Source organism: Phyllobates terribilis, unplaced genomic scaffold (assembly GCF_046119375.1).
Source record: "Phyllobates terribilis strain yellow unplaced genomic scaffold, ASM4611937v1 Scaffold_3__8_contigs__length_932513732, whole genome shotgun sequence".
Taxonomy (NCBI): Eukaryota; Metazoa; Chordata; class Amphibia; order Anura; family Dendrobatidae; genus Phyllobates; species Phyllobates terribilis.
In genome coordinates, this window is record NW_027362763.1 from 918,185,367 (window position 1) to 918,257,455 (window position 72,089).

The 72,089-nt window shown below is 46.5% G+C and overlaps 1 protein-coding gene across 1 annotated transcript; it reads left to right on the forward strand.

Annotated features, from left to right (window-relative positions):
* Positions 1-10,461: 10,461 nt before the first annotated feature.
* On the forward strand, positions 10,462-46,844 carry PSMB1 (proteasome 20S subunit beta 1). The gene is made up of 6 exons (XM_073672807.1): positions 10,462-10,763; positions 31,977-32,084; positions 35,493-35,574; positions 42,274-42,403; positions 45,335-45,441; positions 46,578-46,844. Exons 1-6 carry the CDS (start codon positions 10,477-10,479, stop codon positions 46,761-46,763), a joined length of 900 nt encoding a protein of 299 aa, XP_073528908.1. The 5' UTR covers positions 10,462-10,476; the 3' UTR covers positions 46,764-46,844.
* Positions 46,845-72,089: the final 25,245 nt, after the last annotated feature.

A 72,089-nucleotide genomic window follows, 5' to 3' on the forward strand; every position in this document is an offset into this window, starting at 1 on the left:
AGCCGAGGACTTTAGCGGGTCTGATCGCAGGATCAGGTTCCCCGTTACATCGTAGGGATCCAGTTTAGTTCTATTGTAGGGACAGATCTCCTGTCTTTCCTTAGTGCTTGTAGCAGATCATAACAGTAAGTCCAGCCCAAAAAAATTCTCTAAGGAAAGACCTCCAGTTTCCATCATGGTCTCGGTTCAAGATTTGGCTCAACGCTTGCAGGGACTCTCTCTGAAGGTGGCCGAGCTCCAACAACACGTGAGTAGCTGTTCTGGAGCACATTTTGTGGAGCCAAAGTTACGTCTGCCTGATCTATTTTTTGGTGAACAACAAGATTTTTTTTCTTTAAAAAATACTTGTTTATTGTATTTTCGTTTAAGACCCGGATCCTCTGGTGATGAATCATAGCGCATAGGGTTCATAATGTCACTTTTGCACAAGGATCCTCAGGGATGGGCTTTTTCTCTCCAACCTAGTGATCCGTGCTTTAGATCAGTGGATAGTTTTTTTTCTGCTTTGGGTTTGTTGTACGATGATCCTGATCCTGTCTCATCTGCTGAGTCTGAATTGAGACGTTTGAGGCAGGGATCAGGTAATGTGGAAAAATATTGTTCTCACTTCCGTCGGTGGTCTGCCCAGGTGGGGTGGAACGATTCAGCTTTGAAAAGTTTGTTTCTTGCGGGGCTAGGTGAAAGGGTTAAAGATTTGCTGATTGCTTATCCCACACCTGGAAACTTGCAGGAGGCTATGCAATTAGCTATACGGGTGGACAGGAGACTGCGTGCAAGGGTTAATGAGAGCAAATCCTCTGCTATGTCAGCTCCGAGTCTTGAGAGGGTCTGTGCTGACAAAGGAGAGCCGATGGAGATTGGGGCGATGACACCGCGCTCTCAGGAAAAAGACCGCAGGCTTTCTGAAGGTTTGTGCTTCTATTGCGGAAATTCTGGTCATTTTATTAAGAACTGTGTGCTTCGTATGAACAAAGAAAAAAAAATGGTCAGTTATGCACGTATAGCCTGTTTAAATACTAAGGGAGTATTCCTATCTGCTACAACCGCTGCTCAGGAAGAATTAATTGAATTTTGGGTATTTGTGGATTGTGGTTCTACTCTGAATGTGATTGATGGGGGATTCTTGGAAAAACTTACATTAAAACCTAAACCTTTGTCATCACCTATTGCTGTGGTTTCTGTTGATGGCTCTCCTTTTAAGAGTGTTATTCACAAGGTCTGTGAGTTTCCCCTCACTATTAATGGTATTCATCAAGAGAATTTGGATTTGGTAGTATTGAATAATTTGCCTTATCCAGTAATATTGGGGTTGCCCTGGTTAAAATTGCATAATCCTGTATTGGATTGGTCTACCAATGAAATTAAGTCCTGGAGCCCTAAATGTTATGACAAGTGTTGTAACGGACGTATAGCTGCGGTGGAAAAAGGGGAATTACCTGTACCTATTCAGGATTTTTGGAGAGTTTTTTCTGAGGAGGAGTCACAAATTTTGCCTCCCCATAGAGACTATGATTGTACCATTGAATTTGTCCCTGGAGCGACTCTTCCTAAAAGTCGTTTATTTAATCTTACTATTCCTGAGAGAAAAGCTTTGGAGGAATACATACAGACAAGCTTGGCCGCCGGTCACATTAGGCCTTCCAAGTCTCCTGTGGCTGTTGGATTTTTTTTTGCTAAAAAAAAAGATGGCGGTTTACGTCCTTGTCTGGACTTTCGTGAGATTAATAAAATTACTGTACGCAATCCTTACCCACTGCCATTGATTCCTGATTTGTTTAACCAGTTAGTGGGGGCCAAGTGGTTCTCTAAAATTGATCTCCGGGGGGCATACAATTTGTTGCGCATGAAGGAGGGTGATGAATGGAAGACTGCTTTTAACACTCCTGTGGGTCATTTTGAGAATCTGGTTATGCCTTTTGGTCTCACCAATGCTCCAGCATTTTTTCAGAATCTTATTAATGACATCCTTAGACCTTTGATCGGCAAAAATGTGGTTGTGTATTTGGATAACATTCTGATTTATTCGCCTGATCTGGAGTCTCATTGGCGGAGCGTACGTGAGGTTTTACAGTTATTAACGGACAATTCGCTTTTTGCTAAGCTAGAGAAATGTGAGTTCGCTGTACAGAGAATTAGTTTTTTGGGTTACATTATCTCCAGTGAAGGTTTTGAGATGAACCCGGTTAAAGTTCAAGCTGTGCAGGAATGGCCTAGGCCTATTGGTTTGAAATCGATACAGAGGTTTTTGGGTTTCGCCAATTATTACAGAAAATTCATAAAAAAAATTTCTATTATTGTCAAACCGCTGACCGATCTCACTAGGAAAGGTGCTAATGCGGTTCAGTGGACTTCTGAGGCCATTGAAGCTTTTGTGTTTCTAAAGGAGAGGTTCACCTCTGCTCCCATCCTTATGCAGCCTGATGTGACTAAAGCCCCCGTCTCACATAGCGATATCGCTAGCGATATCGCTGCTGAGTCACGGTTTTGGTGACTCACCAGCGACCTCACCAGCGATGTCGCTATGTGTGACACTTTGCAACGATCAAGCCCCTGCTGTGAGGTCGCTGATCGCTGCAAAGTGTCCTGGACCATTTTTTGGTCGTTGGCCTCCCGCTGGCCAGCACACATCGCTGTGTGTGACCGCGGGACCAACGATCTGGCTGGTAACCATGGTAAACGTCGGGTTACTAGGGGCACGCGCGCACTTAGTAACCCGCTGTTTACCATGGATACCACTCTGCTACGGTGCGCGGAGGCTACCGTTCACCTTAGCAGAGTCGTATCCATGATAAACATCGGGTTACTAAGTGCGCGTGTGCCCCTAGTAACCCGATGTTTATCATGGATACGACTCTGCTAAGGTGAACGGTAACCTCCCGCGCACCGTAGCAGAGTGGTATCCATGGTAAACAGCGGGTTACTAGGGGCACACGCGCACTTAGTAACCCGATGTTTACCATAGTTACCAGCCTGCTCCTGCTTAAGCAGCAGGCTGGTAGCGGGAGCAGGACATCGTGGAACGATTCTTTCCACGATATCGCTGCTCCCCTGATCGCTGGTGAGCCTGCCTATTTGACAGCTCACCAGCGATGTATTAGCGATGCAGCAACGATCCCTGACAGGTTGTATCGTTGTCGGGATCGCTGCTGCATCGCTTAGTGTGACGGGGCCTTAAGCCGTTTTTGGTTGAGGTTGATGCTTCTTCTGTGGGGGTTGGTGCGGTGTTGTCTCAGGAAAGCAAGGATGGAGTACATCCCTGTGCCTTTTTTTCAAAAAAATTTTCTGAGACTGAACTTAATTACGATATTGGTAATCGGGAATTGCTGGCTATTAAACTCGCATTTGAACACTGGCGTCATCTCTTGGAAGGTGCTGAATTTCCCATTCAGGTTTTCACTGATCATAAAAATCTGATCTATCTTTATGCTGCCAAGCGCTTGAATGCCCGTCAGGCTAGGTGGGCACTTTTTTTCTCGCGGTTTAATTTTTCCGCTACTTACATCCCGGGTACCAAGAATGTTAAAGCGGATGCTTTGTCTCGCAGCTTTTCTCCCATGGGCAATGCTGAGGAGGAGGAGGAGAGCATTTTACAAGAAGGTGCTGTGATTGCTGCTTTGGACTCCGTTTTGGAGGATGAGATTCTTAAAGCTCAGGAGAATGCCCCATCTAACACTCCCCATGGGAGGTTGTTTGTGCCTAGGACCTTTAGGAGAGATTTGTTTGTTGAGTGTCATGAGTCTCGGTTGGCAGGTCATCCAGGAATTTCTGAGACCAAGAGACTTGTGGGTCGCAGTTTTTGGTGGCCTGGATGGCAGAAGGAAGTCATTAAGTGGGTGCATCAATGTACTGTGTGTGCTAGATCTAAGTCTTCGCATGCTCCTGCTGCGGGGTTGCTTTGCCCTCTGGAGGTTCCTAGTGCACCTTGGACACATTAGGCTATGGACTTTATTACTGACCTTCCCCCCTCTGAAAGTTTCACGGTCATCTGGGTGGTCGTGAACCGTTTTAGCAAGATGTGTCACTTGGTTCCCCTCATCAAACTGCCTTGCGCTAAGACACTCGCTAAGGCCTTTGTCAAGGAAATTGTCAGACTACATGGCGTTCCTACTGACATTGTTTCTGATAGGGGAGCTCAGTTCGTGGCTCATTTTTGGCGTGCCTTTTGTGACAGGTTGGGAGTTCATTTGTCGTTTTCATCCGGATATCATCCTGAGTCTAATGGCCAGACAGAAAGAAAGAACCAGGATGTTGAGCAATTCTTGCGTTGCTTTGTGGCAGACAATCAAGAGGGGTGGTCTGAGTTTCTGCCACTTGCTGAATTTGCTCTTAACAACCATACATCCTCTTCTGCTGGGTGTTCGCCTTTTTTTTGTTGTTCTGGGAGACATCAGTCTTTTGGGTCATTCTCCAAATTGGTATCGGCTGTGCCTGAGGAGGAGAGTTTTTCCGGTGATTTGGAGAGAGTTTGGACGGATGTGCGTGATAATTGTAGCATCGGCGTCCCTGCCCCCTGCTAGGCAGGGACGCCGTTCCCCTCACCTCTCCGCTCCGTGCCCGGCGGCGTCCTCCCTCTCTGCTGGCAGCGCGCGCTGCTTCCCGGCCTCTGTGCTTAGGGCGCGCGCGCTCCCCCTCTCTTAAAGGGGCCGCGCGCGCCGTCCTAAGGAGTCCCCGGCCAATGGCCGGAGGACCTCTCTATATATAAGGCATCTCCTCCAAAATGGAGGTGCCCGAGCAATGTTGTTGCAAAGCCTTCACTCTGCTTCAGCCCTCAGGTCCCGTTACCAGTTACCTGCCAGAATCCTGCTTGTTACCTGCCAGTCACCTGCCAGATTCCTGCCTGTTACCTGCCTGATATCCGCTTACCTGCTTGCAAACCTGCGGTCCGACGGTCTGCCTTCCGACACCTGTCAGTCTGTCTATGGACCAGCCTGCTCGTTCACCTGGGAGCGCTCACCTGCTACGTGCCTGCTAGCCTACCTGGAGGCTCTTCCGTCACTTGCCGTGACCACCTGCCTGTCCAGAGACTCTTGCCTGCTCACCTGGGAGCGCTCACCTGCTACCTGCCTGCTAGCCTACCTGGAAGCTCTGCCGTCACTTGCCGTGACCACCTGCCTGTCCAGAGACTCTTGCCCGCTCACCTGGGAGCGCTCACCTGCTACCTGCCTGCTAGCCTACCAGGAGGCTCTGCCGTCACTTGCCGTGACCACCTGCCTGTCCAGAGACTCTTGCCTGCTCACCTGGGAGCGCTCACCTGCTACCTGCCTGCTAGCCTACCTGGAAGCTCTGCCGTCACTTGCCGTGACCACCTGCCTGTCCAGAGACTCTTGCCCGCTCACCTGGGAGCGCTCACCTGCTACCTGCCTGCTAGCCTACCAGGAGGCTCTGCCGTCACTTGCCGTGACCACCTGCCTGTCCAGAGACTCTTGCTCGCTCACCTGGGAGCGTCCACCTGCTACCTGTCTGCTAGTCTACCAGGAGGTTCTGCCGTCACTTGCCGTGACCACCTGCCTGTCCAGAGACTCTCGCCCGCTCACCTGGGAGCGCTCACCAGCCACCTGCCTGCTGTCCCTCTACCCAGAGACTGTCCCTGTCACTTGCCGTGACTACCTGCCCTTCTACCCAGAGACTGTCCCTGTCACTTGCCGTGACTACCTGCCCTTCTACCCAGAGACTGTCCCTGTCACTTGCCGTGACGGCCTGCCCTTCTACCCAGAGACTGTCCCTGTCACTTGCCGTGACTACCTGCCCGTCTTCCCTGGGAGCCACCCGCTTCCTTACAAGGACCGCCCCCTTGTATAGTTGCTCAGAGGTTCCACCTCCCAGACCCGTTACAATAATCTTCAGGAGGCTAACAAAAAATCTAAGGTACTTTGATAGGAAACGGCAAGAGGTTTCGTTTGCTATTGGTGACATGGTTTGGTTGTCCTCTAAGAATCTGCGATTGAGGATTCTTTCGAAAAAATTGGGTCCCAAGTTTGTAGGGCCCTTTAAGGTCCTTCAGATAGTTAACCAATCTGCCGTTAGGTTGGAGGTTCCTACCTCCTAGAAGATTAATCCGGTGTTTCATGTTTCTCTGTTGAAAAAAGCTAATGTGTCGGTTGGTGACGCCTCTGCCACTGTTCCTCCGGTGGTGGAGGACGGGGAATATGAAATTTCCCGCATCCTAAATTCTAGACGGTATAGAGGGAGTTTGCAGTATCTCGTCGCTTGGAAGGGTTTCGGACCCGAGAATGACTCATGGGTGAGGGCGGATGATGTTTCTGCTTCCAGACTTGTCAGAGCGTTTCACAGGAGGTTTCCTGATAAGCCCGGTCCTAGGGGATCCGGAGGATCCTCTTAGAAGAGGGGGTACTGTTAGAACTCTCCTGTTAGGTTTTTTCTAGTTTGCTGGTCACATGACCATTTTTGCCTATTTAATCCGGCTCCGCCCTCCTGGCCTTGCTGGACTTCATTGTATTTTCTACTCTTGAGCTAGCTTGGTACTCTGTTACCTTCCTCTGTTTGTTTTGCTAGGTCTTCTGACCTCTTTGTTCTATGTTGTGTGTTTGTCTTTACTGCTACAATTTCTGCTAGGAGGTGTCCAACTTTATCCCAGTCCCTAGTTCTTATAGGGATCCCTCCCTTGCATCTATAGGTCTTCGTACAGACTAGCCGAGGACTTTAGCGGGTCTGATCGCAGGATCAGGTTCCCCGTTACATCGTAGGGATCCAGTTTAGTTCTATTGTAGGGACAGATCTCCTGTCTTTCCTTAGTGCTTGTAGCAGATCATAACATCCCCATCATTGCTCTCACCATCCCCATCATTGCTCTCGCCCATCATTTTTCTCCCCATCCCCATCATTGCTCTCCCCATCCCCATCATTGCTTTCCTCATCCTCATCATTGCTCTCCCCATCCCCATCATTGCTTTCCTCATCCTCATCATTGCTCTCCCCATCACCATCATTGCTCTCACCATCCCCATTATTACTCTCCTCATCCCCATCATTGTTTCTGCATTTACCTCTAGTAATGGATTTACTTAAAAAAATTCGCTACTTACTCTGGGTTTAAAATAAATGCTAAAAAATGTGAGTGACTACCATTAACTGATGTCAGCGCCGGCTGCAGCCAGGGATCACGTGATGCCTGTGAGCGGCCAGTGAAAGCGCCACTCATAGGCAGTATCAGCAGCGCAATGTAATTAGAAAGAAGGTTGTATTCGAGGGGGGACATTGAGTAGTCTGAAATGTTTACTATCAGGTTTGGACTCCTACCTGTGACCGTAGAACCATCTGTCGATCTCTGTCTCTTGTTCCTCGATCTCCTGGTGGGTGTGTGCCTAGATCTAAAAAAGACGCTCGTGGATTGGTTATGCCACCAGTCTCGCTCCCGGAGCCTGGTGAGGAACCTCCGGCAGAGGAACCCCCGGATGGTGCTCCCTGGGGGCGGTGGGATCTTGGTTGTTGTCGTCTGGGGATTGGGTCGTCCCATCGGTAGACTCTTTTAGTGAGGTAGTCCTCTATGTCTTGCTGAAATTCATTTATTTTCCTTTCCTCGAGTGTCTTTTTGTGAGTAGACAAAGCTGAGTCAACCTTCGTTTTCAGGGTGTTGAATTCTGTGGAGCTGAGGGTAGAGGTTAATTGTCTTTCAATGGTAATTATTTTCTCCTCTGTTTCTTTGATGGCCTCTTGCAGAAATTCGATGGTTAGTAAGATGATATCAAGTGAGCATTTATTCAGAATTTTCTAAAAAGTAGTGCAGTAGTGTACGTTATCAGAGAACAGTGTTGGTCTGAGGTTACAGCGCAATCCTCGGGGTATCTTGCTCTGTCTATAGTACTCGCCCAAGGTAGCACAGTGTAAATTATACGAGATCAATCTATTTTTATCTTTCTCCCAGTCCTTGATATCCCTGCTAGGGAGGTGTAAAAAGTCTGTGGCGGTTTTTAAGCGAGATATGATGGAAGAACTTGTAGCGTCGTCGTACATAAAGGTTTCTGAGGACATGGGTCCGGTTGGTGCTAAAAGCCAAGAAAAATAGTCCAGTGGAAACGATAAAGGCTAGCACGCAACAAAGTGGAAAGGCACGGTGCTAGTGAAGGGAGCCAGTGGTTCCGTCAGTAATAAACCATAAAAATCACTGCACACGTAGAGAGGTATGGTATGCTTTAGGTGAAACTTTATTTAAAGGGTGATGCTTGAGGCGACTAGTGGACGTTTCGGCCAACACTGTGGCCTTGATCACAATGTCGCTGTAAGAAAATATGTACAAAAATAAGTACTCCTCTCCTGCCCAGGAGATGTGGTATGATCAGACCATGTTCCTGCAAAGTCAGACACAGCCATTACACAGGGGAATATTCATAAGATTATCTCAGCACAGGAACATTTTATTTAAACACATCCAATTGTGGAAATTATTACTATTCCAAGATCTATTGATTAAAATTAACTTTTGTTCGTGGGAAAACCCCTTTAAGGCCACCGCCCCACTATCAGTATTCTGTCAGTATTTTTTCTCAGGAGTGGGAGCCAAAACCAGGAACAATCAGAGAAAAGGTATAATAGAAACAAGTCACCAATTCGGCATTTATCACCCACTCCTGGTTTTGTCTTCCACTCCTGAGAAAAAATACAGCCTGAATACTGATAGTGGAGCTGTGGCCTAAACCTGTAAAAAAAAAAAAAGGTGAATAAGAAAGAAACCAACTTCAGCATTGTCTTCAGACCACCACTTTAACACTACTAGCTTTGGAAGAATTCTTACTATGCAGCACTTTGCCACACACTTTTGCACTGTACTAGTTAAAGGGAACCTGTCACGTCTTAGCTGCCCTCTAGACTGCCCCCATAGCATTGTTAGTGATGTAATGTGCATCACTAATAAGCTTTTTTCATTAAAATTGGTGCAGCTATAATGATTTTATTATCTTTAGTATACTTAGATACTACCTGCTCATTCAGTCGTAGGGGTGTGAGTCTCTCATTCACTCACCTTTGGCGCCGCCCATGTATTTGAATATTGCTTCCGGCAAGCGCTATTATTGTGGAGCGTATGCACACTTGTAGCTGTCTGGCCGCCTGCGCAGTGAGGCTGTGTGATTACCAGCTTCACTGCGCACGCGTGGGGAACATAGCGCGTCATAGCGCATGCGCAGTGAAGTTGGTAATCACACAGCCTCACTGCGCAGGCGGCCGGACAGCTACAAGTGTGCATACGCTCCACAATATCAGGGCTTGCCGGGAGCAGGATTCAAATACGAGCAGTGAGTGAATGAGAGAATCACACCCCTATGACTGAATGAGCAGGTAGGATCTAAGTATACTAAGGCTGCGTGCCCACTATGCGTTTTTCAAGCGTTTCCGCACCGGAATTTCCGGTCCCCAATGATAATCTGCATGTGCTGTACACATGCTGTGGAAATTTCCGCTGTGGATTATCATTGCGGAAAAATACGCATGTTCATTAATTTTGCGGACACGCAGCGTAATCGCCCCCATTGACTTGCATTGGACCGCGTGACATCCGCATCACTACATGTGCACATGTGGATATGAAGCGATTCAATGTGCGGATGGTACACGGGTCTGGAGAAGAGGAGACTCTCATCCAGACCTGGGTACCATAGAAACTGTAAAAAAAAGAATTTAAAATAAAAAATAAAGATTATACTTACCTTCCGATGCCCCCCGGCCTCCTCGGCGATGCGTGCGGTGTGTTGGGCGGCTCGCGGTGGAGTGAGGACCTGACATGATGTCATTGCATGTCCTTCACACCACCGCGAGACACCGAGGAGACCGGAAGGAGCGGAAAAGGAGACCGGGGGCCATCGGAAGGTGAGTATAATCTTTATTTTTTACCATTCTTATTCTTTTTTTAAACTATTACTTGGTCACACTATATATGCCGGTTGCATGGATTTATATAGTGTGAACAAGTTGTCAAGCACTTTCCAAGTGATGCTAAAATCGCTTGGATAGCGCTTGATAACCCACATGTGGAAATACATGTGAAGAACACTTCACTTCCACATGTCCCTGGCAGGAAAAACGCATGTACAATCCGCATGTACAATCCGCATGTACAATCCGCATGTACAATCCGCATGTACAATCCGCATGTAAAATCCGCATGTAAAATCCGCATGCTTTTTCCTGCCAGGGAGAAGCGGGAAAAATATGCAGCATTTCTGCATCGTGGGCACATAGCCTTAAAATTATCAAATCATTATAGCTGCACCAATTTTAATGTTAAAAGCTTATTAGTGATGCACATTGCATCACTAACAATGCTATGGGAGCAGTCTAGAGGGCAGCTAAGACGTGACAGGTTCCCTTTAAGTTAAATAATGAGCGTCCATGCTTTCCTCAGCTCTTGCACTGTTTGGTTATCAGGCCATTGCTGGTGTCTGACATGGGCGACCAGGAGAGAAGAACTGTGGATCCATAGGGCTGCAATCCTATCACTCTACAGTGCAAGCTGCCGGACCGACCATGCCAGAAAGGCAACACCCTCCCTACGCGGTGACAATCTCCACGGGTGACGCGGTGGGCGGGACTTGGCTGTCGGGAACACTCTACCAGAAATTAGAAGCCGGAAACCGGAAGCGCTATTGTCGCCATCTGCATAGTGATACAGCAGAGTCGCTGAGACAGTCCTGTGTGTACGACATGTATATGGCCAGCAGCGCACGTCCTGACCAAAAGCCGTACAAGGCCATGGAGTACCACTACGCCGGGGCTGTGGAGCAGCGCTTCAACCCCTACACATTCAACGGAGGGTAAGGATGCTGACAAGTACTCTGCCACGGTGCCCGGACCACCCGGCTTCCTTGTGCCAGAGCAGCGTGTGAACGGACGAGGTGGTGAAATGAGTGGGCATTGTAAGGGACATGCATGTTTACCAGCTCGTCGATTTCCTTTCACTTTCACTTTTCGGAGCGTTAGGACTCCATTAATATAGACTCCATACTGCTCCTGTCCTCAGTATACAGACGTCCCAGCTCAGTGCACAGCCTGCTGCCATCTCCCCAGGACTCCATACTGCTCCTGTCCTCAGTATACAGACGTCCCAGTTCTTAGCTCAGTGCACAGCCTGCTGCCATCTCCCCAAGACTCCATACTGCTCCTGTCCTCAGTATACAGACGTCCCAGCTCTTAGCCCAGTGCACAGCCTGCTGCCATCTCCCCAGGACTCCATACTGCTCCTGTCCTCAGTATACAGACGTCCCAGCTCTTAGCTCATTGCACAGCCTGCTGCCATCTCCCCAGGACTCCATACTGCTCCTGTCCTCAGTATACAGACGTCCCAGCTCTTAGCCCAGTGCACAGCCTGCTGCCATCTCCCCAGGACTCCATACTGCTCCTGTCCTCAGTATACAGACGTCCCAGCTCTTAGCTCATTGCACAGCCTGCTGCCATCTCCCCAGGACTCCATACTGCTCCTGTCCTCAGTATACAGACGTCCCAGCTCTTAGCTCAGTGCACAGCCTGCTGCCATCTCCCCAGGACTCCATACTGCTCCTGTCCTCAGTATACGGATGTCCCAGCACTTAGCTCAGTGCACAGCCTGCTGCCATCTCCCCAGGACTCCATACTGCTCCTGTCCTCAGTATACGGATGTCCCAGCACTTAGCTCAGTGTACAGCCTGCTGCCATCTCCCCAGGACTCCATACTGCTCCTGTCCTCAGTATACGGATGTCCCAGCACTTAGCTCAGTGTACAGCCTGCTGCCATCTCCCCAGGACTCCATACTGCTCCTGTCCTCAGTATACGGATGTCCCAGCACTTAGCTCAGTGTACAGCCTGCTGCCATCTCCCCAGGACTCCATACTGCTCCTGTCCTCAGTATACGGATGTCCCAGCACTTAACTCAGTGTACAGCCTGCTGCCATCTCCCCAGGACTCCGTACTGCTCCTGTCCTCAGTATACGGATGTCCCAGCTCAGTGCACAGCCTGCTGCCATCTCCCCAGGACTCCATACTGCTCCTGTCCTCAGTATACGGATGTCCCAGCTCAGTGCACAGCCTGCTGCCATCTCCCCAGGACTCCATACTGCTCCTGTCCTCAGTATACAGATGTCCCAGCACTTAGCTCAGTGCACAGCCTGCTGCCATCTCCCCAGGACTCCATACTGCTCCTGTCCTCAGTATACGGATGTCCCAGCTCTTAGCTCCGTGCACAGCCTGCTGCCATCTCCCCAGGACTCCATACTGCTCCTGTCCTCAGTATACGGATGTCCCAGCACTTAGCTCAGTGTACAGCCTGCTGCCATCTCCCCAGGACTCCATACTGCTCCTGTCCTCAGTATACGGATGTCCCAGCACTTAGCTCAGTGTACAGCCTGCTGCCATCTCCCCAGGACTCCATACTGCTCCTGTCCTCAGTATACGGATGTCCCAGCTCAGTGCACAGCCTGCTGCCATCTCCCCAGGACTCCATACTGCTCCTGTCCTCAGTATACACACGTCCCAGCACTTAGCTCAGTGTACAGCCTGCTGCCATCTCCCCAGGACTCCATACTGCTCCTGTCCTCAGTATACGGATGTCCCAGCTCTTAGCTCAGTGCACAGCCTGCTGCCATCTCCCCAGGACTCCATACTGCTCCTGTCCTCAGTATACGGACGTCCCAGCACTTAGCTCAGTGTACAGCCTGCTGCCATCTCCCCAGGACTCCATACTGCTCCTGTCCTCAGTATACAGACGTCCCAGCTCTTAGCTCAGTGCACAGCCTGCTGCCATCTCCCCAGGACTCCATACTGCTCCTGTCCTCAGTATACAGACGTCCCAGCTCTTAGCTCAGTGCACAGCCTGCTGCCATCTCCCCAGGACTCCATACTGCTCCTGTCCTCAGTATACAGACGTCCCAGCTCTTAGCTCAGTGCACAGCCTGCTGCCATCTCCCCAGGACTCCATACTGCTCCTGTCCTCAGTATACAGACGTCCCAGCTCTTAGCTCAGTGCACAGCCTGCTGCCATCTCCCCAGGACTCCATACTGCTCCTGTCCTCAGTATACAGACGTCCCAGCTCTTAGCTCAGTGCACAGCCTGCTGCCATCTCCCCAGGACTCCATACTGCTCCTGTCCTCAGTATACGGATGTCCCAGCTCTTAGCTCAGTGCACAGCCTGCTGCCATCTCCCCAGGACTCCATACTGCTCCTGTCCTCAGTATACAGACGTCCCAGCTCTTAGCTCAGTGCACAGCCTGCTGCCATCTCCCCAGGACTCCATACTGCTCCTGTCCTCAGTATACGGATGTCCCAGCTCTTAGCTCAGTGCACAGCCTGCTGTCATCTCCCCAGGACTCCATACTGCTCCTGTCCTCAGTATACACACGTCCCAGCTCTTAGCTCAGTGCACAGCCTGCTGTCATCTCCCCAGGACTCCATACTGCTCCTGTCCTCAGTATACACACGTCCCAGCTCTTAGCTCAGTGCACAGCCTGCTGTCATCTCCCCAGGACTCCATACTGCTCCTGTCCTCAGTATACACACGTCCCAGCTCTTAGCTCAGTGCACAGCCTGCTGTCATCTCCCCAGGACTCCATACTGCTCCTGTCCTCAGTATACACACGTCCCAGCTCTTAGCTCAGTGCACAGCCTGCTGCCATCTCCCCAGGACTCCATACTGCTCCTGTCCTGAGTATACACACGTCCCAGCACTTAGCTCAGTGCACAGCCTGCTGCCATCTCCCCAGGACTCCACACTGCTCCTGTCCTCAGTATACAGACGTCCCAGCTCTTAGCTCAGTGCACAGCCTGCTGCCATCTCCCCAGGACTCCATACTGCTCCTGTCCTCAGTATACAGACGTCCCAGCTCTTAGCTCAGTGCACAGCCTGCTGCCATCTCCCCAGGATTCCATACTGCTCCTGTCCTCAGTATACGGATGTCCCAGCTCTTAGCTCAGTGCACAGCCTGCTGCCATCTCCCCAGGACTCCATACTGCTCCTGTCCTCAGTATACAGACGTTCAAGCTCTTAGCTCAGTGCACAGCCTGCTGTCATCTCCCCAGGACTCCATACTGCTCCTGTCCTCAGTATACAGATGTCCCAGCTCTTAGCTCAGTGCACAGCCTGCTGTCATCTCCCCAGGACTCCATACTGCTCCTGTCCTCAGTATACGGATGTCCCAGCTCTTAGCTCAGTGCACAGCCTGCTGCCATCTCCCCAGGACTCCATACTGCTCCTGTCCTCAGTATACAGACGTCCCAGCTCTTAGCTCAGTGCACAGCCTGCTGCCATCTCCCCAGGACTCCATACTGCTCCTGTCCTCAGTATACGGACGTCCCAGCTCTTAGCTCAGTGCACAGCCTGCTGCCATCTCCCCTGGACTCCATACTGCTCCTGTCCTCAGTATACGGACGTCCCAGCTTTTAGCTCAGTGCACAGCCTGCTGCCATCTCCCCAGGACTCCATACTGCTCCTGTCCTCAGTATACAGATGTCCCAGCTCAGTGCACAGCCTGCTGCCATCTCCCCAGGACTCCATACTGCTCCTGTCCTCAGTATACGGACATCCCAGCTCTTAGCTCAGTGCACAGCCTGCTGCCATCTCCCCAGGACTCCATACTGCTCCTGTCCTCAGTATACGGACATCCCAGCTCTTAGCTCAGTGCACAGCCTGCTGCCATCTCCCCAGGACTCCATACTGCTCCTGTCCTCAGTATACGGACGTCCCAGCTCTTAGCTCAGTGCACAGCCTGCTGCCATCTCCCCAGGACTCCATACTGCTCCTGTCCTCAGTATACGGATGTCCCAGCTCTTAGCTCAGTGCACAACCTGCTGCCATCTCCCCAGGACTCCATACTGCTCCTGTCCTCAGTATACACACGTCCCAGCTCTTAGCTCAGTGCACAGCCTGCTGCCATCTCCCCAGGACTCCATACTGCTCCTGTCCTCAGTATACGGACGTCCCAGCTCTTAGCTCAGTGCACAGCCTGCTGCCATCTCCCCAGGACTCCATACTGCTCCTGTCCTCAGTATACGGACGTCCCAGCTCTTAGCTCAGTGCACAGCCTGCTGCCATCTCCCCAGGACTCCATACTGCTCCTGTCCTCAGTATACGGACATCCCAGCTCTTAGCTCAGTGCACAGCCTGCTGCCATCTCCCCAGGACTCCATACTGCTCCTGTCCTCTGTATACAGACGTCCCAGTTCTTAGCGCAGTGCACAACCTGCCATCTCCCCAGGACTCCATACTGCTACTGTCCTCAATTGTAACAAGAAGTCCAGCTCACCTATGTTCAATTCAGCTTATGGAGTTAATCCCTTAGCAATGGAGCCAATCATGTCCTTAATGACCAGGCCAAATTTTTCTGGAACGCATCAACGGAGCCCACTGATTCTGAGCTTGTTTTTTTCCGTAACATATTATACTTTATGATGGTGGTAAAATTTCTTCGATGCGACTTGCGTTTGTGTATCGTTTATTTGAGAAAAAAACGTACATTTGGTGTAAGTTTTGCAATTTTTAAACTTTGGATTCTTATGCCCTTAAATCAGAGAGATATGTCACACAAAATAGTTCATAAATAACATTTCCCACATGTCTACTTTACATCTGCATAAGGTTTGCAACTCACTTTTTTTTGTTGTTGGAAAGTTATAAGGGTTAAAAGTTTAATCAGTGATTTCTCATTTTTCCAACAAAATTAACAAAACCATTACTTGGGGACCACATCACATTTGAAGTGACTTTGAGGGGGTCTATATGACTGAAAATATGCAAAAGTGACACTTCTATAAACTGCACCTCTCAAGATGCTCAGAACCACATTCAAGAAGTTTTTTTTTAGCCATTCAGGTGCTTCACAGGAATTAATGGAATGTGGAAGGAAAAAATAAACTTTTTTTTTTTTCACAAAAATTTTACTTCAGACCCCAATTTTTTATTTTCACAAGGGTAACGATAAAATGGACCACAAAATTTGTGGTTCAATTCCTCCTGAGTATGCCGATACCCCATATGTGGGGGAAAACCACTGTTTGGGCGCATGTCAGGGCTCGGAAGGGAAGGAGCACCGTTTTTTAACTCAAAATTGGCTGGTATCTAGGGCGGACGCCATGTCGCGTTTGGAGGGCCCCTGATGTGTCTAAACACTGAACCCCCCCCCCCAAAAAAAAATGACCCCATCTTGGATACTACACCCTTCAAGGACTTTATCAAGGTATTCTGTTCTTCTAGCACTTGCGGGCTCTTTATATGGAGTCTGCAAACTATTCTAGAAAAAATCTGCGCACCAGGAGGCAAATGGTGCTCCTTCCATTCAGAATCTTGCTCTGTGGCTAAGCAGTACTGTACAGCCACACTTTGGGGTAGTTCCACGTTCATCAGAAATTGTGACAAATTTTGGTGACATTTTTTCCCATGTGAAAATATAAAATTTGGTCTTTAAGAAAATTTTTCTGGTAAAATGTAATCCCTTTTTCTCCTTGACACCACAGGAAGATGTCACCCCACCCTAATAGGTACAGGAAACACTTAGGTCAAATAGCACCTCCCACAACCTCTCTACAGTGTTTTTTCCTATCCCTATTGGGATGAAGTGGTCATCCTGTGGTGCTCTGTGCCAGCGGCAAACACTAGGTTAAGACTATCTATAGCCGGGCAGCGGAGATCAACTGGGCTTGCCTTTCCTCTCCAACGCTGCTCCTGTCTCCTAAAGTACTCAAGACTCCCCTTCCAGTCTGCACCTTCGGGTAAAGTCTGGTGGGTTCTTCGGGCTGTAGGCCTCTCAGGCTGGATAGCTCAATCTCTCTTCCCTCCCAAACCCCCCACTCCCCCACCTTCACGATCCTTGTCGGGTCTGGGACAGCATAGGACATCGGGCTCCTCTGCTCTTCTGGCTTGTCCCGCTCTGAAGCGCATGCGACGTGGGCCCGGTCACCAGAAGTAATGTTAGTCTCCGGTAGTCTTTTTATGATGTCGCTTCCAGCTTTGCGTTCCACACTGGAATGCAGCGGCTCAGATACACCGGAAGGGAGAAATTACGGCGGAGATGACCACCGATGATTGATTGCATGGGCCATCCACCCCTTGCTCTTACAGCTGGACATTGGGGGAGAAGTCCCTCTAATGAAGAGGAATGCGCTGGGTCTGGTCGCCTATATAAGAGCCCCGGACAGAAGACACCCTAAGGTAGGACCAATCTTGTTGTGATTTACATGGAGAGTTATGGTTCTTCCCATGCCGCGTCTGCAGAGCCCAGTAAGTTGTCTGGCATTGGGGGTCCTTCTCCATGGTGCAGGTTATTGTGTATGATAGCATTATTTTCTTTCTCCCCTCTTTTTTTAGGGGGACAAGGAGCCTGCACCAAGGAGCAGATCTAAAACCTTGAGTTGCAAATGTGCAATTTGTACAAAAAAACTGATATCCTCCCATAGAAAACAAACCTCTATGCCTGGAATGCACTGAAAAAATTAACGATGAACAACCTTCCTTAATGGAGGAAATCAAGGGGGTAGGTCGCCAGGAAATCCAGTCTTCCCTGGCCTCTTTTTCCCAATCCACTTCCACTCCCAGTATCCCTCCAGCAGCTAAGAAAAGAAAGATTAGCCTGGAAGAAGAAAGGGACTCGGACTCTCAGGAAGAGATGTCCATACCAGAAGAACTTCTAGAGGAAGGCAAACTAAGCCCAGCCCCGGAAGCTGTTCAGGATTGAAACTATTTTTCTTCCGAGGATGTGGAGGAACTCCTTATGGCAGTGAGGAAAACTATGGAGGTTGAAGAAGATTAAAATACCTGTATTGTTCAAGAAAATATTTCCCATACACAAGAATATCCAGGACCTAATCTTGGATGAATGGGAATCCCCAGAGAGGAGGCTGAGTATTCCAGCCGAGCTAAGAGACAGGTTTCCAGTGGATGAGGATACTGCGAAAAGCTGGTCTGAAGTACTGAAAAATAGACAAACTTGCCATTTGAGGATTCCTCCCAGCTGAAGGATCCTCTAGAACGCAAGATGGACGGCCCTCTAAGAAGATCCTGGGAGACTTTAGTAGCCCTGCTGAATACGAATGGTGTCACCATGTGCAGAGCACAATCGTTGTTCTCGCTTAACAAGCCAGCAAAACATTCTTTCTACAAGCACTCCCAGAGAAGATATTCTAGTATCCTTGCCTCTCCTCCAGAAAGCCATGGGTTTTCTGTCAGACGCATCGGCAGAATCTGTAAGGGTAGCGTGAAGATCGTCAGTTTTGTCGACTTCTGTGAGACTTGCGCTCTAGTTAAAATCATGGCGTGGTGATGTGACTTCGAATATGAAGCTTTGTTCTATTCCCTTTTAAGGGAAAGTGTATGTTTGGACCAGCTCTTGACAACCTATTAGATAGAGCCTCAGACAAGAGAAAATCTCTGCCTGAGCCAGAAAGATATCCTTTTGACCTTCTCAGGACCAACCACTTCAGTACAGAGGAAAAGGAAAGTTGGGCAGGTGGAGCTGCCCAAAAGGAGGGCAGGGCAGAAATTTATTTCTCTCCCAAGGTCAATGTCAAAACAAACCATGATGCCAAAAAAGTAAGGGGTTGCATTTCAAAATTCCTCCCCTAATGGTGCAAGATGTGTACAAACCCATGGACTTTGAAATCGGTCAAGGAAGGGGTAAAAATAGAATTCTCATCCTATCCTCCACAGAGAGTGAAGATAACCCACCTCTCCTTTCCAAAGCTTCAAGACTTTTTGATCTCTGGCCTAAAAGGCTTGCTATTCTCAGGGTTAATCTCCCTTTTTTGGTAGGACACTACTCCTGACTTTTTCTTATTAAAAAAACAAACAAGCTGGGTCAACAGGATTATAATAACTTTTGAAACCCCTGAACCAGTACATGGTATGCAGGAGATTTGAGATGGAGTCAATCAGATAAGACAAGACTTCGCCATGGCAACAATCTATTTACAGGACATGTATTATCATGTCCCCATTCACTCAACCTATCTGAAATTCTTGAGGTTCACTGCTGCCCAGGGAAGACAAGTAGTGCATTATCAATTCAATGTTCTACCATTCGGAATATCATTGGTGCCGCCAATCTTCACAAAGATTATGGCAGAAGTCATGGCTTGCATTCAGAGAGAAAATATTTGTATAATACCATATCTCGACTATTTCCTGCTTATGACTTCCTCTATTCAGTTACTTCATGAACATCTACAAACAAGGACACAGATTCTAACATCCCTGGGATGGCTGGTGAACCATCGAAAAATCAGACATGGTTCCCTCCAAGCCAAATACATTCCTTGGTGTTAGGCTGGATTCTGACAGACAAACATCCTTCTTACCCAAAGAAAAACAGATCCAGCTAAGATCAAGGATAGCCTTGCTGCGAAGATAAAAATTTGTCGGTGAGGTTCACTATTTTAGTCCTCGGCTCCATGACCTCTTGCATCCAAGCAGTAACCTGGGCCCAAGCACACCAGAATCTTGCAGACCTATGTTCTTGCAAATTGGTATGGGTCCCCAGAATCCCTAGACAGAAAAATTCCAGTTGCTTCTCTGGTAAAAGCCTCTATCCTGGTGGCTCAGTTCAGGGAGCCTAAAGAGAGCTGTTCCCTGGATGCAGGACCCTCTAGTAACTATAAAAGTAGATGCCAGCAAAAGAGGATGGGGAGCTATGGTCTCCCAACCTTCCTTCCAGGTTTTCTGGTCAAGAGATATCAGCCAACAATCCTCCAATTTCAGGGTGCTGAAGGCGGTAGAGAAAGTACTCAAATTGGCAACATCATTGATTCGGACCACACTCGTAAAAGTCTGCTCAGACAACTTGACTAGTCGCTCACATCTGCCATCAGGGAAGCACAAGACACGAAGATCTGAGAACAGTCTCGGCAAAAATATTCTCCTGGCACCTTCTCTCCCTATCGGCTTTCCACATAGGAGGCTGTCAACATCCAGGCCGATTTCCTGAGCAGGGGAGATATTTGTCCAGGAGAATGGGGTCTAAATTCAGAAGTCTTCCAGATGCTAACCAGAAGGTAGGGTTGTTCAGAGGTAGATCTTTTTCCAGGCCACCAGAACGCAAAAGTAAATCGGTACTTCTCCTTGAGACCCAACGATACCTGTCTAGGCGTAGACTCGTTTGTCCACCAGTGGAGATTCAAATTGGCATACGCCTTACTTCCAGTTTCGACCCTACCAAGGACTCTAGAGAAAAATAAAAACCGAAATGGCCAAGGTAATTCTGATGGCACTGCTCTGGCCAAAGAAATGCTGGTTTGGCACCCTAAGCAACCTGTGTATAGCTGGTCCCCTGATCCTTCCACCAATCAGACCTCCTTTACCAGGGTCTAATCTACCACCCAGACCCTGAAGTCTGTCTGGCTACCTGGCTTCTGAATTTGCAATTTTGAAAACCAATGGCCTCTCGGATAGTCATTCAAATTCTCCAGAAGAGTAGAAAGCCGGTGACAAATGCCATATTTCATAAAATATGGAAAAAATATTTTGTCATGGTGTGCGCCTGATCCTCCAGACCGACCAAACATCACTCAGATCCTAGATTTCCAGCACGAAACCCTGGAAAAGGGTCTCCAACCTAGCACCCTCAAGGTTAAGGTGGCAGCATTAAAGGGAACCTGTCACGTCCTAGTTGCTATATATACTGCCCCCATAGGGTTGTTAGTGATGCAGTGTGCATCACTAACAAGCTGTTTTCATGAAAATCGGTGGTAGTATAATGTTATAACGTTTTATATACTGTCTTACTTGCTCAGATTCAGTCATGGCGGTCGCCGCGTTCAGTCAGTGCTTGCGCCGCCCCCATGACATTTGAATACTGCTCCTGGCAAGCGCTAGGTTTGAGGGATGCATGCGCATTTGCACACGTCGGGCCGCTGTCTGGAGTGTGCTCACTGAGGCTGTGTGATTACCAGCTTCAGTGCGCACGCTTTGTGGCTCCCGGCGCGTGTGCGGTCAATGTATCGTGCGGTCATTGTGCATGCAGTGACCGCAAGATACATTGACTGCGCACGCGCCGATAGCCACAGATCACAGCACGTGCGCACTGAAGCTGGTAATCACACAGCCTCCGTGCGCACGCGCAGGACCAGCGGCCCGACGTGTGCAAAAGCGCATGTGCCCATCAAACCTAGCGCTTGCCAGGAGCAGTATTCAAATGTCATGGGCGGCGCAAGCACTGACTGAACGCGGCGACCGCCATGACTGAATCTGAGAATCACACCCCTATGACTGAATGCGAGCAGGTAAGACAAAGTATATAAAACGTTATAACATCATTATTCTGCCACCGATTTCCATGAAAACAGCTAGTTAGTGATGCACATTGCATCACTAACAACGCTGTAGGGACAGTGTACATAGCAACTAGGACGTGACAGGTTCCCTTTAAGTTCATACTTTGATTATAGCCTGGCCGACCATTGTTGGTTGAAGAGTACTGCGGCTTCCCGTCTGTCCTAGAGCACACATGTCAAACTCTGGCCTTTGGGCCAAATTTGACCCTCAGCGTGATTAGATTTGGCCTGCGACGCAACATGGAGGAGTATGTGGGGCCAATTATACTTTGTGAGGGCTTTATGGGGATCACAGTTGGGGCATCATACTGTGTTGGGGTAATTGTACCATACGTGTGGACAGTACTGTGGAGGAATTCACTAGGGGGTGTCATACTGTATTTGGGGGGCATACTTAATGGCATCATACTTTAGGGGCTTCAATAGGAGGAAAATTACTCTGTAGGGGCTGCAAAGTTGTTACATATGCTCCCCTGTGTCCTCCACCGAATATTAAGGTTTTTAAAAAAAAAAAAAAAAAAAAAAAGTGGCACTCAACTTTGCAAGTTTTTTTTTTGTTTTCCCCCTGTGTATTTGAGTTTGATATCCCTGTCCTAGAGTGATCAACCTAGTCCCCTCATGGGACCTTTTAATATTGTCCTCAAAGGGCTGACACTTCCACCATTCGAACCATTATCATTAAATCTGGACAAACTGTCCTGGAAGACAGCCTTCCTGGTTTCGATCACTACAGCCAGAAGACCAAAAGTGCAATTATCGAAGCTTTATCAGATCTGGAACCTCTTTCCTCCAGAGAGACTTACCGCTCACTCCACTAGAGCAGTGTCGATCTCCTGGGCTTAGAAAGCCAGCACTTCATCAAGCAGATCTGCAGAGGTGCTACCTTCTCCTCTGTCCATACCTTCTCCAAAAATTACAGGCTAGACTTAATGTCTGTTTAAAGATTTGGCCTTTGAGAGAAAAGTTCTCCAAGACTTTGCCCCTCCCTAAACATTAGTCTTCGGTTTTCTTCCTGTGGTGCTGTCATGGGGGGTTATTGAATAAAATAGAATTAGACTTACCAGTAATTCGATTTCTAATAACCTACCACGACAGTACAGCAAATTCCCTCCCCTTGCTCAGTTATTTTCTTTCATTACTTTGCATCGGGTGAAAATTATAATTTGAAGCATTCATACTCTTGTGATCCTTTATAATAACACTGGAGAGAGGATGTGGGAGGGGCTATTTGTCCTCTGTCTCTATATTAGGGTGTGATGCTGTCGTGGTGGGTTATTAGAAACCGAATTACCTGTTAAGTCTAATTCTATTTTCTTCACTGCCTAAGGGTGTAAGTTTCGGTGACACACCTGTTGTGTCAATTTGATGACTGCACCTTTAGATGAATTCATTGAGAGGTGTAGTTTGTAAAATGGGGTTACTTTTGGGGGGCATTTTCTAATCTGTGCCTCAAAAGTAGTTCCAGATTACATCTAGGGTATTGGCGCAGTCAGGAGAAATTGCACAACAAACAGAGGTTTTTTTTTTTTTTTTTGCTCTTATAAAAATTTGGGGCAAAAAAATGGCATTTTGGCAGTAAAAATGTAATTATTTTTTCTTCAACGCTCAATGGTATGAATTTGTGCAAGGCAGACGTGGTGTCAACATGCTCACTGCACCCCTTGATGAATTTGAGAGGTGTAGTTTGTAAATCGTCATTTATCGAGGGGGTTGGTGTTCTGCTGTTTCGTCACCTCAGGGGCTCTGCCAATTTGACATGGCACAAGCTAACCATTCCAGCAAAATCTGAACTCTAATGTGGTGCTTCTTCGCATACGGCGCAGGATATGACGAGTCATCGGAGCGGCGTGCATTCCCGCGTGAACCGCAGGACCTTATTGAAGGATTTGATTAGCAGCAGATGGGGCTACTAGGATCTGACGAATCGGATGATTAAAACCCAGGTGAGTAAGGCTATTTAAAATCTGCTAAGGGAACCATCTTTTACCAGCAGAGTATCTTACTATGGAGGGTCAAAGCACTGGCTGTTTGGACATTTAGTCCACAGAACCATCCCCGGGTCATGTTAATAAGGTTTTCAATAAATGTGGACCTTACCTTCCTTGTTCGAAACTATTCTATAAGTAGTTTAGGTGCTTCCTTGTCCTTTATCTACCTCAACTAATAAAAAGAGGGTTAACAGATGTGCCACCTGTAATATTAAGCTACTGGAAAGTTACAGCAAGAAGCTTTGTACGGAATGCATATCTAAGTTAAAGATGAGCAGTCCACATTCTTGTCCGACATAAGGGCAATAATTTGGGAGGAAGTACAGAATACTGTTTCTGCCCTTATCCTGCCTCAGTCTCCAAAGCCCAGGTGGGAAATAAACTCAAGTTCAGAGGAAGGGGACTTATCCTATAACTCTGACCCCGACCTGGGCAAAGATGAAAATCTTACACCTATATTACCCGAAGAAAGGAAGAAATACTTTGGAAAATACAGATACACTCTTACAGGCTGTCAGGGGAACCATGAAAATTGAGGACACCTGCGAAAGATTGTCCGTTCAGAACTAGATGTTTGGGAATCTAAGAGTCTGCAGAAATAGGGTCTTCCCGCTTAATAAGCACATCACTGCTATGATCCTGGAGGAATGGAAAGCTGCGGGGAAAAAGCTGGTGATTCCCAGGGATTTTAACGCCCGCCTTCCCTATTTGACCTGGAAGAAACCATTGAAAGAAATGCCAAAAATCGATATACCGGTGGCCAGAGTTGCTAGTAAGACCTCCATTCCATTTGAGGATTCCTCAAATCATCTTAAAGATCCAATTGATTAAAGATCAGAAGACCTTCCGCCATCATTAAAACAAATATAGCAGCCACTTCTGTTGCCAGGTCAATGAATCTCTGGGTGGAAGATTTATAGAATCACATAAGAAGCAAAACCACAAGATAGGAGATTTTGGTATAGCTACCCCCTGCTTAAGATTACCACTTTTATGGCAGATGTCGCTGCGGTTCAGTACATGGCAAGGAACTGTGCACTGTCCAATGTTGCAAGCCGGGCGCTATAACTGAAGATGTGGTCAGGAGAGAATTTATTCTTCGAGTGGTTATGTTCCATTCCCTTATCAGGCTTACAGGTATTTGGGCCCGTCCTAGATGACCTGCTAGAAAAAGCTTCGGATACCAAAAGGTTTTCCAGAGGAAGACGCCTTCCTTTCAGAGGACCCACTCATCCCAGACAAGTTTACAGGGGAAATGGGAAGACGGGTAGGTGGAGCTATCTCAAGGGTGGTGGAGGAAGAGGCTACCTTTAGCAATCCAGGCTCCTATTACGGTGAGACGACACCAGAAGCGTCAGTGGGAGGCTTCAATATTTCCTAGAGTGTTGGCAGAAAGTATACAGGAATCAGTGAATACTTCAGACAATCTCTCTGGGATGCAGAATAAAACTCACCCACACGCCTCCCAAGAGGTTTTGTCTAACATCTGCCCAGTCCCCGGGAGTCCATCAAAGACTTATAAAAGATCTAAAAAAAAGTTCCTAGACTTAAAGGTGGTGGTAGAAGTCCCACATTCCCAACAATATCAAGGCCATTTACTCAAGCCTGTTCTCCATAAAGAGGCCTGGAGGAGAGTTTCGAACTATCCATAAATTTAAAACCATTAAATCAATAGATCTTGTACAAACCATTCAAGATGGAATCCTTAAAGTCAATCATACCCCTAGTAAAGGATTTGGTAATGTGCACCTAAAAAGTGCCTATTACCATGTACCCTTACATCTGTCCTATCAAAATACCTTCGGTTTGCAGTGAAAGATCAGGGGAAAATAGTACACTTCCAGTTTAGTTGCCTACCATTTGGACTCTTGCACACCTCGCATTTTTACGAAACTCACGGTGAAGGTAATGGCCTTTCTAAGAAAAGATATCTTAATCTTTGCGTACCTAGACGACCAACTGTTAGTGGCTAATTCACCGAGGCAGATGAACTCTCATCTGGCCACAACTATCTCGGTGAGAAAACTCTGATGGCTAATAAAGAAAAAAATCAGACCCCAAACCGGAAAAGCGAAAGATCTTCCTAGGTGTACTGCTGGACTCGGAACAGCAAAATTCCTTCCTTCTAGTGCACAAGCAGGAAAGTCAGGAGGGAGATTCAGTCCATCCAGGAGAAGCAGATTTCCATCAGGATGGCAATGAGGATCTTGGATCTGATTAACCTCATGTATTTCCAGCATTTGTTGGAGCCAATTTCACTCAAGGGTCTTACAGTGGGAAGTACTATCTGCTTGGGTCGGCCAGCCTACACAGCAAAATGAAGTTATCAGAGAAGGTGAACTATATATTTATATAATTTTTTTTTTAAAATTGTGTTAATGTAAAGTAGACTTGTGGAAATGTTTATTAACTAGTTTGTGTGACATAACGATCTAGTTTAAGGGCAAAAAAATTACAAGTTTGAAAATTTGCTAAGTTTTCACCAAATTTCCGATATTTTCACAAATAAATGCAAGTCATATAGAACAAATTTTACCACCATCATGAAGTACAATATGTCACGAGAAAACAAGCTCAGAATCTGTGGGATCCGTTGAAGCTTTCCAGAGTTATTACTTCAAAGTGATACTTGTCAGTTTTAACCTACAAAGTGGCTCAGTCCTTAAGGGATTAATGAGGTGTAAACCTTTACCCTGCTTGTAGAAATGTGTTTTCGAGAAATCCATACTTGTGACCATTAGCATAACATAAGTGCAGTGGGCGGGAACTGCACTCACAGCTCTCCTATTCCTTCTGTCTGTGACAGAAGGCAGGGAGAGAAGCAGGAAAGCTGTGAGTGCAGTGCCTGCCCACTGCACTTGTGACTCCTTAGCATAACATTGCTATGGATTTTGCAAAATGTAATTCTACAAGTAAGGTAAGGGATTTATTCATCATTAAAGAGCCTTTACATACATAACATTAGTGTAGGTGTTTAAAATGCTAATCACACTCGTTAAAATTTAATGGTATAAAATATGAATAAGTAAGTTTTTATTTTTTTTTCAACTCTCAAACACTTAGGAGAGCAGCTGCTGACAATTGTCATGAAAACCAGTGTAATACTAGCTCACATTACGACTGCAGTTAATGCGGGCTTGATCTGCTCGTGTGTGTGTGTGTGTGTGTGTGTGTGTGTGTGTGTGTGTGTGTGTGATATCGCTCCTCTCCTCCCCTTCTGGATGTTTGCAAAAGGATAAGGGAAGATCAAGTTTAGGATCACAGTGTGGAGACATTTTGTTGGTGACTGCGAAGTGATACTGACAGTGTGACAGGACAGCCGGCTGTGCTAATTCTGTTGGCACTGTTGCTCGCTGTATCAAACATAAGATTGATCAGTGTAAAGCATCATTCAGATGTCTGTGGTGCAGGGACATCTAAGTGAGGTTTTACTGCTGCGTCTGCAAAGTGCATCGGAAGAGATGACCTTCACAAAGCCATCTCTTCTGATGCGTTTTTGAGACGCAACAATAAAACCTTATTCAGATGTCCCTGCATCACATACATCTATGTTTTTACACTGCAGAGTTGTGTTCAGAGCTCAGCAGAGTATTCCTGTGCTTTCAACACTGCAGTATTGAGCATAAGGTGGGCTGCCTGACCTACCATGACAGCCCTGTTCTCACTACTCAGAGCAGGGCCACAGAGGTAACCTCTTCCAGTGATGAGAGCAGCTCGGTAGCTTGCTATTACTAGTACAATGTCAGGCTGCCTGAACTGTGCTCACTACCGTTGCCTGGACCACCTTTTACAGTGCAACGGGGAAATTGTAGCAATGCGCATGGCTAAAGTACAGTGGTGCCTGGCCCCCCCCCACTACTCTGAACTGGGAAGCTTTGAGGGCATGCGCAATTCACACCTGACACAATTGCAGTGTAGATGATGGGGTCAAATACGGACCACTGTCTTTGTTCTGGGGCTGTTGTATTTGCAGTGTATGTCGTGCTCTGATGCTTGCAAACCAGCAAATAAAAATGATAGCCCCCAGTGGCTGCAGAAATAAATGTTAAAACATTACATCTTTCATTAAAATAAGTTATTGCATAGATAATACAAAAATAAAAATTGTGACATTTCTTTTTAAAGAGGTTATCCACTACTCTAGCATTGGTGATTTATCCTTAGGATAGGTCATCAGTGTCTGGCCAGGGTCTGACACACTGGCCGATCAGCTTTTATCGGGGCCGCTGGCCAGGAGTACTCGCTTCCGGAGCTGGCCATCTTCTGATAATGGCCGCCATAGGGTACTGCACATCCGCCTCCTATTGCATTGAATAGGAGGCAGCTGTGCAGTACCAAGCCTTGGCCACTACCAGAAAGCTGAGCAGCTCGACAAGGGAGTACTTCCATCCAACACTGATCCCATCCGATGGGTGTTGGTCATCAATGTCTGATCGGCCGGTGTCCAATCTTAAGGATAGGTCATCAGTGCTGAAGTAGTGGACAACCTCTTAAGGAAGCCCTTGTCACTGATTAAATGCATTGAAGAAATGGACAGTTCCCCACAATCACTGGGAACTGCAGAGCTTAATATAACCCAAAGTCATGTGTTCTGGCCAAAAGCAACTAAAGGAGGTTTTCCATAATGGAGGTTTATCCTCTATTTGTTGGGACCCCCTTGATCACAAAAATGATGTTTCTGAGCCCCCTTCTCATTGAGCAACTATAGTGAGTGGGATTCTAACTTGAGCAGGGTCTCAATTATGTGCTGGGCCACTCCATCAGGTGTCTGAGGTAGATGAAAACAGTTGACGGCCGTGCTGGATTGTCCATCTGTCACACTGACTAACCCCTTCCCAACATCTGCCATACATGTATGGCGCAAGTTGGGAGCGGGTGTATGAAGTGGACTTAGGCCGACATTGACTGTGGTATTGGCCATCATCTGACTCTTAAGGCCCCGTCACACTTAGCGATGCTACAGCGATCCCGACAACGATACGACCTGTCAAGAGGGATCGTTGCTGCGTCGCTATGTGATCGCTGGTGAGCTGTCAAACAGGCAGGCTCACCAGCGATCAGGGGAGCAGCGACATCGTGGAAAGAATCTTTCCACGATGTCCTGCTCCTGGTTACCAGCCTGCTAGAGCAGGCTGGTAACCATGATAAACAGCGGGTTACTAAGTGCGCGTGTGCCCCTAGTAACCCGCTGTTTATCATGGTTACCAGCCTGATCGCTGGTCCCGCTGGTCACACACAGCGATGTGTGCTGACCAGCGGGAGGGCAAAGACCAAAAAATGGTCCAGGACATTCTGCTGCAATCAGCGACCTCACAGCAGGGGCCTGATCGTTGCAAAGTGTCACACATAGCGACATCGCTGGTGAGGTCGCTGTTGCGTCACCAAAACCGTGACACAGCAGCGATCTCGCTAGCAATCTCGCTGTGTGAGACGGAGGCTTTAACAGCAGTAGATGGAACTGCGCTTTAACACTAGAACTACAGATGGAGTCATTTTGACTCCTTTCGTTTTTTATTTCTCTTCTGTGACTACATTTTTCAGAATTCCGGCTTGAAACTCGGTGACTTTTCCTCAAATATGATGTGAAAAAAGATTTTGTGAGAATAAATAATTTTGGTGAAAAATTTGCGCGTTTTTTTCAAAATTTACCAAGAACTACTGAAGGGAGTCATTTTGACTCCCTACTATATTTTGAGGTCCTTTTGTCACTAAATGTTGCTATAAAGTTTTGTGCATAATTTTTTCACTCTGTCTTATTTACCCTGATGTTCATATAGATGTAGTTCAATTTACATGTCAACTTTTCACATTTTCCTTGTGTTTTACCTGCTTGTATTACTGTGTAATGCTGAACAAACTCTATCTGATGAGGAGCTAGATGCATTCATTGCGATATTCTATGCTCGTGGAATATCTGGCACGAACCGTCACTCGATTAGCAGTATTTGGTGTAATGACTGGGGAATACCGTTTTGCAAAGCGACAATGTCTAGGGACCGCTTTGTTGAAATTATGAGGTTTCTCAGATTTGATGAGAAATCTGCTCGATCGGAGAGACTGCAAACGGACAAGTTTGCTCTATTTTCTACTGTGTGGGACAGGTTTATTGAAAATTGTATTGCGTGTTACAAACCTGGCCCATACATAACGGTGGATGAGCAACTTTTTCCAAGCAAAACTAGGTGTCCATTCACGCAGTACATGCCTTCCAAACCAGATAAATATGGCCACAAATATTGGCTAGCTGTTGATAAGAGGAGCAAATATCTGGCAAATGGCTTCCCTTATCTAGGCAAAGATGACACACGCCGTGCTGAGGACCGTTTAGCTGACCATGTGGTAATGAAGTTATTGGACCCGTTTTTGAAAAAAGGTCGCAATGTTACAACCGATAATTATTTTACTTCAGTAAAATTAGCTAAACAGCTAAAAAGCAAAGGAACAACCATCGTGGGAACACTGAACAAGATAAGGCGAGAAGTGCCTAAAGAAATAAAATCCATGAAAGAGGAATTGTACAACACTAAAGTGTTTAGAAATGAAGACAATTTTACACTTACAGTATATCAAGGAAAGCCCAACAAAAATGTTGTCATTTTGAGTTCCGTCCATCCAGATGTTGTTGCGTCTGATTCCGCTAAAAAAAACTCCAGAAACGGTAAAGTTTTACAATGAAACAAAATATGGAGTAGATGTAGTGGATCAGATGGCACGAAAATATACCACACGAACATGCACAAGGAGATGGCCTGTTCATGCATTTGAAAATGCCTTAGACTTTGCGGGTATAAATGCATGGATAATATTCAAGGAGATTACCCACCAAAAAATGTCACGCAAGGCATTTTTGCAAACGCTTCTGAGAGAGTTGAGTGGTCCTTGTGTCACAGATAGGGAAAAGGGTTCCACGTCCCAAGTTTCTACATGCTCAGAAGTGATGGTTCAAACAAAATTTTGCCAGATCAAAGAAAAGTGCAAGAAAAATAGATCTGTCGGAAATTGTAAGACTTGTGGTAAGTCTTTGTGTGGGCAATGTACTGCCATAAATCAAAGGCAATGCCTAAAATGCGAAACACCAAATGTTTAGAAGGTGAATTCTGCGCCATATTTTCATTTTTATGCTCCTCCACCTACATTTTCTCTGCTTTTTGTTCTTCAGTTGTTGTTTATATGTGTGCACTTGAATAAAAAAAAATGTTTGAAAAACGTCTATTATAATTATTGTTATTTTCTGTAGAAAAATAAGAAAAGCAGAAAAAAAACAATCAAAAGCATTACTGTTGGATCTCACAATAATAATACATTACAAAAAATATAATTATTAATAAATAACCACAAATGAAACTCTAAAAATAAACGAAAACAAGCAAGGAGTCAAAATGACTCCTTTCAGTAGTTCTAGGCGGGGTCACGAGTCCAGTAGTCCTAGTGTTAACTCCTGCTAGCTTGGATGCTAATCTCTGACAACATTTATTGTGTTTGGGAGAGGGGGAGAGGCCCTTTCCATGTACACTTCACCCTTCAAATGACAATGGGTGGTCATGATAACTGAATCTGCTGAAGACCCCAGTGCTTGCCATGACGGTGACCAGTTAAAACCCAGACTATAGATGGGCTACATAGGAGACTATGAATTTTTCTAGAATATAGTTCAAGCAATCCGGTTTAAGTCCTGTAAGGTGACTAAAACATGCACAATAAAAATTAAAAAATAAACCTGAATTTCCCCACTTTTTTCTCCATTGAAAAGATCTTAAAAAAATACATATATCACTGTGTCCATAAGTCTGGTCAATCAAAATATAAAATTCATTAACTTGATTGGTAAATACCGTGAAGTGAAAAACATCAAAACTCTTGTCTTTTTGGTTGCTAAGAAGCGATCAAAGTGTTGTATCTACACCAAAATGGTACCAATAAAGAGGTCAGCTCGTCACACAAAAAACAAGCCTTCAAGTGACTCAATCAACAGAAAAATAAGTTGCGTTTCTCAGAGAATGGTGACACTTCTGTAAAAACAAAAAAATAATTCCCACATTTGTGCTTTTTATTACTAAAATATGAAAAAACCCAGACAAGTTTGGTATTGCCATAACCTTACTGACTTGGTGAATCATGATAATTTGTCATTCAAATTCAAACTTGTCCTGCAAAAAAACAAAAAATGAAACTAGCTTGCACATGGCTGTCCACAGAAAAATGAAAAAAGTTATGGGCCTTGGAAGAAGGGGAGGAAAATAGAAAATTGGATGTGTTAGGGGTTAAATGAAGCGGTAGGAGGCATGGTTAACCTCTTGCTCAATTCAAAGCCCTTCTAAATGAGGGGGTGAACTGAGTCATGGGAGACTCGGGCTCCCTGTAGATCCCAGCACTCGGGCATGTATCACCTATCCATTCTGTGGACTGACAATATGTAAAATCCCCATATTAGCATGTAGATTTACTGATCAACATTTGTTTGTTTTTCCTGGGAGAAAAACTAGCAGAGTTTGTGCATATTAGTGTGAATTGCAATGACCAGGAGTAATGCATCATGTATCCATTGCAGGAATTACTTCTGAACGGAAAATCATTCTTTAGTTGTCTTGCCTAATGCAAAAAGTGTCTTCAAAAATATTAACATTACATCGAACAACATGCAACCAATTAGCATAGTCTGATTCCCTTTCAACTTTGATCTCATTGTAGTCATGTCAGAAAATAAACCATGAATGAGAAAGCAGGTAGCACTAATATCTCACATTTTTCTTCCTAGAACTGTACTGGCTCTTGCAGGGGAAGACTTTTCTATCGTTGCATCAGATACCAGGTTAAGTGAGGGGTATTCAATCCACAGCAGAGATACTCCAAAGTGTTACAAACTGTAAGTCCTTTTCATGATGAATTTTATTTTTATCTCAGTTAAGTTTCTAATCATTACATTTAAAGGGAGTCGGTCAGTAGGATCATCCCTTCTAAGCTGTCAATATGATCATATAAGTCATAGGAAGCTGAATAAAATGTAACTTGATATGTGATCCTAATTCTTATTCCAGAGAAATCCACGTTTTTCTTATATGTAAATAAACTAAGATATATGGTCCGGACACTGATTTGCATGAGAATCTTTCTCCAGAGCACAGTCCGACAGCCATACGAATTGGACCATGATCAGAACATTGTGCACGGACTAATCAGTGGCTCACCCGTGCGTGACAGCTGCACAGAAATACATGGCCGCTGCCAGTCCCTGCATTGCTGTCCGATTTATATGACCATCTGACTGCGCCCCTAACGAAAGGGAGCTTTGCCAGTGTGAGGCGTAATGACAGGAAGTCTGCTCTCCTAATCTACTTGTCTCAAATTATTAACTTCCGCTTTCATTTAAAATAAGCTCTGGAGGCAGATTTTCTAGCCCATAGTTCTCAAAAGGGTTCTCTGAGGACATTCTAATTTTATGAGGGCATGGACATCTTTTTAAGAGCATGAATAGTGCTGTTTATAACCCTCACAGTACTTTCAATTCACTGTGATGCTGGAGGTGCTCCTCGGTGCTACCCCTCCGTTCTGGGACGTTACATCACAGATCAGGGGGTGTGGCCTGCTTCTAGTAGCAGCCAGCTCTCCATAACATCACCCTGCAGCCTGAGATCAGGGGACGTGGCCTGCTTCTAGTAGCTGCCAGCTCTCCATAACATCACCCTGCAGCCTGAGATCAGGGGAGTTGGCCTGCTTCTAGTAGCTGCCAGCTCTCCATAACATCACCCTGCAGCCTGAGATCAGGGGATGTGGCCTGCTTCTAGTAGCTGCCAGCTCTCCATAACATCACCCTGCAGCCTGAGATCAGGGGACGTGGCCTGCTTCTAGTAGCTGCCAGCTCTCCATAACATCACCCTGCAGCCTGAGATCAGGGGATGTGGCCTGCTTCTAGTAGCAGCCAGCTCTCCATAACATCACCCTGCAGCCTGAGATCGGGGGATGTGGCCTGCTTCTAGTAGCTGCCAGCTCTCCATAACATCACCCTGCAGCCTGAGATCGGGGGATGTGGCCAGCTCCTGCCAGTAGCAGCCATTTTATTTATGCTCTGCATGCCTCCACCCACACCCCCCTTCTCCGCTCCAGAACTATACCTTTGACTGTCCACACTCCTGAACATTTCATATAGAAGCTGAAAACGCATTCTGCGATCCACTGCTGTACAAGCCATGTCCACTGATCTGGTCATGGCTTGTGCAGCATGTATTTGCAGCTTTTTTATGACATGTCCAGGAGTGTGGACAGTCAAAAAAGTGTACAAGCATAGTTCTCGAGTACAGTGTGTGGGGGGCAAGCAGAGCATAAATATAGACTGCTGCAGTATATAGCCATGTCCCCTGATCTCAGACTGCGGGGAAATGGTATCATGGGGCTGGCTGCTACTAGAAGCCGGGAGCCGACAACGCCCCCTGATCTGACGTAACATCCCGGAAGGCAGCAGCTCCAGTGTCACATTGAATTTCATATACTGTGATGGTTTATTCATGCTCTCTTTATAGTTTATGAAGGCATGACCATTAGAATAATTTTTCTCTCTGGTGTAACCCTTTAACAGCTCATTTACAAATGAAGAAATGTGGATTTCTCTGTTATAAGTTATTGGATTCCAGATATTAAGGTATAAAGGATAATCAGTTTACTGTATTGGAGATTTGTGATGTAATATGATCTGGCCAGTAGAGGGCAGTGGAGAGACCAGTGTTGCAGTGCGGGGGTTTGGCAGTTGGTGACTGTTGCTAGGGGAGTTCAAGGACCGTGAGGCTACACATCGTTGGAAAAAGGTCTGGATAGAGTGGTGTGACTCTGGGATGCGTTCGGCTTGCCATGAGCCGACTCTGTGAGGACAACCAAGGACACAGCATCTTAAGCTAGGCCACGTGAGGCCTTATTTCTAAGGAGTTAGAGAGATCGTTATTCTCTAAGAGATTCCAGTCAGCTTTTCTGATTCATGACTCAGCCCAGCAAGAACACTTCAGTCTCAGGACATACCGGTACCATTTATAACTGAATATATATGCGCATATGTAAATAACTTTATGGAGCTCTAGTTAGGAGAAAAGGACTCTTCTTCAAGAGTCACTTCAAAAACTGCTCTGAGTAGGCGATTACTAGAGTACTGGCACAACACTGTCGTTTTATGGCTTTATGCATAGAAAGGGTTAATCGAGTGTAATTTTGCTGACATAACTGTTAATTCTGTTAACTGTACCTGTGTATATTCTGATTCGGTGTTACGGAGAGGAACTGCTGTTGTCCTATTTATTCACTGTGTGTGTGTATATATGTGTTTGTGTGTATATATGTATGTATATATGTGTATAGATAGAGAGATAGATAGAGAGATAGATAGAGAGATAGATAGAGAGATAGATAGAGAGAGAGAGAGAGAGAGAGAGAGATATATAGAGAGAGAGAGAGAGAGAGAGAGAGATAGTACTTCACATCTTGCGGCCGTCCCTTGACCACGTTTCAAAGGTATCCTTTTATTCAGCTTCCAATGACCTACTTTAAGAATAATTCTTCATCTTGTGGCCATTTTTCACAATTCCCAATGCTTTTGCTGTACGTAGTGAAGACCTGTCATGTGAGCAGACCAGATTGTCATGGTCTGCTGTGGTGACATTACTATAGACAGTGAAGGATTTAACTCTATCAAGATAACGCAGAAAATGTGGAGAACTTCAGACTAACCAAAATTGAAATGGATAAATGGAGTCATTAAATCCAGATCCTAAGGATTCCTATAAATCTGTATATAAGGATAGGACCAGGACACCCCAATAGAAGTGATTAGGCTTTATTCACTCTGTAACATGAATACAGATTGTGTTGCAGGTTTTTCAGCAACTGTCCCATTATTCTGAATGAGACTTGCATAATAGCAGAAGCTTCTCCAATAATATCTGCCTCAAGTGAATCCTCCCTAATAACCCTAATAGTAAGTATGTTAAGCATAATATTTTGGTGTTTAAGCGCCTCACCGATATGTTGGGTAGAGGTTAAAGACTTTTTAGACTTTTCTTTAGCTGTTACACTAAAGAACAGCTGAGGAAAGAAATCACAGCTTTTATTCTAGGTGGAAACATGGCCCAAGTCTCTCACCACATCATTGCACACAATCATCCCACGTTGGTAATCTGTTAGGTCTAGGATTATATTTTCAGGAAATGGCTGAGTACATTCACCTTCCTACATCACCCAGTGATGACAATGTCTGAGATTAATATTGCTTTTTTTTTTTTTTTTTCTTCCACAGGACAGACAAAACAGTCATCGGTTGCAGCGGATTTCATGGGGACTGCCTCACTCTGACTAAAATAATTGAAGCTAGGTTAAAGGTAAATCATTAACGTATTTTGCGTTTAAAAAATGGTGGCACGTTTCTAGCTGTTTGGCCTGAATACTTATTTGAATGGTAGGTCTTAGTTTTAGCCTATGCTGGAGTCGGGTACCTGCTGCACGGGAAAGAATAGCGCCTCCATGTTGGAGGAAGCCGTTACAAGCCAACATTTACCTAGCTAGCAGTGCCACTGCTTGTTAGTGTTTTTTCACTGTGGCTCATAGAGGGGGGTTGCAAGCAACACTTAATTGCCTTAATAAATGCATTTATGGACAGTGTTTTCATAAATTCCTTTAGATCAACTGATGGTTGTGCCATAGTATGAGGGCCCTTTGAGACTTGCATGACAACGTGCAATTCTTTACTTTTCTATTTTAAAGAATATGAACAGATGCAGGAGCTTTTTTTTCCACTTTGTGTGTATTTTTTCCCTAAAAACTTTTGTAATTTAGGTTTCATTAAAAATTGTGCACCATTTACCTTCTGTATTGCAGTCTGTGGCTGCAGAATGAATTAACTGAGAATCTGTCAGTGAGGTCGTTCTGATAGTAGAGTTTATATATCTTATCTATCTTCTACTGAGCTCCTCAGTCGATCAAAGTTCGTGTTAACTTTCAAGTGGTCATGGATCGGCTGATAGGAGGTGGTTATAAACTCTCCATTCAGACTGATCCCTCTGACCTTTTCTCAGTTAACTTCTGCAGCCAGCAATAGACAGTGCTAGAGGAGACAAACTGTATTTTTTAAGGGGTTATGCCACCATAAAGAATACAGTTAACTAACCAGAAAAGGTGGAAATAAATAGTTTTGCAATTTATAGTGATTCAAAATTATGCTTCATTCAAAAGATACCAAGCTTTAATTTTTTGAATTCTGCTCTTTGGCGCCCCCTGGCGTTACTCCATTACGTCCTGGTAGTGGGTGATCAGCTGGTCGAGTTTGCGCAGTTCCTATCATAAGAGACCCCCCCCGCAGTGTACACAATGTATTCTGTCACAAGGCTCCTTGCTGTAAGCACAGTTGTGTCTGTGATTCACCCCCTGAGCTCACAGGCGCAGCTGATCTCTGGGTGAGACACCCCCCTCGCCCTGCGCTCACAGCTGATCTCTGGGTGAGACACCCCCCTCGCCCTGCGCTCACAGCTGATCTCTGGGTGAGACACCCCCCTCGCCCTGCGCTCACAGCTGATCTCTGGGTGAGACACCCCCCTCGCCCTGCGCTCACAGCTGATCTCTGGGTGAGACACCCCCCTCGCCCTGCGCTCACAGCTGATCTCTGGGTGAGACACCCCCCTCGCCCTGCGCTCACAGCTGATCTCTGGGTGAGACACCCCCCTCGCCCTGCGCTCACAGCTGATCTCTGGGTGAGACACCCCCCTCGCCCTGCGCTCACAGCTGATCTCTGGGTGAGACACCCCCCTCGCCCTGCGCTCACAGCTGATCTCTGGGTGAGACACCCCCCTCGCCCTGCGCTCACAGCTGATCTCTGGGTGAGACACCCCCCTCGCCCTGCGCTCACAGCTGATCTCTGGGTGAGACACCCCCCTCGCCCTGCGCTCACAGCTGATCTCTGGGTGAGACACCCCCCTCGCCCTGCGCTCACAGCTGATCTCTGGGTGAGACACCCCCCTCGCCCTGCGCTCACAGCTGATCTCTGGGTGAGACACCCCCCTCGCCCTGCGCTCACAGCTGATCTCTGGGTGAGACACCCCCCTCGCCCTGCGCTCACAGCTGATCTCTGGGTGAGACACCCCCCTCGCCCTGCGCTCACAGCTGATCTCTGGGTGAGACACCCCCCTCGCCCTGCGCTCACAGCTGATCTCTGGGTGAGACACCCCCCTCGCCCTGCGCTCACAGCTGATCTCTGGGTGAGACACCCCCCTCGCCCTGCGCTCACAGCTGATCTCTGGGTGAGACACCCCCCTCGCCCTGCGCTCACAGCTGATCTCTGGGTGAGACACCCCCCTCGCCCTGCGCTCACAGCTGATCTCTGGGTGAGACACCCCCCTCGCCCTGCGCTCACAGCTGATCTCTGGGTGAGACACCCCCCTCGCCCTGCGCTCACAGCTGATCTCTGGGTGAGACACCCCCCTCGCCCTGCGCTCACAGCTGATCTCTGGGTGAGACACCCCCCTCGCCCTGCGCTCACAGCTGATCTCTGGGTGAGACACCCCCCTCGCCCTGCGCTCACAGCTGATCTCTGGGTGAGACACCCCCCTCGCCCTGCGCTCACAGCTGATCTCTGGGTGAGACACCCCCCTCGCCCTGCGCTCACAGCTGATCTCTGGGTGAGACACCCCCCTCGCCCTGCGCTCACAGCTGATCTCTGGGTGAGACACCCCCCTCGCCCTGCGCTCACAGCTGATCTCTGGGTGAGACACCCCCCTCGCCCTGCGCTCACAGCTGATCTCTGGGTGAGACACCCCCCTCGCCCTGCGCTCACAGCTGATCTCTGGGTGAGACACCCCCCTCGCCCTGCGCTCACAGCTGATCTCTGGGTGAGACACCCCCCTCGCCCTGCGCTCACAGCTGATCTCTGGGTGAGACACCCCCCTCGCCCTGCGCTCACAGCTGATCTCTGGGTGAGACACCCCCCTCGCCCTGCGCTCACAGCTGATCTCTGGGTGAGACACCCCCCTCGCCCTGCGCTCACAGCTGATCTCTGGGTGAGACACCCCCCTCGCCCTGCGCTCACAGCTGATCTCTGGGTGAGACACCCCCCTCGCCCTGCGCTCACAGCTGATCTCTGGGTGAGACACCCCCCTCGCCCTGCGCTCACAGCTGATCTCTGGGTGAGACACCCCCCTCGCCCTGCGCTCACAGCTGATCTCTGGGTGAGACACCCCCCTCGCCCTGCGCTCACAGCTGATCTCTGGGTGAGACACCCCCCTCGCCCTGCGCTCACAGCTGATCTCTGGGTGAGACACCCCCCTCGCCCTGCGCTCACAGCTGATCTCTGGGTGAGACACCCCCCTCGCCCTGCGCTCACAGCTGATCTCTGGGTGAGACACCCCCCTCGCCCTGCGCTCACAGCTGATCTCTGGGTGAGACACCCCCCTCGCCCTGCGCTCACAGCTGATCTCTGGGTGAGACACCCCCCTCGCCCTGCGCTCACAGCTGATCTCTGGGTGAGACACCCCCCTCGCCCTGCGCTCACAGCTGATCTCTGGGTGAGACACCCCCCTCGCCCTGCGCTCACAGCTGATCTCTGGGTGAGACACCCCCCTCGCCCTGCGCTCACAGCTGATCTCTGGGTGAGACACCCCCCTCGCCCTGCGCTCACAGCTGATCTCTGGGTGAGACACCCCCCTCGCCCTGCGCTCACAGCTGATCTCTGGGTGAGACACCCCCCTCGCCCTGCGCTCACAGCTGATCTCTGGGTGAGACACCCCCCTCGCCCTGCGCTCACAGCTGATCTCTGGGTGAGACACCCCCCTCGCCCTGCGCTCACAGCTGATCTCTGGGTGAGACACCCCCCTCGCCCTGCGCTCACAGCTGATCTCTGGGTGAGACACCCCCCTCGCCCTGCGCTCACAGCTGATCTCTGGGTGAGACACCCCCCTCGCCCTGCGCTCACAGCTGATCTCTGGGTGAGACACCCCCCTCGCCCTGCGCTCACAGCTGATCTCTGGGTGAGACACCCCCCTCGCCCTGCGCTCACAGCTGATCTCTGGGTGAGACACCCCCCTCGCCCTGCGCTCACAGCTGATCTCTGGGTGAGACACCCCCCTCGCCCTGCGCTCACAGCTGATCTCTGGGTGAGACACCCCCCTCGCCCTGCGCTCACAGCTGATCTCTGGGTGAGACACCCCCCTCGCCCTGCGCTCACAGCTGATCTCTGGGTGAGACACCCCCCTCGCCCTGCGCTCACAGCTGATCTCTGGGTGAGACACCCCCCTCGCCCTGCGCTCACAGCTGATCTCTGGGTGAGACACCCCCCTCGCCCTGCGCTCACAGCTGATCTCTGGGTGAGACACCCCCCTCGCCCTGCGCTCACAGCTGATCTCTGGGTGAGACACCCCCCTCGCCCTGCGCTCACAGCTGATCTCTGGGTGAGACACCCCCCTCGCCCTGCGCTCACAGCTGATCTCTGGGTGAGACACCCCCCTCGCCCTGCGCTCACAGCTGATCTCCGGGTGAGACACCCCCCTCGCCCTGCGCTCACAGCTGATCTCCGGGTGAGACACCCCCCTCGCCCTGCGCTCACAGCTGATCTCCGGGTGAGACACCCCCCTCGCCCTGCGCTCACAGCTGATCTCCGGGTGAGACACCCCCCTCGCCCTGCGCTCACAGCTGATCTCCGGGTGAGACACCCCCCTCGCCCTGCGCTCACAGCTGATCTCCGGGTGAGACACCCCCCTCGCCCTGCGCTCACAGCTGATCTCCGGGTGAGACACCCCCCTCGCCCTGCGCTCACAGCTGATCTCCGGGTGAGACACCCCCCTCGCCCTGCGCTCACAGCTGATCTCCGGGTGAGACACCCCCCTCGCCCTGCGCTCACAGCTGATCTCCGGGTGAGACACCCCCCTCGCCCTGCGCTCACAGCTGATCTCCGGGTGAGACACCCCCCTCGCCCTGCGCTCACAGCTGATCTCCGGGTGAGACACCCCCCTCGCCCTGCGCTCACAGCTGATCTCCGGGTGAGACACCCCCCTCGCCCTGCGCTCACAGCTGATCTCCGGGTGAGACACCCCCCTCGCCCTGCGCTCACAGCTGATCTCCGGGTGAGACACCCCCCTCGCCCTGCGCTCACAGCTGATCTCCGGGTGAGACACCCCCCTCGCCCTGCGCTCACAGCTGATCTCCGGGTGAGACACCCCCCTCGCCCTGCGCTCACAGCTGATCTCCGGGTGAGACACCCCCCTCGCCCTGCGCTCACAGCTGATCTCCGGGTAAGCACAGGGAGCGTCTCTCTGCTTTGGTGCTTACAGGTATGTGAAGCAGATGATCTCACCCAGAGATCAGCTGTGAGCGCAGGGCGAGGGGGGGTCTCACCCGGAGATCAGCTGTGACCGCAGGGCGAGGGAAGGGGGAGGGGGGGTCTCACCCGGAGATCAGCTGTGAGCGCAGGGGGAGGGGGGGCGGTCTCAGCCGGAGATCAGCTGTGAGCGCAGGGGGAGGGGGGGCGGTCTCACCCGGAGATCAGCTGTGAGCGCAGGGGGGGGGGGCTCTCCCGGAGATCAGCTGTGAGCGCAGGGGGAGGGGGGGCGGTCTCACCCGGATATCAGCTGTGAGCGCAGGGGGGGGGCTCTCCCGGAGATCAGCTGTGAGCGCGGGGCGAGGGGGGGGGGGTCTCACCCGAAGATCAGCTGTGAGCGCGGGGCGAGGGGGGGGGGGTCTCACCCGAAGATCAGCTGTGAGCGCAGGGGGAGGGGGGAGTCTCACCCGGAGATCAGCTGTGAGCGCAGGGAGTGGGGGGGGGTCTCACCCGCACCCGAAGATCAGCTGTGAGCGCAGGGGGAGGGAAGGGGGAGGGGGGGTCTCACCCGGAGATCAGCTGTGAGCGCAGGGCGAGGGGGAGTCTCACCCGAAGATCAGCTGTGAGCGCAGGGGGAGGGAAGGGGGAGGGGGGGTCTCACCCGGAGATCAGCTGTGACCGCAGGGCGAGGGAAGGGGGAGGGGGGGTCTCACCCGGAGATCAGCTGTGAGCGCAGGGGGAGGGAAGGGGGAGGGGGGGTCTCACCCGGAGATCAGCTGTGAGCGCAGAGCGAGGGGGGGAGTCTCACCCGGAGATCAGCTGTGAGCGCAGGGCAAGGGGGGAGTCTCACCCGGAGATCAGCTGTGAGCACAGGGCGAGGGGGGGTCACAAAGACACTCTGTGCTTACAACAGGGAGCCTTGTGACAGAGAATACATTGTGCACACTGCGGGGGGCTCTTATGACAGGAAGTGCGCAAACTCGACCAGCTGATCACCCACTACCAGGACGTAATGGACTAATGCCAGGGGGCAGAATTCAAAATATAAAAGCTTGGTATCTTTTGAATGAAGCATAATTTTGAAACACTAAATTGCAAAACTATTTATTTCCACCTTTTCTGGTTGGTTAACTGTATTCTTTATGGTGGCACAAGCCCTTTAAGGGTTGGTGTTGGTGGTTTGTGGTGGGTGTTGTGGTGTTTCTTCCATGGTGTTATACCTTCCATGGTGCTGTACATGAGAAGGGGGTTACATACAAAGTATAAATTACAGTCAAGAAACTAACCATGGCAGACTGGCACAGAAAGGAGAGAGCCCTGCCCTTGTGGGTTTAGTCTCCAGGCTAATGGGTGGGGGGGGGATTGCAGCATCACAATTTTTTTAATGAACCCAATTGTGAACATTTTTATTAGCCCAAAATATTAGACTCCTTCCTTCTTATTATTAACAGAAGATTCAGACCCTAATTGTATAGAAGTATGAACTGTGCATGCTCTAATCCTGGCAAAGGTTATTGTGAATGGAGGGGGAGGCTATTATGAAAGATCACTCCTCTATATACTGTAGATAACATGGGATTATCTTTCATTATACTGTTTGTGATGGTGACCTTTTAGCGGTCTTGTTTGTACATAACAGGATGTTTGAGTCCAATATCAGTGTGAAAATTGTTTTTTTGTAGGGTGGTTTTCTATTTATGTGGACAATAATACAAAACTTCACGTGACAATCATTATTGTGTATACATTGTAATCGGCACTATTTTTGTCTCGCCTTAAGATGTACAAACACTCAAACAACAAGACCATGACCAGCGGAGCTATCGCAGCAATGCTTTCTACAATACTCTACTCCAGACGCTTCTTTCCCTACTACGTGTACAATATTATCGGAGGCCTTGATGAAGATGGTGATTTTTTTTTTTCTTTCCTCCCTAGTCTGTTTAGTAATTGACCTGATTCTAATTCCCCATAGACATTTTGTACAGAACATGTATTTAAGGGGCTGTCTAGGACTGAATAATTAATCTATCCTTGGCATAGGCATCAATATGCGATCAAGGGGAGAGTTCAATGCCGACAACACCATCAGTCATCTGTATTGTGTGCCAACAACAGTTTGGTATAAGCAGGGTACTGGATGGTGTAATAGAATAGCTAGAATCTGCTTGACTTACGGCAGAAAATTACCTAATTACCTCAGTATCAACAACATATATTTTAAGAGATACCTCTTGGCTGTTATAACTTTTAATAAATCTCTAAAAAACATTTGTACCTCCAATATCTGATACCAGCTACTTGTTAAACCTTTTTCCCCATCAGGACATACAAAAAAGAGGCCAATGTAAAAAATAGACAAATAGACCTGAGACATATAATGTCTAAATAGCCCCTTTAGGATATACACATATGACCCTTTAAATGTTTAACAAAAGGCCAATAGTTTCAAACCAGTCCTGGTCAATAAATGAAAAAAATACAGTGCTATCAAACGTGAATGTGGGCATCATTCAGGGTTCTTCATCCCATTCATTCGATTTGTTCTTTAAAAATAAAAAGAAAAACTACCCTGTCGTGCCCCTGGTGTTAGCTCCCGCCCTAACAGCAGTACCCAAGTATATCTTATAACATCACCCAAAAAACACGGCGGTGTGCGTTCCAAGCGCCCAGAAATGACGCTCATAGCACAGGAGCATTTCTCCTGCATACAGGCGATCTGCTTGTCGCCTGTATGCAGTAGAAGCAATCAGAAAACTGCAGCTTCTAGTCTCCTAATGAGACTATTGAAACATGCAGAAAGTGTAAAAAAAAAAACATGTTTTTTTTTTTTTAAAAATATAAAAGTTTAAATCACCCCCCTTTTTGCCCCATTCAAAATAAAAAAATAACCCACATACACATATTTGGTATCGCCGCGTTCAGAATCGCCCGATCTATCAATATAAAAAAAGAATTAATCCGATCGGTAAACGGCGTAGCGAGAAAAAAAATTCCAAACGCCAGAATTACATTTTTTTGGTCGCCGCAACATTGCAGTAAAATGCAATAACGGGCGATCAAAACATAGGATTTATCCCAAGATGGTATCAATAAAAACATCAGCTCGGCGCACAAAAAATAAGCACTCATCCAGCCCCAGATCACGAAAAATGGAGACTCTACGGGTCTCGGAAAATGCTGCCATTTATTTATTTTTTTGTAGCAAAGTTTGGAATTTTTTTTCACCACTTAAATAAGAAAGAACCTATACATGTTTGGTGTCTACGAACTCGTAATGACCTGGAGAATAATAATGGCTGGTCAGTTTTAGCATTCAGTGAACGTGGTAAAATAAAAAAAACTGTGGAATTGCATTTTTTTTGCACCGCTCTTGGAATTTTTTCCCCATTTTCCTGTAAACAATCTGGTAAAACCAGAGATGGTGTTTAAAAGTACAACTCGTCCCACAAAAAATAAGCCCTCACGCCGTAGTGAATGAAAAATAAAAAAGGTCTGGCTCCGGTTATGAAGGCGTTAAGAGATTCCACTTGGCTGTTATATAGGGTACTGGATGGAACACAGCAGCTCTGTACATTGCTTAATGGCAGCGGCCCATAAGAGATCAAGCAGAGTATCCTGCAGAAACCACTGAGCAACGTACAGGTTCTGCCCTGTATGCTTTTAACTAGCCTCTGGGTGGATAATTCTGATCCATGGGGGTTGCCTAGTGTTTAACTCCCACCAACCATCCTTCTAGTGTTAATGCAATGTTGATTTTCTGCTTTGCCAGGCAAAATTCATTAGAATATCCTCAAATATTATAAATTGGAACGTAATTTAGAAGAAACCGTGAAAATGTTATATCCATTAACAAAACATTGGTAACTTTTTTCCAATGATACAAAGAGCCAAATATGAAGGAAGCATTTTATACTACTACTTCTGGCTCCAATAACTTCACCAAAAACTGCATTGCCAATTTTATTTGCCTGATTTTTGAAGAGGGTTTTCCAAGAAGGGGTTGTCCAGTCTAAGAAGAAAACTCCTGCTTTCTTTCTAGATGACCTCAGACTGCTGTAATGTTACAGTATGTGATGTGCATACTCTCATTCCCTGTGTGGGTGATTGTGAACGCTTGAATGCAACTTTACATACTTTTGGTCACATGCCAACTAGACTTTTTTTTCTACTAGAACATTGATAAAGGCGGAGAAGAGTTTAGCCAGCATGGGGAGTACATGGGAATTATGAGATTACTATATAGTGTAATGAAAAACTGAGAAGAAATTCCAAGTGTGGTGGAAAGGTGGGAAAAAAACTCATGTGTTTTTTTTTTTTTGATTTTTTTTAATGGAATTCGTACTACAATACAAATCTGGTAACCTGATTCTTTAAATCGGTGACTACAGCGACAAACTTTTCTAAATGTATATGTTGGTGAACAAAAAAATTTCAGAACTTTTGTATATATATATAAAAAAAAATAAAAAATATTTGTAGATTTTGTTGGAAAAATGAGAAATCGCAGGTCAAGTTTTAACACTCAACTTCCTATCAGGGGTCCCTAAGGGGTTAAGTTCCTAAAAAAAAAATCACATACCTACGTAATCGCTGTGGACAATGGGCGGCTGCTTATTAGCTGGAGATTTTCAGTACTTTGTAAGAGCAATTAAGAACTAGTTGTCTGGTAGCGGACAACCCCTTTAACAATCAAAAAGCACCAATTATACATTACAAATGAATTACAGTAGGCTTGGTTTCAGAAAAAGGCAGCACATGTAGATGAATTGTCTTTAGCCTTTACACATGTGGAGCTGTTTTAAAGGACAAGTGTTTACTGTCACCTTTTTTCTTTTTAGGTAAAGGAGCAGTGTACAGTTTTGACCCAGTAGGATCTTACCAGAGAGATGCATACAAGGCTGGTGGTTCTGCAAGTGCCATGCTTCAGCCCCTTTTAGATAACCAGGTAATATTATCTTTAGTTATAATGTATCCTTTTACCTATCGTTTCTCTTCAGAAATATGTAAGTTGGCCAAATCATTTGAACTCGGTCCACTGCCATTGCTTAAGGCTAATTTAAATCATCCAATTATTACTCTTGGGTTGTAACAATAATGTGCAGTGAACTTCAGAGATAATGGTAGTATTGTATCTGGCTATCTCTGGCAATGCCATACATTTTAAATAGTGGCAGGGCACTAGCTACACCACTGCTTCCATGCACATGTGGGACTGTATCAAGCCCTGCTCATGATTGTTGTGGATAGGTGATTGGTTGTGATTATGGAAATATCTCTTTAAATATGTTTTCCTTCCTATAACATCCTAATTGTGTGAGATGTAGTGCAAGAGTATTACAATTTTCAGCAATCTGTTGTTCTCAGTTTCCAGCACATCTCTGGTCCTTTTGTGGGTCACCTTTTCTAAAAGGGGACTCTCCAGTCACACAGGCGTTTGTGTGGACTCGGAGTTGCTTTCACAATTTTCAGTGTATGGAGACTCGTTCTGAGGATCCATAGGCTTGCATTAAAAGGAGTAGCACACAGTCCCTGTGTAAGGACCACTTACGTGACCCTGAAATTGACTGTAGCGTTACTGTAAACCAGGGAAGACTGATTGGTAAGTGTTTTAATACATGTGCACTACATCTCATATGTAAATTAGTAATATTTAGGGGAGGGGAATACTGACTTATTTAATTAAAATGATTGCTTGTCTATTTGGAGAACCTACAGTTGCTTAGATGAACGTGCAGCTTGCCTATATTACACTGTACTATTTAGATGTGTGCTAGTCTATATATATATATATATATATATATATATATATATATATATATATAGCAAAAAAAGAACAAACCGCAGCCAGATGAGTTTCTAAAACCCATGACACCTTTTTAGTGTCTAGTGTTACAGCGGACTATCTCGCCACTCTTCCCTCCACACAAAGCCGCTGCTTTACATCTATCCAATTTAATTTAGCTGCAATTTTGCTAGTTGCCTGGAAGGATATGGTCACATTGCACCATTTTTCTTTATCAATGCTTAGGTTTTGTCTATTTCTATGCTACAAGGCTAATATTTCTATGCTTATATTCTTAGATTGGATACAAGAACATGCAAAATGTGGAACAGCTTCCACTAACCTTGGAAAAGGCGCAGCAACTTGTGAAAGATGTATTTATTTCTGCAGCGGAAAGAGATGTGTACACAGGGGATGCCCTAAAAATCAGCATTGTGACCAAGGATGGCATAAGAGAAGAGTCTGTTTCTCTGAGAAAAGATTAATTCACTTCATCTGTAGCAGTCTACTTGATTTACTTTGTAACTTTTTTTTTTCTCTTTATTAAAATAACTCCTTTTCCCAAAGCGCATATTTTTTTTATTTGCGGCTATGAGTTTAGTTGTCACCTGTTTGGCACTGCAAATCCACAGCACTTTTGCAATACATGTACAAAAGTGCTTGTGAAAATAAAAGAATGTAGTGGATGTTAAGATTTACCCACGTCAATGTATAGTATTTTTATGTATGTTTCTGCCTGTGTCCTCAGCAATGACAGAGTTCCTGGACATGGGACCTACAGAACATCAGGGGCATGCACAGGATGTCAAAGTCCTTTTGTCTGGTGAGATGCTGATTGTGCTGGTGTGGACTCTTGAGGATCTGGGTTTTGATGCCTATTAAAAGACTCCAGTCCAGGTTAGTGGTACCTGGCTACTAGACGGGAGACCTGTGAATTTCTTACACTCTGGCGTTCCTGACGCGACTTTGTTAGCCATGGTTGGTGTGACATCACACAGACAAATCAAATGATGTGTGCCTCCCATTTAGCTGCTAGTTACCACTGACCTGGATGCTGAACTGGAGTCCCTCAAGTCAATCTGCTAATCTATAGTGCCTATGTATGTTTTTTTCCCTTCACTCTAACACTCTTGGCACGGTGCTATCTCCCAGGAATAGGAAACCTAGAGAAATAAAAGGGGCAGTACATCTCCATTTTCCCCAGAGTGATTTCCTGTTCCTGGAATAGACCCATGGTCCGGGAGAAAAAAATAAAATATACCCTGGGGAAATTTCTCCAGGTTTTGCAGACACCATGATGTCCTGGTGGCTGTAGGGCTGTTCTGAGGCTGGGGACGCTACACTCCGGCGCTTCCTTATTGATGTTCCCTGCTTGCCACTTACGAGTTCGGAAGGCAGGTCCGAGAAGGAGTGCAGTGTGCTAAGGGTGCATATTCAAAGATTATGCTGATTTATAAAATGGTGCATGTGTGGGCCCTCCTGGTTCCAGGTTTGGAGGTGAGGCCAGGCGTGGCATCAGATACGGTAGTGACGCGGGTGGCGCGTGCACACGCGTTCATTGGCAACTTCCGGATTTGGAAGATGGGACTGGAAAAGAGGAATTTACAAACTGAATGTTGGTAGCTATGACTCCTCCCACTCCTCAAAAATAAGAGTGGATATCTTTGGCAGTGGATGTGTAGCATGGAAAATCTGAGTTTGCCTGGTGATTGAGATGACCTGAAACCTCCTAGCCCTGTTGTTTCCAAGACTTAGGATGGAGTGAGTGCCTTCCTTTTGTTTTAAAGGTAGACTGATTTATTATTACGTCTTTGCAAGATAGGCCCAAGAAAGCAGTTTCAAAAGCGAAGCACAAGGAATGTGCAGGGAAGTGTTACCCAAATCCTATACTAAAAGGCTTTGCCTCTCGTATATAGAAAAAAACTGTGATGGAAGAGTCTCCTTCTCGGTTTCAAGAAATCAAAACATTAATTACAGACTAAGTTAAGAATAGGGTAAAGAGATAAATTTGTCATACCCGAGACACTTCCACTTCCTCAGGTTTGCATCTTGCACCTACAGAGGTCAGCTGTGAAGAAACAGGAGTCTGGAGCAATAATTCACTCAGCTTGTTCAGATTTATCCTCCTCTGATGGTGAATATAGTCAACCATGCTTTCTGGTAGAAGAAACAGGGAAAAGATCATTAGGTCTACTGTGGGACTAGAAACCCCAAAATTACGTAGATCTGTGCAAAATTCCATGTATAGTAACCTGGAAGAGCGAAAGCATCATGTGTTTCCGGTCCGTAAAAATGTGCTTTCCCCTATCAAAAAAGAAAGGAATTAGACCAGTTAAGAAGGTTTCAGTTCCTAGTATTGTCAAAAGGAAATACCCGTTTGAGGAAGATTTGTGTGAAATATGGGAAAAATCCCTGAAAATTGATGTTGCTATAGATAAAGTTTCAAAATATGTGGCCCTTCCTTTTGAAGATTTAGGATCTTTGAAAGCTGACACGTTCCTTATGGGAGTGTAGGAGGCTGCGGCCTGTTCAATTAAAGGGAATCTGTCATCCCCTTAGACGTACCTAACCTATTAATATAGGCATACAGGTTCTAGAATACTTAACATAGTTATACCTGTATGCCTTGTATCTGTGGTCTTGTGCAGAAATTCTTTTATTCCTTTATGTTGATTCATTTTTCCAGGTTCTGGGGAAAACTCTGCCTCCGGTCTTCATTAGCGTACCTGTCGCAGCCCATCAGCGTCACAGGGTCCTGTGACGTCCAGTGGTTGTTCTGCGCCTACGCCCTGCAGTTGCTATATTCCACCTTACTTTTCCGCCCTTCTATGGACATTGGCTTCTTTGTTCTGTGCTGGCAGAGTTTTCTTCCAGACACTGCATACCCCAGAGCCTGGAAAATGCATTAACATAAAGGATTAAAAGATAACTAATGCACAACAAGACCACAGATATGAGGCATACAGGTATGACTATTTTAAGTATTCTAGAACCTGTATGCCCATATTAATAGGCTAGTTACATCCAAGAGGGTGACAGATTCCCTTTAAGCAGAGTATAGCTGCCACCTCTACAGCTAGATCCTTGGTTAAATGGCTTCAAGAGCTGGATCCCAAATAAGAAAAAAAAATGTCCCAGAGTGCAACTTTTAGGAGCTTTACCTACTATTCAAAAAGCAGCGGACTTCCTAGTGGATGCATCGGTGGGTAGTCTTAGATTTGCTGCCTGGGCCTGTGCCCTTTCCAACTCAGGACGCAGAGCTCTCTGGCTTAAAAACTAGCCAGCTGACTTCCATTCAAAAATGAAATGGTGTTCTGTTCCTGGTAAGGGTGACTATTTGGTACATTCTCAAAAAAAAAAAAAAAAAAAAAAAACACCCGTGGACACAGACCTAGGAAGCAAGGGTGTTGCCTACCCTTTCCTTGAGCTGGAAAGTTTATTCATCTTGCTTCCCAGGTCTGTCTACTAGCTGGGTTCAGTCTCTCAGCCCGTATCCACATGCATATCACTTGACAAACGTAAAGGTTTTAAATATTAGTTAGGACTGTCCCAAATAGGGTCACCGTGACGAGGTGGTATGGCTTTTGCATTATTTTGATCAACATTATGTTAACTAAGTATCCTATATTTTCATGCACTATTGTGGTTTATTTATTGCAGGGTAATTGTGTATTGTGTTTGTCTTTGTTTTTTTTTTTCTGTTTAATGACCATTTTTGAAAATGCTTTTACATGCTGCATGCACACCAATTTACATTCCAGTTCATGTCTTCAGGTTTTTTGGTACAGTACTAAATGAGATCTTGGAGAAGGCAGCAGATAAGAAATAGGGGATTCCTATTTGATAAGCCCAACTCCTAATAAAGGGTGACCCAAATAACAATGATGCAAGGCTTCCAGTAGGGACATGATTGAAACTTTTCTGTCATCAATGGACTTTGCTTCTTGCTACCTGATAGGTAGTGGATACTCTTTTCAGAGGCCTCAAGCTAAGCTTTTCTTCCTGTCCCATGTGCCGGATGATAGAGGCTCCGGTAGGAATTAAGAATCAAGTACTGTTGGAAAAAGAGACCTTGCAGTTGATAAATAGGTGTTGGTCAGAGTGCAATAGTCAGAGAAAAAGCAAAGCTTTTAGAGCAACCTGTTCCGAACCTGGATAGTTCCTACAGAACCATAATCAATTTAAAAGCTCTGAATTGCTATATAAAAAAAGGAAAAATGCAAATTGGAAACACTAAAATTTACAGTGAAGCTTCTGTTCCACTTTTGTTTTACGGCAGTAATGGACTTAAAAGATGCGTATTACCACATCCCAATCCACCAAAAATATCTTGGGATGGCAGTAAGATTCAAAGACTACCTTCATCTACAGTTTCAGTGCCTTTAGCACCCAGAATCTTTTAACAAAATAGTTTAAAAAATGACATCTTATACAAGGGAAAAAAAATCTTAGGCTATGTGCACACAATGTATTTTTAATGCATTTCCGTGGCGTTTTTTCACCACGGAAACTCTTTAAAAACGCTTAATACGTCTGCCATGTATAGCAATGGTAATCCGGATGTGCTTTTTTCATGATGTGGAAATTTTCGCTCCGGATTACCATTGCGGTAAAATCCGCAGCATTACCATTTATTGCTTGATTCTGCAGCGAATTCACACCTGTTGAGGTCCATTAAATCGCAGCAAACCTGCAGGTAGCATATCTATACCTGCGGATTTGCTGGGTTTCAATGCAAGTTGATGGGTGCAAAATTGCGCTGGAAACGCGCTGTGGGTGGTACCCGGGTCAGGAGAGGAGGACTACATCTCTTCTCATCTGACCGCCATTCCCACTGATAACAGCAAGAGCAGCATGGCTGGGAGGAGCAGTAGTCTGCTCTGCCCAGCCTGTGTGCCCACGGTCAAAAAATAAATAAAAAAAATCCTTTTATATTTACCTGTCTGGCGGTTCCCGGCGATGCTATCTCCCTGGCGCCCAGCGGTATACTGCGGGGAGCAGGCTTGCTCCCCGCAGTGTAAAGAGCTGCCAGGACCGGCGGTGACGTCAGCTGGTGCTCACCCTGGGAACATTCACAAGAATGTTCCCAGGGTGGTAAGCCCACAGGTGCTGATCAGCTCATCTTCAGCTGATCAACCCCAGTGACCTCCTGCAGCAATGTACACTGACAGGAGTGATTTTACACTCCCTGTCAGTATACAATGCTGTCTTCTACATTAGTGATTTTGATGTCTCAGCTGTAGAAGTGACCCAGATGGCCGCAGGACACTTGGCGTAATCGTGGACTAGGTTGTTGATGGCAGACAGGTGAGGAATATGGTTGTTTATTTTACTTTTTCTCAGGAGAGTGAGGGTTTCGTGGACAGAGGGTAATAAAAAAAAAAAAAAATTGTAGAACCGTGTGTGTTTATTTCATTAAAATACTTTATTCTGGCCGTGTCTTATATTGAAAAAGTGGTGGCCATTTACTATGCGGTTAGTAATAGGGGCGTCTTATAGACACCCTCCATTACTAACCTGGGCTTCATGTCAGCCGCCAATACAAGGAGTTAGAGTTAAATAAACACATAGTAAACGCTTTTATTTGAATTACGACAGACACATTCTTTAATCATTCAACTTAACCAATATACTCACCCCGAGTTCTTATGGTAATCCAAGGTTTAAGCAATGTCCCACTAACTTTATTTAGCTTCAAAAAGCTTTCATTGATGTACAAAAACGCTTGAAAAAAAAGCATTAAAAACGCTAGGTGTTTTTTCTGCCAAGGAGTTGCAAAAACACTCAGGAAATTTCTACTTCAAACCCTGATCGTGCATGCATACCCTTATTAATAGTGCCCTATTTAGATGATTTTCTAGTAATGGGAAGATCAGTAGAGGACTGTTCAAGGGCAGTCAAACAAGTCTTATCTGTCTAAACAGGTTTAGAGTGAATACTAAACAGAAAAATCAAAACTGGAGCCCCTTCAGCTACAGATTTTTCTTGGTATCAGATTACATGCTATTCACCAACGGTGTTTTCTTCAGAAAAAAATAGACAAAAGAGCCTAAAAGTCTAGAAAGAACAGGACATCTCAGTAAGAGAAGCAATGTCTTTATTAGGATCTTTAACGGCCGTGATTCCAGCAGCTCAGTGGGCTCAGTCCCACACAAGCTGTCCACTGTGGGAGATCCTGGCAATAGTCCACAAGAGGAGACTATCTGGATCAAAAATTTGGGCTGTCTACAAAGGTTCTAAACTGACTAAAGCAGAGGAGGAACAGAAAAAAACTCTTTTAAAAGGGGTCCAATGGGCAAGGCTCAGGCCGATGGTAATTACAATGGATGTGAGTTCAGTTTGTTAGAGTGCCCACCTGGACGCTTGGTTTTCAAGGGCAAGAAAAATGGCTCCTCCAACACAAAGGAACTGAACGGAGTCAGAAAGGCCATACAAGCAACCTAAAGGCCCCGTCACACTAAGCGCCGCTACAGCGATCTCGACAACGATACAACCTGTCAGGGATCGTGGCTATGTGGTCGCTGGTGAGATGTCAAGCAGTCAGATCTTCCCAACGACGCAACAACCTGTAACGATCTGTATAACGATGTACACCTATGTGTTTCTGTGTCTGAGTCATTAACAAAGTCGTTGGTAAGATGTCAAACACACTGATGCATGCTACCCAGCGGGGCTTCACCGATCAAAGAAATGTCCAGACCATTCCGACACGACCAGCGATCTCACAGCAGGGGGCTGGTCGCTGCTAAGTGTCACACGTAGCGAGATCGCTACTGAGGTCGCTGTTGCGTCACAAAACTTGTGACTCAGCAGCGATCTCGCTTAGTGTGACGGGGGCTTTAAAGTGGAGAGCCTAGCTGGCCATGAAAGTAGGGTGGGTCACATATACAGCAATCCAAAACACCCAAACAGCTTGAATGTAAAATGAATACCTTATTGAGTCATACAGAACAATATCTTTAAAATAAAAAACACATAGGTGAGGATTATGAACCATGAAAGAACAGTACACTTGATGAGAAATGGCATTCCATAGTTTTAGTCTTGCTGTAAAATCTTAATTGCATATGAACAAATATACACTGCTCAAAAAAATAAATGGAACACCCAAATAACACATCCTAGATCTGAATGAATGAAATGTTCATTTAATACTTTGTCCTGTACAAAGTTGAATGTGCTGACCACAAAATCACACAAAAATCATCAATGGAAATCAAATTTATTAACCAATGAGGCCTGGATTTGGAGTCACCCCCAAAATTAAAGTGGAAAAACACACTACGGGCTGATCCAACTTTGATGTAATGTCCTTAAAACAAGTCAAAATGAGGCTCAGTATTGTGTGTGGCCTCCACGTGCCTGTATGACCTCCCTACAGTGCCTGGGCATGCTCCTGATGAGGTTGCGGATGGTCTCCTGTGGGATCTCCTCCCAGACCTGGACTAAAGCATCCACCAACTCCTGGACAGTCTGTGGTGCAACGTGATGTTGGTGGATGGAGCGAGATGATGTCCCAGATGTGCTCAATCGGATTCAGGTTTGGGGAACGGGTGGGCCAGTCCATAGCTTCAATGCCTTCATTTTGCAGGAACTGCTGACACACTCCAGCCACATTGAGGTCTGGCATTGTCCTGCATTAGGAGGAACCCAGGGCCAACCTCACCAGCATATGGTCTCATAAGGGGTCTGAGGATCTCCTTGATACCTAATGGCAGTCAGGCTACCTCTGGCGAGCACATGGAGGGCTGTGCGGCCCTCCAAAGAAATGCCACCCCACACCATTACTGACCCACTGCCAAACCGGTCATGCTGAAGGATGTTGCAGGCAGCAGAGCGCTCTCCACGGCGTCTCCAGACTCTGTTACGTCTGTCACATGTGCTCAGTGTGAACCTGCTTTCATCTGTGAAGAGCACAGGGCGCCAGTGGCCACTTTGCCAATCCTGATGTTCTGTGGCAAATGCCAAGCGTCCTTCATGGTGTTGGGCTGTGAGCACAACCGCCATCTGTGGATGTCGGGCCCTCGTACCACCCTCATGGAGTGGTTTTTAACCGTTTGTGCAGACATGCACATATGTGGCCTGCTGGAGGTCATTTTGCAGGACTCTGGCAGTGCTCCTCCTGTTCCTCCTTGCACAAAGGCTGAGGTAGCGGTCCTGCTGCTGGGTTATTGCCCTACTATGGCCCCCTCCATGTCTCCTGGTGTACTGGTCTGTCTCCTGGTATCGCCTCCAGCCTCTGGACACTACGCTGACAGACACAGCAAACCTTCTTGCCACAGCTTGCATTGATGTGCTATCCAGCATGAGCTGCACTAGCTGAGCAACTTCTGTGGGTTGTAGAGTCCATCTCCTTCTTCCACGAGTGTGAAAGCACAACCAACATTCAAAAGTGACCAAAACATCAGCCAGAAAGCATTGGTACTGAGATGTGGTCTGTGGTCCCCACCTGCAGAACCACTCCTTTATTGACTGTGTCTTGATAATTGTCAATAATCTCCATCTATTGTCTATTCCATTTGCACAACAGCATGTGAAATTGATTGTCAATCAGTGTTGCTTCCTAAGTGGACAGTTTGATTTAACAGAAGTTTGATTTACTTGGAGTTATATTCTGTTGTTTGTGTTCCCTTTATTTTTTTTGAGCAGTGTAAGCAGTGTATATATACATACATGAAGTTTGGAAACACCTTCTCATTTAACGATTTTTCTGTATTTTCATGACTATGAAAATTGTACATTCACAAAAAAGTGTGAAACAACTGAAAATATGTCTTATATTCTAGGTTCTTCAAAGTAGCCACCTTTTGCCTTGATGAATGCTTTGCACACTCTTGGCATTCTCTCGATGAGCTTCAAGAGGTAGTCACCGGAAATGGTTTTCACTTCACAGGTGTGCCCTGTCAGGTTTAATAAGTGTGATTTCTTGCCTTATAAATGGGGTTGAGACCATCAGTTGTGTTGTGCAGAAGTCTGGTGGATACACAGCTGATAGTCCTACTGAATAGACTGTTAGAATTTGTATTATGGCAAGAAAAAAAGCAGCTAAGTAAAGAAAAATGAGTGGCCATCATTACTTTAAGAAATGAAGGTCAGTCAGTGCAAAAAATTGGGAAAACTTTGAAAGTGTCCCCAAGTGCAGTTGCAAAAACCATCAAGCGCTACAAAGAAACTGGCTCACATGAGGACCGCCCCAGAAAAGGAAGACCAAGAGTCACCTCTGCTTCTGAGGATAAGTTTATCCGAGTCACCAGACTCAGAAATCGCAGGTTAACAGCAGGTCAGATTAGAGACCAGGTCAATACCACACAGCGTTCTAGCAGCAGACACATCTCTACAACAACTGTTAAGAGGAGACTTTGTGCAGCAGGCCTTCATGGTAAAATAGCTGCTAGGAAACCACTGCTAAGGACAGGCAACAAGCAGAAGAGATGTGTTTGGGCTAAAGAACACAAGGAATGGACATTAGACCAGTGGAAATCTGTGCTTTGGTCTGATGAGTCCAAATTTGAGATCTTTGGTTCCAACCACCGTGTCTTTGTGCGATGCAGAAAAGGTGAACGGATAGACTCTACATGCCTGGTTCCCACCGTGAAGCATGGAGGAGGAGGTGTGATGGTGTGGGGGTGCTTTGCTGGTGACACTGTTGGGGATTTATTAAAAATTGAAGGCATACTGAACCAGCATGGCGACCACAGCATCTTGCAGTGGCATGCTATTCCATCCGGTTTGCGTTTAGTTGGATCATCATTTATTTTTCAACAGGACAATGACCCCAAACACACCTCCAGGCTGTGTAAGGGCTTTTTGACCAAGAAGGAGAGTGATGGGGTGCTACGCCAGATGACCTGACCTCCACAGACACCAGAACTGAACCCAATCGAGATGGTTTGGGGTGAGCTGGACCGCAGAGTGAAGGCAAAAGGGCCAACAAGTGCTAAGTATCTCTGGGAACTTCTTCAAGATTGTTGGAAGACCATTTCCGATGACTACCTCTTGAAGCTCATCAAGAGAATGCCAAGAGTGTGCAAAGCAGTCATCAAAGCAAAAGGTGGCTACTTTGAAGAACCTAGAATATAAGACATATTTTCAGTTGTTTCACACTTTTTTGTTAAGTATATAATTCCACATGTGTTAATTCATAGTTTTGATGCCTTCAGTGTGAATGTACAATTTTCATAGTCATGAAAATACAGAAAAATCTTTAAATGAGAAGGTGTTTCCAAACTTTTGGTCTGTACTGTACATACATGATCAAAGCTAATTAGCTATAGAGTAAAGGCTTACAGACTAATGTCTAGTAATAAGAATTACTCTGCAATGATTCCCATAGACAAGGCATATATGTGCCACCTAGTGGTTATAAAGAAGTCAAGCACACATGTAGTACAAATGCATCTCACTAAATTAGAATATCAAAAATGTAATTTATTTCAGTTCTTCAATACATAAAGTGAAACTCATATATTATATAGTCATTACAAACAGTGATGTATTTCAAGTGTTTATTTCTGTTAATGTTGATTATTATGGCTTACAACCAATGAAAACACAAAAGTCATTATCTCAGTAAATTAGAATAATTTATAACACCAGCTTGAAAAATTATGTTAAAATCCGAAATGTTGGCCTACTAAAATGTATGTAAATGCATTCAATACTTGGTTGGGGCTCCATTTGCATCAATTGCTGCATCAATGTGGCGTGGCATGGAGGCGATCAGCCTGTGGCACTGCTGAGGTGTTATGGAAGCCCAGGTTGCTTTGATAGCAGCCTTCAGCTCGTCTGCATTGTTGGGTCTGGTGTCTCTCATCTTCCTCTTGACAATACCCCATAGATTCTCTATGGGGTTAAGGTCAGGCGAGTTTGCTAGCCAATCAAGCACAGTGATACTGTTGTTTTTAAACCAGGTATTGGTACTTTTGGCAGTGTGGACAGGTGCCAAGTCCTGCTGGAAAATGAGATTTCCATCTTCAAAAATCTTGTCGGCAGAGGGAAGCATGAAGTGCTCTAAAATCTCCTGGTAGACTGTTGCACAGACTTTGGTCTTGATAAAACATGGTGGACCTACATCAGCAGATGCCATGGCTCCCCCAAACCATCACTGATTATGGAAACTTCATACTAGACCTCAAGCAGCTTGGATTGTGTGCCTCTCCACTCTTCCTCCAGACTCTGGGACCTTGATTTCCAAATGAAATGCAAAATTTACTTTCATCTGAAAACAACACCTTGGATCACTGAGCAACAGTCCAGGTCTTTTTCTCTTTGGCCCAGGTAAGGAGCTTCTGGTTTTGTCTATTGGTCATGAGTGGTTTGAGACAAGGAATGCAACACTTGTAGCCCATGTCCTGGATACGTCTGTGTGTGGTGGCCCTTGAAGCAATGACTCCAGCAGCATTCCACTCCCTGTAAATCTCCCCCAAATTTTTGAATGACCTTTTCTTAACAATCCTTTCAAGGCAAGGCCTGAGGTGGTCAGCGTTTTGGCGCATATCCTACCTCCTCCGAGGATTGCGGGATGTTTTTCTGCTACTATCCCAGTTCTATGACTCCCGTTAAAACAAAGCTTCAGGTGATGAATGATGGATGAGGTGGTGGCAAAGGAGAAAGAGCAGGAGGAACAGGGACCATTCACATCAATATCAGGCCAGTCAACCCCACGTCTTGTAGGATATGTTTCTGTACCAAAAGGAGCGGTTCGGCTACACAGTTATAGGGCATACAGTGAGTGCAATGCCTACCAAAAATTTCAAGGCACTCCAATGCCCCTTGGAAGTGACATGGAGGTCAGAGGGCCTTAACTAAACCGTTTTTTCCATTTATAGCAACTGGGTCTCCTGTACACTGTTGGCCTAAGCAGTGAATGGAAGGCTTTCCAAAAATTATGAGGAACTGCAATGCCCCTTGAAACAGACGTGGATTACAGCGTACTAAAAACCTTCTACCCATTATTGGGGAGTGGGTCTCCCTTAGTGTTCGCCTATTCATTGAAAAGCAAAAGCTGACTAAAATTAGGAGGAAATGCAATGCCTGTTGGAAGAGTCGTGGAGGATAGAGGTAATTAAAAACAACATTTCAATGCCCCTTGGAAGAGCTGTGGAGTTCAGAGTGGCTTAAGAAGACGGTTTTAATGCCCCTTGGAAGAGACGTGGAGGTCACAGTAGCTTAACAAGACGATTTTAATGCCCCTTGGAAGAGACGTGGAGGTCCCAGTGGAATAAAAAGACAATATCAATGACCCTTGGAAGAGACGTGGAGGTCACAGTAGCTTAACAAGACAATTTTAATGCCCCTTACAAGAGCCATGCAGTACAGCATATTAAAAACATTATTCCCATTATTGGGGAGTGGGTCTCCCATAGTCTTTGCCTATGCCTTCCAAGCAAAAGCTGCCAAAAATTAGGACAGAAGAACTTGCAATGCCCCTTACAAGAGCCATGCAGTACAGCATATTAAAAACATTATTCCCATTATTGGGGAGTGGGTCTCCCATAGTGTTTGCCTATGCCTTCCAAGCAAAAGCTGCCAAAAATTAGGACGGAGGAACTTGCAATGTCCCTTACAAGAGCCATGCAGTACAGAATATTACAAACATTATTCCCATTATTGGGGAGTGTGTCTCCCATAGTCTTTGCCTATGCCTTTCAAGCAAAAGCTGCCAAAAATTAGGATGGAGGAACTTGCAATGCCCCTTACAAGAGCCATGCAGTACAGCATATTAAAAACCTTATTCCCATTATTGGGGAGTTTTATTGGGGAGTGGGTCTCCCATAGTCTTTGCCTATGCCTTCCAAGCAAAAGCTGCCAAAAATTAGGACAGAGGAACTTGCAATGCCCCTTACAAAAGCTATGCAGTACAGCATATTAAAAACATTATTCCAATTATTGGGGAGTGGGTCTCCCATAGTCTTTGCCTATGCCTTCCAAGCAAAAGCTGCCAAAAATTAGGACGGAGAAACTTGCAATGCTGGCAACACGGACCACGGTCACCCTGGTGGTATAGTGGTGGTGGAGGCTGAGGATAAGGAGAAGAGAAAAAAACTGCCGAAATGAGGAAACGTATACCCATGTGTGGGTGTGAAGCGGTGCATGGGAATACACCTCCCAAAATAACACAGTGGATTTGACTTTGTTACTCTGCTGTCATTTGGTGGTGATGAGAAGTCTGGCCCCATCCAGCCCTTGTTCATTTTGATAAGGGTCAGCTCGTCAGCATTGTCAGTTGACAGGCGAGTGCGCTTATCAGTTATAATTCCCCCAGCGGCACTAAAAACACGCTCCGATAACACATTAGCGGCAGGGCAGGCCAGGACCTCCAAGGCATACAGAGCGAGTTCATTCCAAGTGTCCAGCGTGGATACCCAATAATTAAAAGGCACAGAGGAATCACGGAGGACGCTGGTACGGTCAGCAAGGTACTCCCTCACCATCTTTTGAAACTTTCCACTCCTTGTGAGAGTAAGCCGTGCCTCAGGGCCTGTAAGCTAGGCGGGTCTCAGAAAACTGTCCCTGAATGTTGACAGTGTTCCCCTGCCTCTGCTGGATTGGAGTTGCGTCTCTCTCGCCTGTACGCCTTGGTTGGTCGCTAGCGTGTTCAGATGGGAATTTTTTTAACAGTTCTGCAGCAAAGGCCTTCTGGTACTGCCCCATTTTTGTAGACCTCTCCACCTCAGGAATAAGAGAGTGAAAGTTCTCCTTGTAGCGGGGGTCTAAAAGTGTCACCAACCAGTAATGACTGTCACCCAACATTTTGACAACGCGGGGGTCACGGTTAAGGCAGCGTAACATAAAGTCAGCCATGCATGCCAGACTGGTAATGAGCAAGACTTCCGTGTCCTCACCAAGATGACGACTGACCATGCTCTCCTCCTCCTCCTCCTCCCCCCTGTCCTCAGGCCACCCACGCTGAACCAACGGTATGACAGTTGTACCGGTACTACCGTCTACAGCGCATGATACCAGCTCCTCTTCTTCCTCCTCCTCCTCCTCCTCCTCCTCCTCCTCTCCCTCATTGTCCCCCAATGCACGTTGGGATGAGATGAGGCTGGGCGGTGTGTAATCGCCCGCTACGGCTTCTTGATCCATCTCATCATACTCTGGCTGCAATGCCTCCTCTTTAATTCTCTGCAGAGAGCGTTGCAAAAGACAGACAAGTGGGATGCTGACGCTAATGATGGCGTCATCGCCACTCACCATCTTGGTGGACTCCTCAAAGTTTGTCAGGATGGTACATATGTCAGACATCCAGGTCCACTCCTGAGGTCTTATGTATGGAGTCTGACCTGAATATCGACGGCCTTGTTGCAGCTGGTACTCCACAACTGCTCTCTTCTGCTCAAAAATCCTTTGCAACATGTGGAGGGTAGAGTTCCAATGTGTGGGGACATCACACACCAGTCGGTGTGCCGGAAGCTGCAAACGGTGCTGCAACACAGCAAGGGCAGCGGAAGCTGTAGTCGACTTGCGAAAATGAGCTGACAGGCGGCGTACTTTGACGAGGAGATCTGGCAACTCGGGGTATGATTTAAGAAACCGCTGAACCACGAGGTTAAGCACATGAGCCAGGCATGGTACGTGTCTGATCTCGCCTCGCCTCAGAGCAGCCTTGGTTACGGCCATTGTCACACACGACCATGCCTGGATGTAGGTTCAGCGGTCTCAGCCACAGATCTGCCTGCTCTTTCACAGCTGTCCACAACTCACAAGCAGTGTGAGGTTTATCACCTAAGCTTATGAGTTTCAGCACAGCCTGTTGCCGCTTGGCTGAGGCAGTACTGCAGTGCTTCCAGCTTGTAACTGATGTGGTGATATCTGAAATAGAGGCTGAACATGAGGAGGAGGATGATGCGCAGGAGCTGTACACTGTGGGGGCAACTCTGACTGACATAGGGCCCGCAATCTTCGGTGTGGGGAGGATGTGTTCCGTCCCAAGGTCCGACTGGGTCTCGGCTTCCACTATATTTACCCAGTGTGCCATCAGGGAGATGTACCGTCCCTGGCCACAAGCACTTGTCCACGTGTCCGTTGTCAGGTGGACTCTCCCAGTAACTGCGTTGTTGAGGGCACGGCAGATGTTTTGGGACACGTGCTTGTCTAGTGCGGGGATGGCACACTAGTGTCGGCTGGGGACCGAGTACCGAGGGACGGCCACCGCCATAAGGTTGCGGAATGATTCCGTCTCCACCAGCCTAAAAAGCAGCATTTCCAACCCAAGCAGTCGTGAAATGTGCGAATTTAGGACTGTGGCCTGTGGGGCGTTGGCTGCGAATTTGCGCTTTCGTTCAAAGGTCTGGGATATGGACAATTGAACGCTGCGGTGGGACGTGGACATGGACGTTGATGCTGTTTCTTGAGAAACTGCCATAACAAGTGAAGACTGAGAGGAGGGGGCATCTTTGCATGCATTATGGACAGGGGATTGCCTTGCACGCACAATAGGGGGTTCTCTTACACGCACAACAGCGGAAGAAGCAGTGGTGACACCCGCTGGACGCTGGTCGTGGACCCTGGGGTTCACCTCAGAAAGTCCGGTGCTTTGCTGACATGTGCCTGATCATGCTGGTGGTGGTCAGGCTGGTAGTTTTGTCAACCCCTGCTGATGCTGGCCTGGCAGGTGGTACAAATGGCCTTTTTGGGGTTATCAGCAGAGTCTTTAAAAAAATTCCAGACTCTGGAAGACCTACCGGTTGTACTGGCAACGTCCCTCGTGTTGGTGTTACGGGGAACGGTTGCCCGTCTTCTGTCTGTGGCCACCACACTGCTTCTTCCTGCCAGTTGGGGTACTCTGCCTCCCTCCCCCTGTGTGCTGCTGGCCTCGCTGTGCATGTCCTCCTGCCACGATGGGTCAGTTACTAGATCATCCACAACCTCCTCCTCTTCCACTTATGCACCACGGTCCTCCTCCTCACTTCGTGGCAATTGTGTCTTGTCATCGTCCACCTCTTGTGACAAATTGCCAGCGTCGCCTTCCTGTGGCCGTGGCTGTTCAAATATTTGGGCATCGCTACATGGGATCTCCTCTTCCACCACTTCAAGCGGAGCAGGCGAGGGACCCAAATATGGAAATGGACCAGTGAACAGCTCTTCAGAGTGTCCAACTATGGGATCAGTTGCTGTCTGATGTCACTCGGCATGGTGGGAGGAAGGAGCATCAGAGTAAGGAGAAGTATGCGGTCGAGACTCACGGCTACTAATACTTGACCGTGTGGAAGACAGACCGGAGGTGTTGGTGCCCAGGTGACTGGAAGAATTATCTGCTATCCAATTAATAACCTGTTCACACTGATCAGTTCGCAATAGTGGTGTTGTTGTGTGCTTCCCTAGTAATTCGGTCAAGAACTGGGAGCGAGAAGATGTGGCTGTTGGTTGTGGCACATTTTCACCTTGGCCACGGCCCCATCCTCTGCACGCACCATCACCAGAACGTCCAGTTCCACGTCCCTTGCCACACACCTTACCCATTGTAGATGAAGTAAAATAGCTTACACTCGCACTATCAATGGCAAAAGGGTAATAAAAAGGAGATTAGAACCGTGAAAGAGGAAAACCATAGTTCTAGGCCTACACCAGAATCTTTTAAACAGATTTGTGTCTGAACAGTCAGCAAGACACTCAAACTGATTTTTTTTTATGGAAAAAAGGCAAAAAGGTGGATAATACAGAGATTTGAACCGTGGAAGAGGAAAACCACAGTTCTATTTCTCTGGCCTACACTAGACTCTTTTAAACAGGTATATTTGTGTCTGAACACTCACAGACACACTCAGTTTTATTTGGGGGGGGGGGGGGTAAATACCAAAAGGTTAATAAGACGGGTATTTGTACAGTCTGACTGAGGAAAACAAAAAAAAAAAAAAAAAAAGAGGATTTAGATGAAAAAAAAAGGATTTTTCCTGGCCCCTGAGACCTGGGGCTAAGTCTAGCAATTTGAGAAGCAGCATACAGGACTGTAATGCAGTGTTTGTTGGTATAACCTCTGCGTCTCCTATACAGCCTGCCTGCCTGCCTGATATCTGGGATGGATATTAGTCCTCAGAAGGACTGTTTGTTTGATTTTGCAGGATTTACAGACCCTACACTACCTATTTCGCAGTATAAATCTCTCCCTAGCTCAGCAGCACTCTCCCTAAACTGCCTGATCCGGAGCGACTGTGTCCAAGATGTCGGCGCCCGGTTTTAAATACTCGAGGTGACGCTGTGCGGCCAGCCAATCACTGTAATGCCCACAACCAACATGGCTGCGGCATTACAGTGACTGGCTGGCAATCCCTGCATGTTCATTGGCTCTGTAAAGAGCGCCAAACATGCAGGGCGGAGACCCGAGCTCCAGCCCGAGTAACCCGAAAATGCTCGGTGCTCGCCGAACATCCCGAGTAGTGAGATGCTCGGAGGAGTACCGAGCAGTGTTGAGCATGCTCGCTCAACACTAGTAATTATATAAATCTATAGGTTACATGCCAATTTGCAACTCAGAACTGATAACAGTCTTGATTTTACAGGTGCTGAAGTGGTGTGAGGTTTGATAATGGACTCGATGACTGCTCTGTATTCCACTAAGTTCCTCCACTTGAAAAGGCTGCACACTAAAGGAGATGTTCGAAGGTTTATGGTGATGATTCCCCATCATATGATGTAGTCAAGAACTGGCATCGTCAATTGAAATGTAGTCGGACTTCAGTGCAAACCACTCCAATTCCAGGGTGACCCCACTCTGCTATTAATGAACACATCATCCAGCAAGTGGAGGGCGCCATTTTGGAAAATCGCCGCGTAACCATTCGCCACCTAGCCCAAAATGTCAAGATTAGTGTGTGGACGGTGGAAAAAATCATCCAAGACCATCTTCACATGCATAAGGTATCCGCTCGCTGGGTTCCCCCGGCTGCTCACACCTTTCCAGAAGCAGGAACTAGTCGAATGCTATCAGGTTCTATTGATGATGTGCCGTGGAAGCCAGGAGGACTTTTTCAACAAACTGATCTCATAGGATGAAAGCTGGGTCCATCACTATGATCCTGAGACTAAAGTCCAGTCAATGCAATGGAAGCATCATGACTCACCACCTCCAAAGAAGACAGGGACCAGCATGGAGTAGTATTAATGGATTTCCTAGCAAAGTGTACCATGATCACTGGGGCACACTATGCTTCACTGCTGCGAAAATTGCAGGAGGCCATCAAAACCAAGAGACATGACATACACACCAAAGGGGTCTGCTTTCTGCAAGACAATGCACCAGTTCACAACTCACATGTTGCCCAAATGGAAGCATGCTCCTGTGGCTTTGAAATTCTACCGTATCCCCCTTAGTCACTCGACCTCATACCATTAGACATACACCTCTTTCCAAAAATGAAGTTATTTTTGAAGGGCAAGCATTTTTCAGAAGATGAGTTTCCAAAGTCACAATGTGGCTTTTGGAGCAACCGGTCAACTTCTACAAGTGAGGTGTTTACAATTACTTAAAGAGATGGGAGTAGTGTGTGTCCATAGGTTGTACCTATGTAGAGAAGAATTAATAACTGTGCCAAGTTTTATTACTCTCATTCCACAGGAAGTTGGTTAGGTGAAATCTTTAATGAACGTCCCTCGTATCTCCTATGTGATAAAGGCCTCATCCACACTAAAAAAATACTTTCTTCTGTTCCTAACATTAAATAGCAGGGAACATCTCAGTTTGAAACAGTTTGGGGAATATCTCGTATTTAATACAGGCCTCATCCACGCAAAAAAAAATACTTTCTTCTGTTCCTAACGTTATACAGCAGAAGACATCTCAGTTTGAAATAGTTTGGAGCATATCTGCTATGTTATGCAGGCGTCATCCACACTAAAGAAATACTTTCTTCTGTTATTAACATCATACAGTAGGGGACATCTCAGGGTGCCAAGGGAGGGTGGATCACTGCAATCGAGGGAGGTTGACGATACCAGAAAAACTGTTAGTAAAGGTGCAAGAGGCGAGGAACAAATGGAGGAGGAAGAGGTGATAGACGAGCAACAGTCAGAAGATGAAGAGGATAATCATCCCCTCTCTGTTCATGTTTGGCGGGAGGGGACAGAGGAAACAAGCATCAGAGTTACCCAGCCACCAACAAAACATGGGCTTGAACCTCATGGAAGAGCCCGACATATGAGTGCCTTCTTGCTGCATTATCTGCAACATGACCCCCGTATAGTTATGATTAGAGATGAGCGAATGTTTCAATATTCGGTTCGGATTACAATCGTCCAATATTCGCAGATTTATTCGTCGAATATTCACTGAACATTACCGAACACCATAGGATTCAATGGGGTGCAAAAACAAACGCATCAATTGGCCTAGAGTACAAGTACTATAATTATTATTATTATTACAGCTACATTTATTCCGTGGCTCTTTACATGTGAAAAGGGGTCACCGAATGGTACAAGAGAAGAGAGGACCCTGCCCAATCTACAAAGGATAGGTGAGGATATAGTAGGTCAGGGTACAGCTAGTCGTGCAGCGGTATGCTGGAGCGGGGGTTACCGCAGATTGTACGCTTGTCAGAAGAAGGGGGTGTTAAGCTTCCTTTTCAAGATTTCCACGGTAGACGACAGTCTGATGTGTTTGGGTACAGAGTTATACAGTAGGGGAGATGCACGAGACAAATCTGCTGAGAGCCTAAATGAAGGGAAGCTTCCAGGAGCTCACAACTGAGCACATTAACCCCTGCACCGATTAATATGAAGGCAAAAGGCTTCTAATGAGTGCATGAGTGGGAGGAATCAGACGCTGTGGTCTTCTGGCTCCTCTCTGACCCCTTGCAAGCTTCAACACAATGTTCAGAATAGACAGCAGCGGTGGTCGCTCTCTTAGACAACGAGCTAACTCCTTTATGATGATAGAGGCCACCATCTCCTTAGCTTCCTGCTGGTACTTTTCTGTGGGAATGAGATTTGTCCCCAACCAGCCTGGAATATTTCCAGTAAATTATGGCACGCCATGGTACTAGCAGAACACCCAGTACCAGAAGCTAAGCCATCCACAATTTCCTTTTCAGGAATTTTATTTGGTAGACTGAGTGGCTGCCCAAGCATTAGTTTCTCACGAAGGAGCTGAAGACACTGAGTGGCAGTATGTGGAAGATTCTCCAGCATGTTAGCTATCAGAGGGAGAACAGAGAGAGCAGCGCAGTGGCTCAGTAGTTAGCACTGGAGCCTTGCAGCGCTGGAGTCTGGGTTCAAATGCCACCACGGACAACATCTGCAAGTAGTTTGTATGTTCTCCCTGTGTTTGTGGGGGTTTCCCCCAGGTTCTCCAGTTTCCTCCTCAGTAAAAAAGCAGCCATACAGTGTCTGGGAACTTTCACACAGACTTTTCTTAGCCAGGGCTGCTTCTTGGCAGAGTTGGACGGGCCCACCAGAGAACCGGAGAATCCTGGCTTCTCCTTCAGGAGAGCACATAGCACAAGCTTTGCAGCTGGTATGAGGCTCTTGAGCGGGACAGTCGTGACGTGGGGGGGAAGCAAGGGTAATTGGGGTGCCACCTCTGTGGACTGTACTGTGTGATGTTGAGGTAGAAGAAGAGGAGGAGAGGCCACTTGAAGCAGCGCTTGCCATCCACTGGAGCACCTGCTATTTCTGGTCCTTATCAACAAGGTGTATCGCTGTGCGGCTGCCAAAGAAAGGGAGTGGAGTAGCCCATCCAGTAACAGAAGTTGTCAGTTGTCTTCGGATAGGACAAGACGGTGTTGGTTCACTAGTGCTTTCACTAACATTACCACCTACCCCACGTATACCTTGAACACCAAGCCTATTCCCCCTTCCACCACGATCTGTCTTTTTCCCACTAATGTTGTTCAAATACTGTGGTAGGAGCACGCTATTAGATTTTTTTCCTCTGCAACAGCTCTGCACACACCTGAATTTCAGCGGCACTACATGACAAGATAAGATATGGCTTGCTGTATAACGTTACTAACAGAAGAAAGTATTTTTTGTTAGTGTGGATGAGGCCTGTATAACATAGGAGATATGCTATGAACAATTTCAAACTGCGATGTCCCCTGCTGTATAACGTTAGGAACAGAAGAAAGTATTTTTTTAGTGTCGATGAGGCCTGTATAATATAGAATATATGCTCCAAGATGTTTAAAACTCATATCTAGCCTGCTGTATCACGTTAGTCACAGCAATAAATAGATTTTTTTTACTCTGCATAAGCTCTGCATACAGCTGAATTTCACCGCCACTAAAGGACTAGGTGGTTTATAACAGAGTGTAACACGTTTGTGACAGAAAAACATATTTTTTGTAGTCTGGCTAGCAACAGAAAAAATCTATTTTTTTTACTCTGAAAACAGCTGAAGTTCAACACCACTAAAGTAGTAGGTGGCTTTTTGCAGAGTGCATCACGATTGCGACAGAAAAAACTATTTTTTGTAGTCTGGCTAGCAACAAAAAATATATATATATTTTTTTACTGTGCATACAGCTGAATTTCACCCACAAAAAATGACAAAGTGGGCTACTATAGCTTGCACTATCACATTAATAAATGAAAAAGAAAGCTTTTTGTGCTCTGCAGAGTCTGCATACAGCTGAATTTCAACCCCACAAAATCAAAAGTTGAGCTACAAGGGCTTGCTTGCTGTATCACATTAGCAAGTGAAGAAAGCAGATTGAAGGGATACTAGTGCATAGAGCACAATACAAGCACAACACAGTTCTATGTCATGGGCCCTGCTGTTTTTGTCTGAACCTGAGTAATTGCACAAGAAAAAAAATGTGCTGCAAGGTTGATTTCACAGGCACACAGCAGACTACTTATCTAAACTATCTGACTTCAAAACAACCGCCTATCTATCTAGCTAATATCTCTCATTAAACAGGAGCACACTCAGCAGCAGCATCTGTCAGCAGTGACATGCATAAAATGGCACTGAGGGAACATGGCCACTCTTTATATAACGAGGACATGTGAATTCAGCAGCCAATGGCATAAGCCCTTGTGTCTGGACAATGTGGATGCTTCTTGCGCTCTGATAGGCTAGCCACGCTTTGCTCACTTAAAGTTACAGGAAAAAAAAGATTACAAGCGCGCCGCACCTCTGACCTCTTCTGAGCTCTCCCAGCACCTCCACTAATTACACACGTCCCCTTGCTCATCATACACAAGCACTATGCTAGCCAAATTGTTAAAAACACTGTAGTTGCCCCGCAATCATTTTCCCGGACTTCTTCAACGAACATTACCGATTTTCCCGAATTTAAGTAAAAATGCTCGCTTTTCCGATCACATCCGAATGTGCCATATTCGTGTCGAATTTAACTTTTGAGATCGGATTTTGAACATATTCGCTCATCACTATTTATGATTCGAAATATTACTGACTACTGGTTTGCCACTCTGTTAGATCCATGTTATAAGAGTAAATCTTGCCAGATGCTTCCCGCCGTGGAAAGGGACCCGCGAATGCTGGAATATTGAAACACAATCTTAAGATGGGTTTTCCCCAAGACAGCAATGAGGCACACAGAGTGCATCACAGCTCTACACTTCCAACCTCCGGCACGTCAATTCGTCAACACCAAAATATTAGCAGCAGCAGTAGTGTAAATGTCAGAAGCAATCTCTGTGAGTCCATTCACACATTTTGTAGGCCAGCTTGTGCACCAGCACAACAGAGTACAAGTCTGACACGTGGTGAACGACTGGAGAGGATAGTGCACTCCTGATTGAGTCTCCATCTTCTGGGTTGGCGGTAGTGGAAGAGGTGTCGTTCCTAATTCTACTATTTCTACTGTAGTGAAATTAATGCCACTTCGCTGGTGTGCGCCACTAATTTTTGAAAATGTGGAGAATCTTGACTGGGTCTCCGTCATACCAAATCCATGCCCAAAAACACACAGAGAAAAAAACAAAGTGTTAGGTTTTTTTTGTTTCCTTTTCAAAATGTGCTCGGTCGGCGATAATGTCATGTAAGGTGTGGCAAAGACTAAGTGCAACACAAAGGGAAGAGTGAAAGGGAGCCCAGACTCTAGGGAAAGGGGGGAGTGGAGACCTCCTAGGTTGATCTAGTGTCACCCTGTCTCCACTAACGTCCCTATATTGGTTCTTCACCAATCGCGGCACGTGTATCTTGCCCTGTCTTTCCCTGGCGTTAGGCTGAGGCTAGGGAAGGGAGGGGATAAGCAAGAGTCGATCCCCACTGAACACTAGAGACAACAAGGGGGGACAAACAAGGGAAAAACGCTTAGCTTTAGTCGACTCCAGAAAAATGCGCACACGTCCTCTAGCACCAGAGAGGAAAATGTACTGCTCTTGCTCAAGCTTTCACAAGGAGTAATGAATATCGCCGTCACCTCCTTCTGGCACACAGCAGCAGAGGATGTCGGATCAGAGCAGAGCAGAAGGGGTTAAACAGATGGATGGTCAGAACAAGGTCCAAAGTCAGGCAACAGAAGATCAATACACAGAACACTAGGCACAGAAAAACAAACCTCACACAAGTTGAATGTACGTCTGGCAGAGGTCTGGGAGAAGCAGCCCAGTTAAGTAGCCTGGCAGTCATCTGGAATAATGAACACTTGGAAATAGCCAGTTCCTCCCTATACCAGATTGGACAGCTGAGCTGTCAATCAACACACTGACAGCTACAGCACGCCCCTGTACCAGAGTGGATGGCCGAGCTGTCAATCAAAGTACTGACAGCTCCAGCACTCTCCCGCACCAGATTGGACTGCTGAGCTGTCAGTAATTGCATCTCAGACACACTGATGGGAGGAACCGTGATAGTACCCCCTCTTCTAAGGGAGGCCGCTGAACCCCCCAGGCTTCCCATGAAACTTTAGATGGAAGTCCCTAACTAACCCATCGGCCTTCACATCTTGAGCAGGACCCAGGATCTCTCCTCTGGTCCGTATCCCCTCCAGTGGATGAGGTATTGAAAAGAATTACGAACCCTGCAAGAATCCACAACCCTTTAAAGCTCGTACTCTAAGCCACGTTGACTGAAACTGGAGGAGGCAGGGATGAGGTAGACAATACCGAAGAGACAAACTCCTTTAATAGGGATTTATGGAAGACGTTAGGGATGCAAATGGATGGGGAAGCTTTAATCTGAATGCCACTGAATTGACCACCCCTAGGATCTCATATGGACCCAACTTTGCCGATGGCACTTTAAATTTAATGTTCCTGGAAGACAACCAAACCTTATCCCCGATCTTAAAAACAGGACCCACTGAACGTCTTCTATTGGCCTTCTGTTTTTGGTGAATCTTAGCAGTCCCAATATTCATTTGAACCTCCTTCCAGACATCCCCACGTCTTTGTGTGGCAACTTCCACCCCAGCATATTCAGAATTAATTCTAGAAAATTCACCAAAATGGGGATGAAAACCATAATTACAGAAAAACGGTGAGGTTCCAGTAGACTGATTCACTTGACTGCTAAATGAAAACTCAGTGAGAGGTAAAAACGAAGACTAGTCCTGCTGAGCTGTCACAAAGCACCTTAAAATTTACTCCAAAGATTGATTTGTCCTCTCAGTCTGACCATTGGTCTCAGGGTGGTAAGCAGATGAAAATAATAAGTCAATCCCGAGTTTACTACAAAAAGCTCTCCAGAATTTAGAGACAAACTGTACTCCCCTATCCAACACAATGTTAAGAGGGATACCATGTAACCTTACAATATGAGAAATACACAAGGTGGAGAGTGTTTCTGCATTAGGTAATCCTGACAAAGGAACATAATGAGCTTGTTTGCTGAATCGGTCAACTACCACCCAGATAGCAGTTTTCCCACCAGACAGAGGCAAATCCATGATGAAATTCATGGTCAAATGAGTCCATGGTCTTTCTGGAATTGCTAAAGGAACCAATTCCCCGGCCGGCCGTCTATGACTGACTTTAGCATGTGCACAGTCTTCACAAGCATATACAAAGTCTTTGCTATCATTATGCATGGCCTCCAAAAAAAGTCTAGCAATGGCTTTCCATGTAGCAGCAACCCCAGGATGACCACTCAAGACGGAATCATGAAATTCCTGTAACATACGCAATCTTAGGTACACAGGCACAAATAATTTAGATCCAGGAGTAGCAGAAGGAGCCAACGACTGGGTTTTACGGATCTCCTCCAATTCTGAGGTTACCATAGAAATGACAATACCCTGAGGAATAATGGAGGATGCAGGTTCTGGAGGAGAAATTGAATCGAGACTACAAGATAATGCGTCAGCTTTCACATTCTTAGACCCCGGCCTGAATGTAATTGAAAAATTAAACCTTGAGGAAAAACAAAAAACAAGGATCATCTGGCCTGTCTAGGAGGTAACCTTTTAGCTGATTCAATGTAAGCAAGATTCTTGTGATCAGTGACCACAGTAACTGGATGAACAGCCCCCTCCAAAAAAATGCCCCCATTTCTCAAAGGCTAATTTTACAGCAAGTGATTCACTATTCCCAACATCATAATTTCTTTCCGCCAGTGAAAAATTTTTAGACAAAAATTGCACAAGGACGCAAAATAGTCAGAGTTTTGTGCCCCTGTGACAAAACCACCCCTACTCTGACCTCCGAAGCATCCACTTCTACAATGAATAGTTCTTAGAGATCAGGTTGGATCAGAATGGGAGCAGACATGAAACACTCTTTTAATTTTTTGAAAGCCCTGATAGCACCTGGCGACCACTCCTTGAGATTTGCCCCCTTACATGTAAGGACAGTAAGAGGTTTAGCAAGCTGAGAAAAACCCTTGATAAATTTCCTATAATAATTGGTGAATCCCAGAAAATGTTGCAAAGCCTTAAGATCACGAGGCTAAAACCAGTCA

What these genes read in the sequence shown, in the direction of transcription:
- PSMB1 (XM_073672807.1), top strand. Translation starts at nt 10,477, where the DNA reads ATGCCAGAAAGGCAACACCCTCCCTACGCGGTGACAATCTCCACGGGT. An exon ending in CCCTACACATTCAACGGAGG is followed by an intron (nt 10,764 to 31,976) that starts GTAAGGATGCTG and finishes TTTTCTTCCTAG; the next exon opens with AACTGTACTGGCTCTTGCAG. An exon ending in AGCCCCTTTTAGATAACCAG is followed by an intron (nt 45,442 to 46,577) that starts GTAATATTATCT and finishes TTATATTCTTAG; the next exon opens with ATTGGATACAAGAACATGCA.